Source organism: Falco peregrinus, unplaced genomic scaffold, assembly GCF_023634155.1.
Source record: "Falco peregrinus isolate bFalPer1 unplaced genomic scaffold, bFalPer1.pri scaffold_76, whole genome shotgun sequence".
Classification (NCBI taxonomy): Eukaryota; Metazoa; Chordata; class Aves; order Falconiformes; family Falconidae; genus Falco; species Falco peregrinus.
This window is the reverse complement of record NW_026599635.1, coordinates 72846-143188: the sequence shown is the minus strand read 5'-3', so window position 1 is coordinate 143188 and position 70343 is coordinate 72846.

Here is a 70343-nt window from a genome sequence, read left to right as displayed (position 1 = left end):
GGAAGAAGACCGTCTGCTTAAGGATTGGAGTCCCTCTGCCCCCTTGCTCCCAGTAAGCGAGGAATGAGGGGGAGCGGAGGAGTGCAGGAGCGGTCTGCAAACTAGGACCATGCGCGGCAATCGGTTAGCTGAGGGGAATGTGCTCGAGCTTGTCTAGACAGCAATTAACATGATGAGGCATGTTTGCAGAGCACAGGGGAGTGGGAGACGGATGGCGCCAAGGATGGCGCCAAGGAAAGGTAACACCTTGCTGTTAATTGATGAAAGTGTCCTTTGTAGTTAACCACCAATCAGGGATTGCCTAGTATGTAATTCTTAGCTTAAAGAACCAATCTGTTTAAAGCACGCAGCTTCTGAAAACATATATAAACTCGTGATTGTGTACACTAAATCGACATTTGCTTGCATCAAGCCGCGTCCCGTCTCTTCATTCGCCGCAGAGGAGTCTCTCCCCAGAGAAACCTCTGTTTAAAGTGGAGCTGGGAAGTGAAGAAGTTGAGCTTTGGGTAGATCCTGGGGCTACTTTCTCTGTTCAGAAGACTTTAGAGGGGAACTAAGCAATAAGAATATAAGCATTGCTGGTACGACAGAGACCCATGAAACTTGGCCATTTTTGAAACCTTTAACAATGAAGCTGGGAAAACAGTGGGTTACTCATCAGTTTTTATACTAGCCAAATTCTCCAGAAGCGTTGTTTAGGGAGAGATCTACTCCAAAAAATTGGAAGCAGAAATCTGATTTTAAAACGAGGAAATAGAAATCTGAATTCCAGAAACTTTTTGTGTCGAGAGGCAGCAGCTTTGTTATTACAGGCTATGCTGCCTTGAAAGGAGAAAGATACGCCCGGAGGTCAGAGATGCTGTGATTCCTATTGTACGAGCCGGAGAGGTTCCTGGAAAATCCCACAGGTCAAAACCTGTAAGGACTGACTTAAAGCCTGGATCATCCCCGCTGAGAATGAAACAGTGTCGCCCGAAGCTGGAAGCTAGGAGTGGGTCGGTAGCGATAATTCAGAAATTCTTGAAGTACAATCTGTTGGTGGGGTGTGTGTCGAAACCCAACACCCCTGTTTTGCCAGTGAAAAAGGCCAAGGGTTAAGATTGCTGTTTGGTGCAGGATTTAAGAGCAGTAAATCACATACCTCAAGGTATTTATCCTGCAGTAGCACATCCATATGGATACTAAACCACCCTTACAGGGGAACAGGGATGGTTTACAGTTTTTGATGTGAAGGATGCCTTTTTCTGTGTTCCCCTGGGCACTGACAGTCAGAAGCCTTTTGCTTTTGAATGCACAAACCCAGAAAGAGGAAGGAAAAGGCAATACACTTGGGCGGTTATACCACAAGGCTTTCAAAATACCCCAACAATCTTTGGGAATCAATTGGCAAAGCAGTTTGACATTTGGAGAACAGAAAATGATCAGGGAAGAGTTCTGCGATCCTAGGATGATATTCTGGTTGCAGCAGGGACTTGGGAGCTGTGTCTTTCCCTGACGATAAGCCTTCTAAATGTCTTGAGAATTAGTGGATATGGAATTATCCAGGAGTCACTTCCACGTTTGGTGTTTGAAGTGCTGGAAGGCCAGAGACAGTTGGGATCTCAACAGAAGGAGGCTATTCGCTGCCTCGTGGAACCTCAAACTCTCGAGGAACTATGAAGATTTCTCGGCATGGTGGGATGGTGTTGACTTTGGGTAGGCAATTGTGTTTTATGTGTGAAAGCTCAGCACGAGCTACTGAAAACCTCCTGCCATGGGTCTATTGGCGGGACAGAGGAGGGTAAAGCCACTTTCAAGCGTCTGAAGTGAGCTCTGGTGGAGGCCCCCACGTGGGGATTACCTGACGTGACAAAGACCTTTGCACTTTTTAAGTGTGAGAGGAAAGGCATTGCCTTCGGAGTTCTGGCACATTGTTTAGGGCCTCAGGGGCGGGCTGTAGCTTGCTCCTGCAAAGAGCTGGATGGGGTGAGCTCAGGATGGCCTGGATGCCCTAAAGCAGGAGAAGCACCTGTGCTACTGATGCAGGAGGCCCCTAAGTTCACCATGGGGCAGGAGGTGACCATCCATGTACCACCCATGGTCGTCACGGCACTAGAAGATAAAGGAGGGCATTGGTTGGCCCCTAGCATAATGTTAAACTAACAAGTGTCATGTGGGGAGGGGGTCCTCCCATTTTGGGATGGGGAGGGGTCTGTTTCTGGGGCTCCGTTTCCTTGACAGTGCAGATCTGAGGGCTGCCCTGCTGCTAAGGACTTCCATCGAGGGGGAGCTTCTGCGTGACAACTGCATGAGAGTGACCTGCTGGAGGGTCCCCTTGGGGGGTCCTGATGTCCCAGGAGTGCTCTGTGGGGGGTCCTTCTGCTTCCAAGCTGTCCCTAATGTCACTAGGGTGTCCCTGGGGGGGTCCTAATGTCCCCGGGAGTGTCCCTGGTGTCCCACGGATGTCTCCAGGGATGTCCTAGTGTTCTCAGGTGTCCCTATAGGCATTTGGGTGTCCCAGTGTGTCTTGGGGGGGTCCTGGTGTCCCAGGGGGAGTTCCTAATGCCCCTACAGTTTCCCTGGATGCAGGTCGTGTGTTTCCAGGGGGGTCCTAAATGTTCCAGTGTTGTCACTGAGGTGGTCCTGGCATCCCCAGGCCATTCTAGATGTCCCAGTGGTGTGTCTCAATGGGTCCTTGTGTATCACAATGTGTCCCTGGTGGGGGTCATTAATGTCACAGTGGTGTCCCTGGAGGGGTCCTGATGTCCCCAGGCCATTCTAGATGTCCCAGTGGTGTCTGTCAGTGGGTGCATGTGACCTAATGTGTCCTTCTGGGGGTCCTTAACGTTCTAGCGGTGTCCTCGGGGGAGTCCCTGATGTCCTAATGGTGTCCCTGCGGGGGGTCGTGGGTGGGGGTGGGGGGCGGTCCTGGTGTCCCAGTGTGTCCCTGGGACATTCTGGGGTGTCCCTGGGCGTGGTCCTGGTGTCCCCATGGAGGGGAGTGGGTAGTCCGTTATGTCCAGGATGGGGTTCCTGGGAAGTTCATAATTTTACAGTGGTGTCCCTGGAGGGGTCCTGATGTCCTAAAAGCTATTCTAATGATGTCCCAGTGGTGTCTCCCAGTATGTCCTTGTGTGGCAAGGTGTCCCTGTGGGGGTCCTTAATGTCCTAGTGGTGTCACTGGGGCGGTCCTGGTGTCCCTGATGTCCCAGTGATGTCCCCAGGAATGTCCTTGTGTCCCCAGTATGTCCCTTGTGCACTTCTGGTCCTGTGGGGGTCCTGGTGTCCCGGGAGGAGTCCTTAATGCCCCTACATTGTCCCTGGGGTAGGGCTTGTGTTAAAGGGGGGTCCTTAATGTCCCAGTGCTGTCCCTGGTAGGGGTCCTGGTGTCCCCGGGCAAGGTGAGGGGGTGGTCCCTGATGTCCCAGGGGGCGTCCCTGGAAAATTCCTAAATGTCACAGTGGTGTCCCTGGAGGGGTCCGGATATTACCAGGCCATTCTATATATCGCCGTGGTGTCTCCCCATGTGTTCTTGTGTCCCAGTGTGTCCCGGTGGGTGTCTTTAATGTCCCAGTGACATCCCTTTGGGAGTCCTGGTGTCCCCCCGGGAGTCCCTAACATCATAATATTGTCCCTGCCTGTGTGCTGGTGTCCCCAGTGTGTCACTGCAGAGTTCCTGTTTCCCTGGGGATGTCCTCAGTGAGCACAGCCTCTCCTGCCTGATCTCTGCCTGCCCTCACCCTCGCTGCACTCTGCGACCGAGACCTGCAGCCGCTGAAAAGCTCACCCTCACCCAGCCCGACGGCCAAGGCCGAGAAAGGTGGAGCGCTGCTGCTCCTCCCAGGGAGGATTCACAGCGGGCCTCTCTCAGGGAAGTCCCTCAGCAGCTCTCCTGCTCTTGCTTCGTGGTCAACCAGGGGCGAAAGCGTGCCCAGATCTAGTCTGAGAAAGCTTTTGGCACGTGATAGAGTTTCGCTCTTCCCTGTGGTCAGCCTTTGCGTCGTTTTCCTGGGCAGGGGGTCCTGGTCACAGGACTCGGGACCTTTGCTACGGTCCAAGAGCGATTCCAAGGTGAGGAAGAGGTGTACGCGGTTTGAAGACCTGTCTCCCAGCTGGACATTGGTGAGTTAACTCTGCGGGAGCTTGTGTTCCCCACAGAGGTTATCCCTGGTGAGAAGGCAACAGACACCATCCACTTTCCCGCGCCCTGTTTGGGACTGGGGTGCATGCTCTCTGCCCTTCAGAAAGGGCGCAGAGAAGCTGGGATTTCAGAATTTCTCTGGAGAGAATTCCCTCCAAAGTTAGGCGGACAGCTTGAGCTCCTCCCAAAATAACCACTCCCCAAGAGCCGTTTCCATGAACGACCTTTTCTCTGGCATTCCGTTTCTAATTTTACATGGAAATTCAGCCCGCTCTGCCAGTGACGATGTTCCTCCTCTTTGCAGACAATGTCAAGATCGAGCCGCTGAACTACAGGTGGGTATTGCGAGCCTACTTCCTTCCCATGGCACGTGGTGCAGAGCTGTGTGCAAGAGACCATACTCTTGCACTCTTTCCAAGTGAGGAACAGGCAGCGCCTTGCCTTTGCCTTCAAGGACATTGGCGTTCTGTCCTTCACCGACGATGTCTTGTGCATGCAGTTCTATCGCAACTGTGTCACAGGGCTGGAAAGCAAGGCCAGCTGGATTGCGCTGCTCAGCACTGCGAGTTGCTCAGGCTTTGAGGGTGATGCAGTGACTTTGGGAAGCCTTTTGAAGGGTGAGCAACCCGATGGCCGTTGGGCAGCCTGCACGTGGCAGGCCAGTCCGACACCTTTCCACGTGCTCGCCCACGCTGAGTTCTCCATTGGAAAAGAAGTTTTATTCTGAGCTTCTGAGTTCTTGCCCTACAGAAAGGCTGGCAGTGTTACTGCGCAGTCTCAGTGTTTGCTGTGCAGCTTCTCCAGAGCAGAGCAAGGGCTCCTGTTCACGGCGGAAGATTTGGAGGAGGGGTTTGGAGAAGTGGCTTCCTTTTGGAGCAGGAGGCAGGTCTGCTCCCTTTGGGAGCCAAGAGCAAAGTGCCTTGGAAACCTTCTAGCAGCTCTGTGTCACTTTACAGAGGCTGAGGATGCCTGGTGCAGCTGTCTCCGGTGGAGCGACCAGCACTCGGGGGATGCAGGCTGCTCCTGCCCACGCCTTCCCCAGGTGAGTGCGTTTCCTCTGCAGCCCTCGACTGACCGAGCGGGCGGATTCCCAGCTCCTGATCAGGAGTGCGCCTTGCCGGGGCTTGGCGTTGCACGTTGAGTCTGGGAGGGGGCCTGACCTGAAGGGGCTGGTTTCTGGTTAACTTACAATGAGTTGGGGTTACACGTGTGTTCTCCTGGAGTGGCTGGGCAGCGTCACTGCGTTTCTCATGCCCAGCCTGCCCGTCACTCCCGTCAGAGAGAGCCAGCTGCACACAGGGAGGGCTTTAAGCTACGCCGCCTGGTGTTGGGGGAAGATTGCTAATAAAACCCATGCATGGCTGCATGGCCACGAGGAAGAGAGGTGCTGTGCCTCACACGAGAGTCGTGAGGATTAGTGCTGGGAAGCTGCAGAGGGTAGGGGTCACCCTTCAAGCCCGTGTCATCGTTTCCTGCCCAGGTTTCGCTTTACGGTGGTCAGCAGAGCAGTGGCCAAGGCTTTGTCCGCCTGGGCCAAGAAGGCTGCAGCAAAGTCCAGGCTCAGACAAGGTGTGGGAACAGGTCTCCGCTGCCCAGCTGAGGCCCTGCCCCGCGCTGGGTGACCACAGCTCCGTCAAAAGGCACTCCCCAGGGGCCTGCTCTGCTGAGTTTCCTCCTTTGCCAGGTGCAGAGGCGCATCGTGGCAAGCTGCTGCAGAGACGGAGGAAGCTTTCCCTTGCTGCACTGCCAAGTCAGGGGCCAGGCACAAGACAGAAAGACTTGGGCAAGAAGACTTCTGAGAGGTGAGACCCTGGTGGGAAGGGATGAAAGGGATCCTGCACCCATGGAGGAGAGACCTCCCCTCCGGACACTCCGGCTGCAGGGACGCGGCAAGGTCCCTGACACGTGCCGCATGGCTCTTATGTGCTTGTTTCCCCTGTTGTGGGCCCCTCCCTGGGGAAGGTGGCGGATGCTGAGTGCACCCCACGTCCCTGTGGTTCCCTCACGCAAGAGCTGAGGTGCAGACCTCCCCCGTCCATCTGAGGGGGCTCAGGAAAGGCTCCCCGCTGCCAGCAGAAATGGCCCCACCTCGCGCGCTGCTTCTGCCAGCCTGGGGAGCTTTGGTGCCAGGCGAAGGTGGGAGAGCAAACTGCCCCGTGCTCATGCCGACTGCTCCTGGTGCCTCTTTGCAGTGCGCTCCCCCCGTGTCCAGGCAGCTCCCCCAGGATGAAGGAGGCAGGCAGGCAGGAGCCGGCTTCTCCAGCCAAACCCACCTCTACACTCCCATCCTCAGACGACTGCCAGAAAGCGCTGCAGGTGCGTGCCTTGCTGTAGCTGCCGTGCTGCTGGGGACTCGGCAGAAGCCTCTTTGTGCAGAGAGCCAGCCTGAAAGGACCCCTGGACGTGCGCTCCTTGTCGGCTGTCTGTCACCTCCTTCAGATCTTCCTTGCCCCCTGGGTTGTCACAAAACACTTTCTCCTGGCCCAGGGGCTATGGGAGATGCCCAAGTCCTTTCTCGGCTGTTCACAGTGGAGGGCTTTGGTCGCAGCTGTGTTTGCCAGGAGCCTAGAATGACCCCAGAGCCCCCGATGTGTTAGGGGCAAAGCCCTGCCAACCGACCAGCTGAGGCAAGGGGCGGCAACACGGGTCAGACCCGAAGGACACCCGTTCCAGGCGCTGAGACTAATCCTGCCTTCTGCTGCCTTGCCATCCCCTCCAGGAGGTCTGGCAGCTGCCTGCAGAGTGGGAGCAAGTGAGGCCCAAGTGACAAGAGCAGCTCGAGCAAGCAAAGGCAGAGTGGGCGGCGTGGGGAGCCTGGTCTGCGGGGAAGGACCGACAGCAACCCCAGGTACGGGCAGCGATTGACACCGCTGAGAGCAGCAGCCACCCTCTCCTTCGGGGCACCCAGGGCGGCAGGTCTCCAGAGCGGGGGAGCAGGACAGACACCCAGCTGCAGGGCAGGGGTTTGCCTTCTCATGCACATGAGGGAGAGAGTGGCAGCAGGATGCAAGCGGCAAAATCGGCCGTGATAAGAGGCACGCAGTGCTGGGTCTCCCGGCTGCCAGGTCCTGCTGCAGGCTGCTTTCAAGAGGTCCTCTGGGAAACAGCACCTGTGGATGCCGTCTGCTTTGCTGAGAGCGTCTGCTCCTTGGCAGGCCCTCGGCACTGGAGGCACTCGGACTCCCCACCCTCCAGCCCAGCCCAGGAGAGAGGCGGTCGAGGAGAGGTGGAGAAAGGCTCCAACCCCTCTCCCAGCCGAGCAGAAGACCGCAGCAACCTCTAGGCCTGGGGGAAACCTGCATGAGGGAGGAAGTAGGCTTTTCCTCCTCCCCTTAAGCTTTGAGTGTTGTTCTGTAGAAGGAAGAGAGTTGCCTTATTGCCCCAGGATGGGGTAGGGGAGCCCGGAGGCAGCGGTGCCTGAGCCTGGGACAGGGTTCTCCAGCCTGGAGGCCAAAGCTGTTGGTGGGACTCTTCCCTCCAGCCTCCTGCCTGGTCCCTGCAGGGGGCAGGGGACCCGTGCTGGGGCAGCAAACACTGCTGTAAAGCCTAAAGGTGTCCCCAGGGGCTGCTCCCAGCTCTGCCTGGGAGCTGCTGCCGTCAGATTCACCCACTAGCAAGCAGTTCCTGGTGCAGGAGTGACAACTGCAGGGAGGAGAACAGGTCTGGGTGTCTAATACCAAGGTCTCCAACATCAGCTGAGCAGCGTTTATTTTGATGGTTTGGGTTTTTTTTTTCTCCCCAGGAGTTTCCATAGTACCCCAAAGCCATTTTCTGTCAGAAAAGGTGCAGGCACGTGCACGAGACACGGGTGTTTCTCCGTGTTGTAACTGGGAGCAAAGGCGGCTTTTCTTTTCGTTCCAGCTGGAAGGGGAGCACAGAGCGTCAGCCCCAGGGAGGCAGCCCTGCTCCCTCGTCCTGGCTGTGGGTGTGAGCCCGTGCACGCTCCACCTCTGGAGGAAAGGCACTGAAGAAGAGCAGCCTGGGAGGGACCTCCCAGAGCCGGCTGGGGAGAGGGCTGGTCACCCCGCGGCCCATGGCGACTGCCGGGAGCAGCTCGGCGTGGCCAGTGGCCTCTGGGCACGGGCCTGCGGGCCTCCCCTGCGTTGCTGTAGGCGGGCACCGGAGCGTCCCCAGGCCTGGGCGCCCTGTGTGGGAGCCATGCGTGGGGACAAGGCCCCGGGCGGTGGCAGCCAGAGCTGCTGCACGCACACAGGACTGAGCTCTGCAGAGGCTGCTGGCACCGGGGGGATGTGGGAGGTGCGGGCTCGGGCCTGCTGGGGCCTCTGTGAGGGGCAAGCAGGGGCTGCCCCACGCCGGGCACAGCCGCGCACAGCCAGTCCCCGCCAGGCTCCACAGCATCCACAGCCAGGGCTTTGTGATGCAGGCGGCGCAGCGTGCCCAGAGGTCATTGTGATGCGGGTCCCCACGGTGACCCCGCGGGTATTTAAGGAGCCAGAGCCCTGGGTGCCCACTCCCAGGAGAGCCACTCCCTCAGGAGGCAGCATCTCCCCTGGGTGACCATGGCCGGTCGTCGGCAGGCGCCGCCGAAGATGCCCACGCATGAGGAGGCAAACGCCCCCCCCCCAGCCTAACAGCAGGCTGCATCACGAGGTACTGCAGTCAGGCACAGTGTCCAGGGCATGTGTGACAGGGAGATGGCTTGTACTGTCCGTGTCATCCCGCTGACAGCCCCTCCATCCCCTGCCTGTGCTCTTCTTCTCCCCGCGTAAGTGGCCTCCCAGCACAGAGGTGACGCACAGCCCTCCTCTGGCTGCAGAGACCATAAACCTAACCGACCCGACACATGGCACTGCATATTCTACCACTAAATCATGTCCCTAAGCGCCTGTGTTTCCCCCGGCACCCAGTTACAGATGCTTAGGTCTCCTTTTGCCCTTAATGTTTTTATAGGGTGCGCCAAGGTTCTTGTCTGAGGAGGAAAACTGGGAACATGATGATATAGAGCTGTGCCGAGCGGGAATCATCATCTACAGCATCTGGGTCAACCCGTCATTCCTGGAGTTCTGCCAGGAGCCCCGTGGTGGTTTTCAGGAGAGGCAGCCAGATAACACGTGGCCCTGCTCCGAGCCCAGGGATGAGCCCGAGGATGAGCCAGGTACATCCTTGCGTGTAGCGCTGGCCCGGCAAGGGAAGGCTTAGCCCAGGTGTCCCAGCAATGTGCACCCAGGCCAAAGCAGAAGGACTGCGTGCATGGGGGCTGGCCGTTCCCTGGCCACCACTCCCTGGGGAAAGCTCTCGGTGGCGGGGAGCAGGCAGGATCTTGCCCGGTACCTGCCCAGCCCCCTGCCTACACTTGTCTTCCTTCCACAGGCATGGCTGCCCTCCCGCATGCCCCAGCTCGACAGCGACGGCCCTCCCTCTTCCGCAGGGCGCTCAGGGCTCTGCGCAAGGCTTTCTGCTGTACTTGCATCAGGCCACAGCGAGAGCAGCAGCGCCGTGCTGGCAGAAGGGTCCCCAGAGATGGCAGCTGGCCCTGATCCTGTGCGGTACCCAGAGGGTGTGGCACAGGGAGGCACGCGAGGCATGGGTGCATGGACGGCGCCCAACACGTTCAGCTGCCACGAGGACATTGTGCTGCCAGACTCCTCTCCACCCTGGACACTTTCTGAGGTCAATAAAAGCTGAGCACACTCCCCCAGTGGTTGTCTGTGCCTGGTCCATCCTGGGAGAAAGACGTGTGCAGGCAAGTTCTGAGTGGGGAAGTTCTGGCCGCAAGAGGAGACAACTTGGTGGAGTGTGCATGTGTGATGCACTGTGAGCGTGCAAGTACTCTGCTGTATGTAATGTGTACCCTCGAGTAACTTGGTGAGCACTCCCCCGTGCTCCCAGCGCTGTCATAAAGAATGCCCGCCTTCTGAAACTTCACATCAAGTCTGAGAGGGTTTTTCACCGTGACCGCCTTTACGGGATCATTTTCTGGTGACCCAGGTGAGACTCCGCTATTGAGCGTCGGTGGAGCTGCGGATCACAGCAATTCCAGCCGGCAGTGAGGGACTCTTGGGGAAGACCTCTGATTCCCGGACCAACGACTCCAAAGCAACGTTCCCCCGGTAAGATGTCAGGCATTCCTGGTGGTCTGGGATACCTGCCCCTAAGCAGAGGCAAAAGCCCTGCTGGGTTGGGTTATTGAGGGCTCTCCTGGAAACAATGTGTCTGGTAAAATTTCTGCCTGGCATACTCAAGTATATTAATGTTGTGTGTGTGTGTGTGTGTGTGTCTAGTAGAGTGCACTCTGAACATCTGAAAATACTTCTACACATGTGTATGATAAAATGTTCAGGACACTAAAAGGAAACGGGCCCTGGTCAGTGTACACGGCCGTGGTATTTTACAGCAGTCTCCCCTGGGATGTGTTTTGGGACACTGGGAAGAATCAAGGGGTAGTTCTGAGGGAAATGTAACTAAAAGCACCCTAGTGCAATAGTGTACTCAGGGGTGGTCTCTGTAGAAACTGGGTGACGGGGGAAAATGGCAGTTTGCATTATTGTACGATGTTACCGCTGATGTTGTTTTGAAGGCAGGAAAGGAAAAGGGACAGAGTTTGATACGCTGATCTTTCTTCCACTGTAAAGACCCATTCTGAATGGCAAAACCAGTGTGGTATAAATTTACCTCCCTGAGATCCTTTCCTCTTGGCTTTGGGAAAGGATAAGAAGAGGTCATTGAAAAGGGTCTGCTCTGCTTGTAGTATCAGACAGAGGTGTTTAAAATTGTAACGACTACAAGAAAGAAGGAGGTTTAGAGACAATGGTTTAGAGTTAATGGTTGAAGCCCAGCAGAGACGGGGAGAGAGTTCTGATGCTGATATTAGTGATGTGAGCAGGGTAAGAGAAAGTGGTGGCAGGCGAGCTGACGAGGCTGGTGGCAGGGAAAGTGGCTGTGAAGAGGGAGAAGGTTTTAGCCCAGCCGCAGGGTGGGAGCGGGCCAGACCAGGGGAAGCGATACAGACTCCCCTGTGCCAGGCTGTGGGAAACGAAGGACCCATTATGGTGAGGGTCCCATTTTCAGTAACGGAGTTGAAGAATTGCAAAGCAACCGCAGGAAATTACCGAGACGACCCTGAGAAGGCGGCTGGTGTTTTTGAAATAATGGTGGTTAAAACACAGGATGATCCAGAGTGTAAGGATATAGCGGCAGTACTGCAGGTTTTATTTGATAGTAGTGAGAAGGAGATGATTTGTCAAGCCGCTAGAATACATGTGGAAGCTGAGGTTAAAACAGGAACTGTGGAGCATCATTTCCCCTCTGTTGGTCCAAACTGGGACCTGCATGTTAACGGACCCAGGCAACTTTGGACTCGGTATCAGAAAGGGATTCTATTTGGCATTCAAAATGCTGTGGCTAAGGCAATAACCATGTCCGAATGGTACGAGGCTAGGCACGATAGCCAAGAGCCCCCCCCAGATCTGCAGAACAGAATGAAGGAGGTAGCCTGCAACTCTACAAGTATTGACCCTGAATCTTAAGAGGGATGAGATCAATCAGCCCCTCTATTGGTGGGCCAATCCTGCGATGGTATTGGAAGAAAATTACAAAAGCTACAAGGAAGTGATTGCTCGAGATAGGGGAAAGCTGTTGGGTGTTGCTTGGATTGCATATTGACACAGAGAGAGTCAAAAGGAAAGAGTAAATTGTCGCTTGTTGGCGGTATCAGAGTAAAATGGTAGGGTGAGGGGAAGGTCCTGAGGACAGGGCAGAGCCCCCAGAGGGGGACTGCGGCCCAGCCCTCGGTTGGGTGATAATCAGTGTGCACAGTGCAAAAGGGATGGGCGTTCGGAAGAAGACCGTCTGCTTAAGGATTGGAGTCCCTCTGCCCCCTTGCTCCCAGTAAGCGAGGAATGAGGGGGAGCGGAGGAGTGCAGGAGCGGTCTGCAAACTAGGACCATGCGCGGCAATCGGTTAGCTGAGGGGAATGTGCTCGAGCTTGTCTAGACAGCAATTAACATGATGAGGCATGTTTGCAGAGCACAGGGGAGTGGGAGACGGATGGCGCCAAGGATGGCGCCAAGGAAAGGTAACACATTGCTGTTAATTGATGAAAGTGTCCTTTGTAGTTAACCATCAATCAGGGATTGCCTAGTATGTAATTCTTAGCTTAAAGAACCAATCTGTTTAAAGCACGCAGCTTCTGAAAACATATATAAACTCGTGATTGTGTACACTAAATCGACATTTGCTTGCATCAAGCCGCGTCCCGTCTCTTCATTCGCCGCAGAGGAGTCTCTCCCCAGAGAAACCTCTGTTTAAAGTGGAGCTGGGAAGTGAAGAAGTTGAGCTTTGGGTAGATCCTGGGGCTACTTTCTCTGTTCAGAAGACTTTAGAGGGGAACTAAGCAATAAGAATATAAGCATTGCTGGTACGACAGAGACCCATGAAACTTGGCCATTTTTGAAACCTTTAACAATGAAGCTGGGAAAACAGTGGGTTACTCATCAGTTTTTATACTAGCCAAATTCTCCAGAAGCGTTGTTTAGGGAGAGATCTACTCCAAAAAATTGGAAGCAGAAATCTGATTTTAAAACGAGGAAATAGAAATCTGAATTCCAGAAACTTTTTGTGTCGAGAGGCAGCAGATTTGTTATTACAGGCTATGCTGCCTTGAAAGGAGAAAGATACGCCCGGAGGTCAGAGATGCTGTGATTCCTATTGTACGAGCCGGAGAGGTTCCTGGAAAATCCAACAGGTCAAAACCTGTAAGGACTGACTTAAAGCCTGGATCATCCCCGCTGAGAATGAAACAGTGTCGCCCGAAGCTGGAAGCTAGGAGTGGGTCGGTAGCGATAATTCAGAAATTCTTGAAGTACAGCCTGTTGGTGGGGTGTGTGTCGAAATCCAACACCCCTGTTTTGCCAGTGAAAAAGGCCAAGGGTTAAGATTGCTGTTTGGTGCAGGATTTAAGAGCAGTAAATCACATACCTCAAGGTATTTATCCTGCAGTAGCACATCCATACGGATACTAAACCACCCTTACAGGGGAACAGGGATGGTTTACAGTTTTTGATGTGAAGGATGCCTTTTTCTGTGTTCCCCTGGGCACTGACAGTCAGAAGCCTTTTGCTTTTGAATGCACAAACCCAGAAAGAGGAAGGAAAAGGCAATACACTTGGGCGGTTATACCACAAGGCTTTCAAAATACCCCAACAATCTTTGGGAATCAATTGGCAAAGCAGTTTGACATTTGGAGAACAGAAAATGATCAGGGAAGAGTTCTGCGATCCTAGGATGATATTCTGGTTGCAGCAGGGACTTGGGAGCTGTGTCTTTCCCTGACGATAAGCCTTCTAAATGTCTTGAGAATTAGTGGATATGGAATTATCCAGGAGTCACTTCCACGTTTGGTGTTTGAAGTGCTGGAAGGCCAGAGACAGTTGGGATCTCAACAGAAGGAGGCTATTCGCTGCCTCGTGGAACCTCAAACTCTCGAGGAACTATGAAGATTTCTCGGCATGGTGGGATGGTGTCGGCTTTGGGTAGGCAATTGTGTTTTATGTGTGAAAGCTCAGCACGAGCTACTGAAAACCTCCTGCCATGGGTCTATTGGCGGGACAGAGGAGGGTAAAGCCACTTTCAAGCGTCTGAAGTGAGCTCTGGTGGAGGCCCCCACGTGGGGATTACCTGACGTGACAAAGACCTTTGCACTTTTTAAGTGTGAGAGGAAAGGCATTGCCTTCGGAGTTCTGGCACATTGTTTAGGGCCTCAGGGGCGGGCTGTAGCTTGCTCCTGCAAAGAGCTGGATGGGGTGAGCTCAGGATGGCCTGGATGCCCTAAAGCAGGAGAAGCACCTGTGCTACTGATGCAGGAGGCCCCTAAGTTCACCATGGGGCAGGAGGTGACCATCCATGTACCACCCATGGTCGTCACGGCACTAGAAGATAAAGGAGGGCATTGGTTGGCCCCTAGCATAATGTTAAACTAACAAGTGTCATGTGGGGAGGGGGGTCCTCCCATTTTGGGATGGGGAGGGGTCTGTTTCTGGGGCTCCGTTTCCTTGACAGTGCAGATCTGAGGGCTGCCCTGCTGCTAAGGACTTCCATCGAGGGGGAGCTTCTGCGTGACAACTGCATGAGAGTGACCTGCTGGAGGGTCCCCTTGGGGGGTCCTGATGTCCCAGGAGTGCTCTGTGGGGGGTCCTTCTGCTTCCAAGCTGTCCCTAATGTCACTAGGGTGTCCCTGGGGGGGGTCCTAATGTCCCCGGGAGTGTCCCTGGTGTCCCACGGATGTCTCCAGGGATGTCCTAGTGTTCTCAGGTGTCCCTATAGGCATTTGGGTGTCCCAGTGTGTCTTGGGGGGGTCCTGGTGTCCCAGGGGGAGTTCCTAATGCCCCTACAGTTTCCCTGGATGCAGGTCGTGTGTTTCCAGGGGGGTCCTAAATGTTCCAGTGTTGTCACTGAGGTGGTCCTGGCATCCCCAGGCCATTCTAGATGTCCCAGTGGTGTGTCTCAATGGGTCCTTGTGTATCACAATGTGTCCCTGGTGGGGGTCATTAATGTCACAGTGGTGTCCCTGGAGGGGTCCTGATGTCCCCAGGCCATTCTAGATGTCCCAGTGGTGTCTGTCAGTGGGTGCATGTGACCTAATGTGTCCTTCTGGGGGTCCTTAACGTTCTAGCGGTGTCCTCGGGGGAGTCCCTGATGTCCTAATGGTGTCCCTGCGGGGGGTCGTGGGTGGGGGTGGGGGGCGGTCCTGGTGTCCCAGTGTGTCCCTGGGACATTCTGGGGTGTCCCTGGGCGTGGTCCTGGTGTCCCCATGGAGGGGAGTGGGTAGTCCGTTATGTCCAGGATGGGGTTCCTGGGAAGTTCATAATTTTACAGTGGTGTCCCTGGAGGGGTCCTGATGTCCTAAAAGCTATTCTAATGATGTCCCAGTGGTGTCTCCCAGTATGTCCTTGTGTGGCAAGGTGTCCCTGTGGGGGTCCTTAATGTCCTAGTGGTGTCACTGGGGCGGTCCTGGTGTCCCTGATGTCCCAGTGATGTCCCCAGGAATGTCCTTGTGTCCCCAGTATGTCCCTTGTGCACTTCTGGTCCTGTGGGGGTCCTGGTGTCCCGGGAGGAGTCCTTAATGCCCCTACATTGTCCCTGGGGTAGGGCTTGTGTTAAAGGGGGGTCCTTAATGTCCCAGTGCTGTCCCTGGTAGGGGTCCTGGTGTCCCCGGGGAAGGTGAGGGGGTGGTCCCTGATGTCCCAGGGGGAGTCCCTGGGAAATTCCTAAATGTCACAGTGGTGTCCCTGGAGGGGTCCGGATATTACCAGGCCATTCTATATATCGCCGTGGTGTCTCCCCATGTGTTCTTGTGTCCCAGTGTGTCCCGGTGGGTGTCTTTAATGTCCCAGTGACATCCCTTTGGGAGTCCTGGTGTCCCCCCGGAAGTCCCTAACATCATAATATTGTCCCTGCCTGTGTGCTGGTGTCCCCAGTGTGTCACTGCAGAGCTCCTGTTTCCCTGGGGATGTCCTCAGTGAGCACAGCCTCTCCTGCCTGATCTCTGCCTGCCCTCACCCTCGCTGCACTCTGCGACCGAGACCTGCAGCCGCTGAAAAGCTCACCCTCACCCAGCCCGACGGCCAAGGCCGAGAAAGGTGGAGCGCTGCTGCTCCTCCCAGGGAGGATTCACAGCGGGCCTCTCTCAGGGAAGTCCCTCAGCAGCTCTCCTGCTCTTGCCCAGATCTAGTCTGAGAAAGCTTTTGGCACGTGATAGAGTTTCGCTCTTCCCTGTGGTCAGCCTTTGCGTCGTTTTCCTGGGCAGGGGGTCCTGGTCACAGGACTCGGGACCTTTGCTACGGTCCAAGAGCGATTCCAAGGTGAGGAAGAGGTGTACGCGGTTTGAAGACCTGTCTCCCAGCTGGACATTGGTGAGTTAACTCTGCGGGAGCTTGTGTTCCCCACAGAGGTTATCCCTGGTGAGAAGGCAACAGACACCATCCACTTTCCCGCGCCCTGTTTGGGACTGGGGTGCATGCTCTCTGCCCTTCAGAAAGGGCGCAGAGAAGCTGGGATTTCAGAATTTCTCTGGAGAGAATTCCCTCCAAAGTTAGGCGGACAGCTTGAGCTCCTCCCAAAATAACCACTCCCCAAGAGCCGTTTCCATGAACGACCTTTTCTCTGGCATTCCGTTTCTAATTTTACATGGAAATTCAGCCCGCTCTGCCAGTGACGATGTTCCTCCTCTTTGCAGACAATGTCAAGATCGAGCCGCTGAACTACAGGTGGGTATTGCGAGCCTACTTCCTTCCCATGGCACGTGGTGCAGAGCTGTGTGCAAGAGACCATACTCTTGCACTCTTTCCAAGTGAGGAACAGGCAGCGCCTTGCCTTTGCCTTCAAGGACATTGGCGTTCTGTCCTTCACCGACGACGTCTTGTGCATGCAGTTCTATCGCAACTGCGTCACAGGGCTGGAAAGCAAGGCCAGCTGGATTGCGCTGCTCAGCACTGCGAGTTGCTCAGGCTTTGAGGGTGATGCAGTGACTTTGGGAAGCCTTTTGAAGGGTGAGCAACCCGATGGCCGTTGGGCAGCCTGCACGTGGCAGGCCAGTCCGACACCTTTCCACGTGCTCGCCCACGCTGAGTTCTCCATTGGAAAAGAAGTTTTATTCTGAGCTTCTGAGTTCTTGCCCTACAGAAAGGCTGGCAGTGTTACTGCGCAGTCTCAGTGTTTGCTGTGCAGCTTCTCCAGAGCAGAGCAAGGGCTCCTGTTCACGGCGGAAGATTTGGAGGAGGGGTTTGGAGAAGTGGCTTCCTTTTGGAGCAGGAGGCAGGTCTGCTCCCTTTGGGAGCCAAGAGCAAAGTGCCTTGGAAACCTTCTAGCAGCTCTGTGTCACTTTACAGAGGCTGAGGATGCCCGGTGCAGCTGTCTCCGGTGGAGCGACCAGCACTCGGGGGATGCAGGCTGCTCCTGCCCACGCCTTCCCCAGGTGAGTGCGTTTCCTCTGCAGCCCTCGACTGACCGAGCGGGCGGATTCCCAGCTCCTGATCAGGAGTGCGCCTTGCCGGGGCTTGGCGTTGCACGTTGAGTCTGGGAGGGGGCCTGACCTGAAGGGGCTGGTTTCTGGTTAACTTACGACGAGTTGGGGTTACACGTGTGTTCTCCTGGAGTGGCTGGGCAGCGTCACTGCGTTTCTCATGCCCAGCCTGCCCGTCACTCCCGTCAGAGAGAGCCAGCTGCACACAGGGAGGGCTTTAAGCTACGCCGCCTGGTGTTGGGGGAAGATTGCTAATAAAACCCATGCATGGCTGCATGGCCACGAGGAAAAGGGGTGCCGTGCCTCACACGAGAGTCGTGAGGATTAGTGCTGGGAAGCTGCAGAGGGTAGGCGTCACCCTTCAAGCCCGTGTCATCGTTTCCTGCCCAGGTTTCGCTTTACGGTGGTCAGCAGAGCAGTGGCCAAGGCTTTGTCCGCCTGGGCCAAGAAGGCTGCAGCAAAGTCCAGGCTCAGACAAGGTGTGGGAACAGGTCTCCGCTGCCCAGCTGAGGCCCTGCCCCGTGCTGGGTGACCACAGCTCCGTCAAAAGGCACTCCCCAGGGGCCTGCTCTGCTGAGTTTCCTCCTTTGCCAGGTGCAGAGGCGCATCGTGGCAAGCTGCTGCAGAGACGGAGGAAGCTTTCCCTTGCTGCACTGCCAAGTCAGGGGCCAGGCACAAGACAGAAAGACTTGGGCAAGAAGACTTCTGAGAGGTGAGACCCTGGTGGGAAGGGATGAAAGGGATCCTGCACCCGTGGAGGAGAGACCTCCCCTCCGGACACTCCGGCTGCAGGGACGCGGCAAGGTCCCTGACACGTGCCGCATGGCTCTTATGTGCTTGTTTCCCCTGTTGTGGGCCCCTCCCTGGGGAAGGTGGCGGATGCTGAGTGCACCCCACGTCCCTGTGGTTCCCTCACGCAAGAGCTGAGGTGCAGACCTCTCCCGTCCATCTGAGGGGGCTCAGGAAAGGCTCCCCGCTGCCAGCAGAAATGGCCCCACCTCGCGCGCTGCTTCTGCCAGCCTGGGGAGCTTTGGTGCCAGGCGAAGGTGGGAGAGCAAACTGCCCTGTGCTCATGCCGACTGCTCCTGGTGCCTCTTTGCAGTGCGCTCCCCCCGTGTCCAGGCAGCTCCCCCAGGATGAAGGAGGCAGGCAGGCAGGAGCCGGCTTCTCCAGCCAAACCCACCTCTACACTCCCATCCTCAGACGACTGCCAGAAAGCGCTGCAGGTGCGTGCCTTGCTGTAGCTGCCGTGCTGCTGGGGACTCGGCAGAAGCCTCTTTGTGCAGAGAGCCAGCCTGAAAGGACCCCTGGACGTGCGCTCCTTGTCGGCTGTCTGTCACCTCCTTCAGATCTTCCTTGCCCCCTGGGTTGTCACAAAACACTTTCTCCTGGCCCAGGGGCTATGGGAGTTGCCCAAGTCCTTTCTCGGCTGTTCACAGTGGAGGGCTTTGGTCGCAGCTGTGTTTGCCAGGAGCCTAGAATGACCCCACAGCCCCCAGTCTGTTAGGGGCAAAGCCCTGCCAACCGACCAGCTGAGGCAAGGGGCGGCAACACGGGTCAGACCCGAAGGACACCCGTTCCAGGCGCTGAGACTAATCCTGCCTTCTGCTGCCTTGCCGTCCCCTCCAGGAGGTCTGGCAGCTGCCTGCAGAGTGGGAGCAAGTGAGGCCCAAGTGACAAGAGCAGCTCGAGCAAGCAAAGGCAGAGTGGGCGGCGTGGGGAGCCTGGTCTGCGGGGAAGGACCGACAGCAACCCCAGGTACGGGCAGCGATTGACACCGCTGAGAGCAGCAGCCACCCTCTCCTTCGGGGCACCCAGGGCGGCAGGTCTCCAGAGCGGGGGAGCAGGACAGACACCCAGCTGCAGGGCAGGGGTTTGCCTTCTCATGCACATGAGGGAGAGAGTGGCAGCAGGATGCAAGCGGCAAAATCGGCCGTGATAAGAGGCACGCAGTGCTGGGTCTCCCGGCTGCCAGGTCCTGCTGCAGGCTGCTTTCAAGAGGTCCTCTGGGAAACAGCACCTGTGGATGCCGTCTGCTTTGCTGAGAGCGTCTGCTCCTTGGCAGGCCCTCGGCACTGGAGGCACTCGGACTCCCCACCCTCCAGCCCAGCCCAGGAGAGAGGCGGTCGAGGAGAGGTGGAGAAAGGCTCCAACCCCTCTCCCAGCCGAGCAGAAGACCGCAGCAACCTCTAGGCCTGGGGGAAACCTGCATGAGGGAGGAAGTAGGCTTTTCCTCCTCCCCTTAAGCTTTGAGTGTTGTTCTGTAGAAGGAAGAGAGTTGCCTTATTGCCCCAGGATGGGGTAGGGGAGCCCGGAGGCAGCGGTGCCTGAGCCTGGGACAGGGTTCTCCAGCCTGGAGGCCAAAGCTGTTGGTGGGACTCTTCCCTCCAGCCTCCTGCCTGGTCCCTGCAGGGGGCAGGGGACCCGTGCTGGGGCAGCAAACACTGCTGTAAAGCCTAAAGGTGTCCCCAGGGGCTGCTCCCAGCTCTGCCTGGGAGCTGCTGCCGTCAGATTCACCCACTAGCAAGCAGTTCCTGGTGCAGGAGTGACAACTGCGTGGAGGAGAACAGGTCTGGGTGTCTAATACCAAGGTCTCCAACATCAGCTGAGCAGCGTTTGTTTTAATGGTTTGGGGTTTTTTTTTCTCCCCAGGAGTTTCCATAGTCCCCCAAAGCCATTTTCTGTCAGAAAAGGTGCAGGCACGTGCACGAGACACGGGTGTTTCTCTGTGTTGTAACTGGGAGCAAAGGCGGCTTTTCTTTTCGTTCCAGCTGGAAGGGGAGCACAGAGCGTCAGCCCCAGGGAGGCAGCCCTGCTCCCTCGTCCTGGCTGTGGGTGTGAGCCCGTGCACGCTCCACCTCTGGAGGAAAGGCACTGAAGAAGAGCAGCCTGGGAGGGACCTCCCAGAGCCGGCTGGGGAGAGGGCTGGTCACCCCGCGGCCCATGGCGACTGCCGGGAGCAGCTCGGCGTGGCCAGTGGCCTCTGGGCACGGGCCTGCGGGCCTCCCCTGCGTTGCTGTAGGCGGGCACCGGAGCGTCCCCAGGCCTGGGCGCCCTGTGTGGGAGCCATGCGTGGGGACAAGGCCCCGGGCGGTGGCAGCCAGAGCTGCTGCACGCACACAGGACTGAGCTCTGCAGAGGCTGCTGGCACCGGGGGGATGTGGGAGGTGCGGGCTCGGGCCTGCTGGGGCGTCTGTGAGGGGCAAGCAGGGGCTGCCCCACGCCGGGCACAGCCGCGCACAGCCAGTCCCCGCCAGGCTCCACAGCATCGCCAGGGCTTTGTGATGCAGGCGGCGCAGCGTGCCCAGAGGTCATTGTGATGCGGGTCCCCACGGTGACCCCGCGGGTATTTAAGGAGCCAGAGCCCTGGGTGCCCACTCCCAGGAGAGCCACTCCCTCAGGAGGCAGCATCTCCCCTGGGTGACCATGGCCGGTCGTCGGCAGGCGCCGCCGAAGATGCCCACGCATGAGGAGGCAAACGCCCCCCCCCAGCCTAACAGCAGGCTGCATCACGAGGTACTGCAGTCAGGCACAGTGTCCAGGGCATGTGTGACAGGGAGATGGCTTGTACTGTCCGTGTCATCCCGCTGACAGCCCCTCCATCCCCTGCCTGTGCTCTTCTTCTCCCCGCGTAAGTGGCCTCCCAGCACAGAGGTGACGCACAGCCCTCCTCTGGCTGCAGAGACCATAAACCTAACCGACCCGACACATGGCACTGCATATTCTACCACTAAATCATGTCCCTAAGCGCCTGTGTTTCCCCCGGCACCCAGTTACAGATGCTTAGGTCTCCTTTTGCCCTTAATGTTTTTATAGGGTGCGCCAAGGTTCTTGTCTGAGGAGGAAAACTGGGAACATGATGATATAGAGCTGTGCCGAGCGGGAATCATCATCTACAGCATCTGGGTCAACCCGTCATTCCTGGAGTTCTGCCAGGAGCCCCGTGGTGGTTTTCAGGAGAGGCAGCCAGATAACACGTGGCCCTGCTCCGAGCCCAGGGATGAGCCCGAGGATGAGCCAGGTACATCCTTGCGTGTAGCGCTGGCCCGGCAAGGGAAGGCTTAGCCCAGGTGTCCCAGCAATGTGCACCCAGGCCAAAGCAGAAGGACTGCGTGCATGGGGGCTGGCCGTTCCCTGGCCACCACTCCCTGGGGAAAGCTCTCGGTGGCGGGGAGCAGGCAGGATCTTGCCCGGTACCTGCCCAGCCCCCTGCCTACACTTGTCTTCCTTCCACAGGCATGGCTGCCCTCCCGCATGCCCCAGCTCGACAGCGACGGCCCTCCCTCTTCCGCAGGGCGCTCAGGGCTCTGCGCAAGGCTTTCTGCTGTACTTGCATCAGGCCACAGCGAGAGCAGCAGCGCCGTGCTGGCAGAGGGGTCCCCAGAGATGGCAGCTGGCCCTGATCCTGTGCGGTACCCAGAGGGTGTGGCACAGGGAGGCACGCGAGGCATGGGTGCATGGACGGCGCCCAACACGTTCAGCTGCCACGAGGACATTGTGCTGCCAGACTCCTCTCCACCCTGGACACTTTCTGAGGTCAATAAAAGCTGAGCACACTCCCCCAGTGGTTGTCTGTGCCTGGTCCATCCTGGGAGAAAGACGTGTGCAGGCAAGTTCTGAGTGGGGAAGTTCTGGCCGCAAGAGGAGACAACTTGGTGGAGTGTGCATGTGTGATGCACTGTGAGCGTGCAAGTACTCTGCTGTATGTAATGTGTACCCTCGAGTAACTTGGTGAGCACTCCCCCGTGCTCCCAGCGCTGTCATAAAGAATGCCCGCCTTCTGAAACTTCACATCAAGTCTGAGAGGGTTTTTCACCGTGACCGCCTTTACGGGATCATTTTCTGGTGACCCAGGTGAGACTCCGCTATTGAGCGTCGGTGGAGCTGCGGATCACAGCAATTCCAGCCGGCAGTGAGGGACTCTTGGGGAAGACCTCTGATTCCCGGACCAACGACTCCAAAGCAACGTTCCCCCGGTAAGATGTCAGGCATTCCTGGTGGTCTGGGATACCTGCCCCTAAGCAGAGGCAAAAGCCCTGCTGGGTTGGGTTATTGAGGGCTCTCCTGGAAACAATGTGTCTGGTAAAATTTCTGCCTGGCATACTCAAGTATATTAATGTTGTGTGTGTGTGTGTGTGTGTGTCTAGTAGAGTGCACTCTGAACATCTGAAAATACTTCTACACATGTGTATGATAAAATGTTCAGGACACTAAAAGGAAACGGGCCCTGGTCAGTGTACACGGCCGTGGTATTTTACAGCAGTCTCCCCTGGGATGTGTTTTGGGACACTGGGAAGAATCAAGGGGTAGTTCTGAGGGAAATGTAACTAAAAGCACCCTAGTGCAATAGTGTACTCAGGGGTGGTCTCTGTAGAAACTGGGTGACGGGGGAAAATGGCAGTTTGCATTATTGTACGATGTTACCGCTGATGTTGTTTTGAAGGCAGGAAAGGAAAAGGGACAGAGTTTGATACGCTGATCTTTCTTCCACTGTAAAGACCCATTCTGAATGGCAAAACCAGTGTGGTATAAATTTACCTCCCTGAGATCCTTTCCTCTTGGCTTTGGGAAAGGATAAGAAGAGGTCATTGAAAAGGGTCTGCTCTGCTTGTAGTATCAGACAGAGGTGTTTAAAATTGTAACGACTACAAGAAAGAAGGAGGTTTAGAGACAATGGTTTAGAGTTAATGGTTGAAGCCCAGCAGAGACGGGGAGAGAGTTCTGATGCTGATATTAGTGATGTGAGCAGGGTAAGAGAAAGTGGTGGCAGGCGAGCTGACGAGGCTGGTGGCAGGGAAAGTGGCTGTGAAGAGGGAGAAGGTTTTAGCCCAGCCGCAGGGTGGGAGCGGGCCAGACCAGGGGAAGTGATACAGACTCCCCTGTGCCAGGCTGTGGGAAACGAAGGACCCGTTACAGTGACGTTCCCGTTTTCAAGAACAGAGTTGAATCATTGCAAAGCAACCGCAGGAAATTACCGAGACGACCCTGAGAAGGCGGCTGGTGTTTTTGAAATAATGGTGGTTAAAACACAGGATGATCCAGAGTGTAAGGATATAGCGGCAGTACTGCAGGTTTTATTTGATAGTAGTGAGAAGGAGATGATTTGTCAAGCCGCTAGAATACATGTGGAAGCTGAGGTTAAAACAGGAACTGTGGAGCATCATTTCCCCTCTGTTGGTCCAAACTGGGACCTGCATGTTAACGGACCCAGGCAACTTTGGACTCGGTATCAGAAAGGGATTCTATTTGGCATTCAAAATGCTGTGGCTAAGGCAATAACCATGTCCGAATGGTACGAGGCTAGGCACGATAGCCAAGAGCCCCCCCCAGATCTGCAGAACAGAATGAAGGAGGTAGCCTGCAACTCTACAAGTATTGACCCTGAATCTTAAGAGGGATGAGATCAATCAGCCCCTCTATTGGTGGGCCAATCCTGCGATGGTATTGGAAGAAAATTACAAAAGCTACAAGGAAGTGATTGCTCGAGATAGGGGAAAGCTGTTGGACGTTGCTTGCATTGCATATTGACACAGAGAGAGTCAAAAGGAAAGAGTAAATTGTCGCTTGTTGGCGGTATCAGAGTAAAATGGTAGGGTGAGGGGAAGGTCCTGAGGACAGGGCAGAGCCCCCAGAGGGGGACTGCGGCCCAGCCCTCGGTTGGGTGATAATCAGTGTGCACAGTGCAAAAGGGATGGGCGTTCGGAAGAAGACCGTCTGCTTAAGGATTGGAGTCCCTCTGCTCCCTTGCTCCCAGTAAGCGAGGAATGAGGGGGAGCGGAGGAGTGCAGGAGCGGTCTGCAAACTAGGACCATGCGCGGCAATCGGTTAGCTGAGGGGAATGTGCTCGAGCTTGTCTAGACAGCAATTAACATGATGAGGCATGTTTGCAGAGCACAGGGGAGTGGGAGACGGATGGCGCCAAGGATGGCGCCAAGGAAAGGTAACACCTTGCGGTTAATTGATGAAAGTGTCCTTTGTAGTTAACCACCAATCAGGGATTGCCTAGTATGTAATTCTTAGCTTAAAGAACCAATCTGTTTAAAGCACGCAGCTTCTGAAAACATATATAAACTCGTGATTGTGTACACTAAATCGACATTTGCTTGCATCAAGCCGCGTCCCGTCTCTTCATTCGCCGCAGAGGAGTCTCTCCCCAGAGAAACCTCTGTTTAAAGTGGAGCTGGGAAGTGAAGAAGTTGAGCTTTGGGTAGATCCTGGGGCTACTTTCTCTGTTCAGAAGACTTTAGAGGGGAACTAAGCAATAAGAATATAAGCATTGCTGGTACGACAGAGACCCATGAAACTTGGCCATTTTTGAAACCTTTAACAATGAAGCTGGGAAAACAGTGGGTTACTCATCAGTTTTTATACTAGCCAAATTCTCCAGAAGCGTTGTTTAGGGAGAGATCTACTCCAAAAAATTGGAAGCAGAAATCTGATTTTAAAACGAGGAAATAGAAATCTGAATTCCAGAAACTTTTTGTGTCGAGAGGCAGCAGCTTTGTTATTACAGGCTATGCTGCCTTGAAAGGAGAAAGATACGCCCGGAGGTCAGAGATGCTGTGATTCCTATTGTACGAGCCGGAGAGGTTCCTGGAAAATCCCACAGGTCAAAACCTGTAAGGACTGACTTAAAGCCTGGATCATCCCCGCTGAGAATGAAACAGTGTCGCCCGAAGCTGGAAGCTAGGAGTGGGTCGGTAGCGATAATTCAGAAATTCTTGAAGTACAATCTGTTGGTGGGGTGTGTGTCGAAACCCAACACCCCTGTTTTGCCAGTGAAAAAGGCCAAGGGTTAAGATTGCTGTTTGGTGCAGGATTTAAGAGCAGTAAATCACATACCTCAAGGTATTTATCCTGCAGTAGCACATCCATACGGATACTAAACCACCCTTACAGGGGAACAGGGATGGTTTACAGTTTTTGATGTGAAGGATGCCTTTTTCTGTGTTCCCCTGGGCACTGACAGTCAGAAGCCTTTTGCTTTTGAATGCACAAACCCAGAAAGAGGAAGGAAAAGGCAATACACTTGGGCGGTTATACCACAAGGCTTTCAAAATACCCCAACAATCTTTGGGAATCAATTGGCAAAGCAGTTTGACATTTGGAGAACAGAAAATGATCAGGGAAGAGTTCTGCGATCCTAGGATGATATTCTGGTTGCAGCAGGGACTTGGGAGCTGTGTCTTTCCCTGACGATAAGCCTTCTAAATGTCTTGAGAATTAGTGGATATGGAATTATCCAGGAGTCACTTCCACGTTTGGTGTTTGAAGTGCTGGAAGGCCAGAGACAGTTGGGATCTCAACAGAAGGAGGCTATTCGCTGCCTCGTGGAACCTCAAACTCTCGAGGAACTATGAAGATTTCTCGGCATGGTGGGATGGTGTTGACTTTGGGTAGGCAATTGTGTTTTATGTGTGAAAGCTCAGCACGAGCTACTGAAAACCTCCTGCCATGGGTCTATTGGCGGGACAGAGGAGGGTAAAGCCACTTTCAAGCGTCTGAAGTGAGCTCTGGTGGAGGCCCCCACGTGGGGATTACCTGACGTGACAAAGACCTTTGCACTTTTTAAGTGTGAGAGGAAAGGCATTGCCTTCGGAGTTCTGGCACATTGTTTAGGGCCTCAGGGGCGGGCTGTAGCTTGCTCCTGCAAAGAGCTGGATGGGGTGAGCTCAGGATGGCCTGGATGCCCTAAAGCAGGAGAAGCACCTGTGCTACTGATGCAGGAGGCCCCTAAGTTCACCATGGGGCAGGAGGTGACCATCCATGTACCACCCATGGTCGTCACGGCACTAGAAGATAAAGGAGGGCATTGGTTGGCCCCTAGCATAATGTTAAACTAACAAGTGTCATGTGGGGAGGGGGTCCTCCCATTTTGGGATGGGGAGGGGTCTGTTTCTGGGGCTCCGTTTCCTTGACAGTGCAGATCTGAGGGCTGCCCTGCTGCTAAGGACTTCCATCGAGGGGGAGCTTCTGCGTGACAACTGCATGAGAGTGACCTGCTGGAGGGTCCCCTTGGGGGGTCCTGATGTCCCAGGAGTGCTCTGTGGGGGGTCCTTCTGCTTCCAAGCTGTCCCTAATGTCACTAGGGTGTCCCTGGGGGGGTCCTAATGTCCCCGGGAGTGTCCCTGGTGTCCCACGGATGTCTCCAGGGATGTCCTAGTGTTCTCAGGTGTCCCTATAGGCATTTGGGTGTCCCAGTGTGTCTTGGGGGGGTCCTGGTGTCCCAGGGGGAGTTCCTAATGCCCCTACAGTTTCCCTGGATGCAGGTCGTGTGTTTCCAGGGGGGTCCTAAATGTTCCAGTGTTGTCACTGAGGTGGTCCTGGCATCCCCAGGCCATTCTAGATGTCCCAGTGGTGTGTCTCAATGGGTCCTTGTGTATCACAATGTGTCCCTGGTGGGGGTCATTAATGTCACAGTGGTGTCCCTGGAGGGGTCCTGATGTCCCCAGGCCATTCTAGATGTCCCAGTGGTGTCTGTCAGTGGGTGCATGTGACCTAATGTGTCCTTCTGGGGGTCCTTAACGTTCTAGCGGTGTCCTCGGGGGAGTCCCTGATGTCCTAATGGTGTCCCTGCGGGGGGTCGTGGGTGGGGGTGGGGGGCGGTCCTGGTGTCCCAGTGTGTCCCTGGGACATTCTGGGGTGTCCCTGGGCGTGGTCCTGGTGTCCCCATGGAGGGGAGTGGGTAGTCCGTTATGTCCAGGATGGGGTTCCTGGGAAGTTCATAATTTTACAGTGGTGTCCCTGGAGGGGTCCTGATGTCCTAAAAGCTATTCTAATGATGTCCCAGTGGTGTCTCCCAGTATGTCCTTGTGTGGCAAGGTGTCCCTGTGGGGGTCCTTAATGTCCTAGTGGTGTCACTGGGGCGGTCCTGGTGTCCCTGATGTCCCAGTGATGTCCCCAGGAATGTCCTTGTGTCCCCAGTATGTCCCTTGTGCACTTCTGGTCCTGTGGGGGTCCTGGTGTCCCGGGAGGAGTCCTTAATGCCCCTACATTGTCCCTGGGGTAGGGCTTGTGTTAAAGGGGGGTCCTTAATGTCCCAGTGCTGTCCCTGGTAGGGGTCCTGGTGTCCCCGGGCAAGGTGAGGGGGTGGTCCCTGATGTCCCAGGGGGCGTCCCTGGGAAATTCCTAAATGTCACAGTGGTGTCCCTGGAGGGGTCCGGATATTACCAGGCCATTCTATATATCGCCGTGGTGTCTCCCCATGTGTTCTTGTGTCCCAGTGTGTCCCGGTGGGTGTCTTTAATGTCCCAGTGACATCCCTTTGGGAGTCCTGGTGTCCCTCCGGAAGTCCCTAACATCATAATATTGTCCCTGCCTGTGTGCTGGTGTCCCCAGTGTGTCACTGCAGAGTTCCTGTTTCCCTGGGGATGTCCTCAGTGAGTACAGCCTCTCCTGCCTGATCTCTGCCTGCCCTCACCCTCGCTGCACTCTGCGACCGAGACCTGCAGCCGCTGAAAAGCTCACCCTCACCCAGCCCGACGGCCAAGGCCGAGAAAGGTGGAGCGCTGCTGCTCCTCCCAGGGAGGATTCACAGCAGGCCTCTCTCAGGGAAGTCCCTCAGCAGCTCTCCTGCTCTTGCTTCGTGGTCAACCAGGGGCGAAAGCGTGCCCAGATCTAGTCTGAGAAAGCTTTTGGCACGTGATAGAGTTTTGCTCTTCCCTGTGGTCAGCCTTTGCGTCGTTTTCCTGGGCAGGGGGTCCTGGTCACAGGACTCGGGACCTTTGCTACGGTCCAAGAGCGATTCCAAGGTGAGGAAGAGGTGTACGCGGTTTGAAGACCTGTCTCCCAGCTGGACATTGGTGAGTTAACTCTGCGGGAGCTCGCGTTCCCCACAGAGGTTATCCCTGGTGAGAAGGCAACAGACACCATCCACTTTCCCGCGCCCTGTTTGGGACTGGGGTGCATGCTCTCTGCCCTTCAGAAAGGGCGCAGAGAAGCTGGGATTTCAGAATTTCTCTGGAGAGAATTCCCTCCAAAGTTAGGCGGACAGCTTGAGCTCCTCCCAAAATAACCACTCCCCAAGAGCCGTTTCCATGAACGACCTTTTCTCTGGCATTCCGTTTCTAATTTTACATGGAAATTCAGCCCGCTCTGCCAGTGACGATGTTCCTCCTCTTTGCAGACAATGTCAAGATCGAGCCGCTGAACTACAGGTGGGTATTGCGAGCCTACTTCCTTCCCATGGCACGTGGTGCAGAGCTGTGTGCAAGAGACCATACTCTTGCACTCTTTCCAAGTGAGGAACAGGCAGCGCCTTGCCTTTGCCTTCAAGGACATTGGCGTTCTGTCCTTCACCGACGACGTCTTGTGCATGCAGTTCTATCGCAACTGCGTCACAGGGCTGGAAAGCAAGGCCAGCTGGATTGCGCTGCTCAGCACTGCGAGTTGCTCAGGCTTTGAGGGTGATGCAGTGACTTTGGGAAGCCTTTTGAAGGGTGAGCAGCCCGATGGTCGTTGGGCAGCCTGCACGTGGCAGGCCAGTCCGACACCTTTCCACGTGCTCGCCCACGCTGAGTTCTCCATTGGAAAAGAAGTTTTATTCTGAGCTTCTGAGTTCTTGCCCTACAGAAAGGCTGGCAGCGTTACTGCGCAGTCTCAGTGTTTGCTGTGCAGCTTCTCCAGAGCAGAGCAAGGGCTCCTGTTCACGGCGGAAGATTTGGAGGAGGGGTTTGGAGAAGTGGCTTCCTTTTGGAGCAGGAGGCAGGTCTGCTCCCTTTGGGAGCCAAGAGCAAAGTGCCTTGGAAACCTTCTAGCAGCTCTGTGTCACTTTACAGAGGCTGAGGATGCCTGGTGCAGCTGTCTCCGGTGGAGCGACCAGCACTCGGGGGATGCAGGCTGCTCCTGCCCACGCCTTCCCCAGGTGAGTGTGTTTCCTCTGCAGCCCTCGACTGACCGAGCAGGCGGATTCCCAGCTCCTGATCAGGAGTGCGCCTTGCCGGGGCTTGGCGTTGCACGTTGAGTTTGGGAGGGGGCCTGACCTGAAGGGGCTGGTTTCTGGTTAACTTACGACGAGTTGGGGTTACACGTGTGTTCCCCTGGAGTGGCCAGGCACCATCATTGTGTTTCTCATGCCCAGCCATTCCGCCATTCTCTATCCATGGATCTATCTATGGAGCTCATCCATCCATCCCACAGCTGGGGCTGCGTCACCTTCAGTGCCTGAACCCAGGGGGGATGGTCTGGCATTGGGCATTGCTGGCACCCACAAAACGGGGGTGGGGGTGTCTGGTACCACAGTGGGTGTGCTGGCAGGTGGGGACCGAGTTGGGCTGGAGAAAGGGGCCAGCAGGGACCTCATCAGGTCACAAAAGTGCTGAGTCCAGCCCCTGGGGAGGAACAAGCCCAGGCCCTGGCACAGGCGGGGGTCACCTGGCTGGAAAGCAGCTTGGCAGAGAAGGCCTTGGTGCGCCCCTCAACCAGATGCCTACTGGGCAGGGGATCTGTGCCCCTTGCAAAGGGGGGATCCAGTATGTATTGAGACCCCACGGTGAATCCATACACCACAAATAGAAAGTCATGTTATCCCCAGGCTGGCATTTCAAATGCCTAACAAATGGGGTATGGCCTTGGTCCCGTGAACGTTTCTCGTCCAACCAGATAATAGGGTTGAAACATGGGAAATAAATCCCCTACCCCATCCGAATACTCCCCTCAGCAATTGTTCGTGAACAATTTGATGTGAGTCGTGAAATAGAACCACGGTATACCCCAGAAGTGCGAAGCCTTATTCCAGGCACGTTTCCTTGTTGGGGTTTTCTGGCACCAGGGCTTAAACCTGGAGATCACACGTGTTATACAAAAACTACCAATCCAGTAAACGCATCGAAACATGCAGTTTTGCTTACCCACAAAACAAAATGGAATTTTGTGTGGGAAGGGAAAACAAACAAGCTACCACCCATCAGCACGCTCCACCGGTCAATATCCAGCCCCTCAGGGTCCGTTCTGGACATGTTCAGATGGGAAGATGTACTTTGCACTAACTACTTCCTAAAAATTATTTACATATGCATAAGGCACTTGCCTATGTCCCTTTGCTCCTGGGGGGTCTTGTTGGGGCCTTTGGAGAGCGCTGGTGGTCAACAACTTGGTGAACTTCAGTTGAACTTTCCTGGGGCACCTGCACTCTACTTGTTCTTATAGAACTTCATCTCTTCTCTGTGCTCTATGCTTTGGAAGGCAACGCTCCGTTACCCCACTTCCCTTGGCTACTGTTATAGTCCCGCTGCCTCAGAAGGCTTGCCACCCCTTGGTGAGCTAATTCAATAGGTGGAGTTAATCATTGCTTTAGCTGCAGCCTCTCCTAGTGATTCTTTATAACTTCATCCCATCAGCGAGGAGAAGCGCCCAGCTCTGCCGCTGAAGGGCAGAGCCCCAGCAGGGCCCCAGCCCCAGCACAGGCTGCGCCTGCCCAGCCCAACATGGCTGCTGGGAGGCTGAGGGTGGGCAATGGCAGCTCTCAGCATGCCACGGGAACAACATGGCTGCCCTGCAGCACAGGGCCTACAGCTCCCAGCATGCCCTGGGAACAACATGGCCATGGGGCTGTCCCAGGCCTACAGCTCCCAGCATGCCCTGGGAACAACATGGCCATGGGGCTGTCCCAGGCCTACAGCTCCCAGCATGCCCTGGGAACAACATGGCCATGGGGCTGTCCCAGGCCTACAGCTCCCAGCATGCCTTGGGAACAACCTGGCCATGGGGCTGTCCCAGCCTACAGCTCCCAGCATGCCTTGGGAACAACCTGGCCATGGGGCTGTCCCAGCCTACAGCTCCCAGCATGCCTTGGGAACAACGTGGCCATGGGGCTGTCCCAGGCCTACAGCTCCCAGCATGCCCCGGGAACAACGTGGCCATGGGGCTGTCCCAGGCCTACAGCTCCCAGCATGCCCTGGGAACAACGTGGCCATGGGGCTGTCCCAGGCCTACAGCTCCCAGCATGCCCTGGGAACAACATGGCCATGGGGCTGTCCCAGGCCTACAGCTCCCAGCATGCCCTGGGAACAACATGGCCATGGGGCTGTCCCAGGCCTACAGCTCCCAGCATGCCCTGGGAACAACATGGCCATGGGGCTGTCCCAGGCCTACAGCTCCCAGCATGCCTTGGGAACAACCTGGCCATGGGGCTGTCCCAGCCTACAGCTCCCAGCATGCCTTGGGAACAACCTGGCCATGGGGCTGTCCCAGCCTACAGCTCCCAGCATGCCTTGGGAACAACATGGCCATGGGGCTGTCCCAGGCCTACAGCTCCCAGCATGCCCCGGGAACAACATGGCCATGGGGCTGTCCCAGGCCTACAGCTCCCAGCATGCCTTGGGAACAACCTGGCCATGGGGCTGTCCCAGGCCTACAGCTCCCAGCATGCCCCGGGAACAACGTGGCCATGGGGCTGTCCCAGGCCTACAGCTCCCAGCATGCCCTGGGAACAACGTGGCCATGGGGCTGTCCCAGGCCTACAGCTCCCAGCATGCCCTGGGAACAACATGGCCATGGGGCTGTCCCAGGCCTACAGCTCCCAGCATGCCCTGGGAACAACATGGCCATGGGGCTGTCCCAGGCCTACAGCTCCCAGCATGCCCTGGGAACAACATGGCCATGGGGCTGTCCCAGGCCTACAGCTCCCAGCATGCCTTGGGAACAACCTGGCCATGGGGCTGTCCCAGCCTACAGCTCCCAGCATGCCTTGGGAACAACCTGGCCATGGGGCTGTCCCAGCCTACAGCTCCCAGCATGCCTTGGGAACAACATGGCCATGGGGCTGTCCCAGGCCTACAGCTCCCAGCATGCCCCGGGAACAACATGGCCATGGGGCTGTCCCAGGCCTACAGCTCCCAGCATGCCCCGGGAACAATGTGGCCATGGGGCTGTCCCAGGCCTACAGCTCCCAGCATGCCCCGGGAACAACGTGGCCATGGGGCTGTCCCAGGCCTACAGCTCCCAGCATGCCCTGGGAACAACGTGGCCATGGGGCTGTCCCAGGCCTACAGCTCCCAGCATGCCCTGGGAACAACATGGCCATGGGGCTGTCCCAGGCCTACAGCTCCCAGCATGCCCTGGGAAAAACATGGCCATGGGGCTGTCCCAGGCCTACAGCTCCCAGCATGCCCTGGGAACAACATGGCCATGGGGCTGTCCCAGGCCTACAGCTCCCAGCATGCCTTGGGAACAACCTGGCCATGGGGCTGTCCCAGCCTACAGCTCCCAGCATGCCTTGGGAACAACCTGGCCATGGGGCTGTCCCAGCCTACAGCTCCCAGCATGCCTTGGGAACAACATGGCCATGGGGCTGTCCCAGGCCTACAGCTCCCAGCATGCCCCGGGAACAACATGGCCATGGGGCTGTCCCAGGCCTACAGCTCCCAGCATGCCCCGGGAACAATGTGGCCATGGGGCTGTCCCAGGCCTACAGCTCCCAGCATGCCTCAGAGCACGCCTTCCCCCAGCAGGCCATGGTGCACCTCTGCCCTGCAGTCTGGCCCTGCGGGGGCCAAGGCCCTGCAGACCCCAGGGCCACTGCCCAGGGCTGCTCGAGCACAGGCCCCGGCCCCGGCTCCCCCATGGAGCAGGGACGAGGGGGAGAGAGGCACCGAGCTGCAGGGAGAGGTGGGTCAAGGTGGAGGGGTGGCCGGGGAGGGGCAGAGGCGGCCAGAGGGGCAGGGGGAGCGGGAGAAGCTGCAGAGGGATGGAGAAAGGACAAGGAGTGGCGAGAAGCGGGCAGAGGGATGGAGCGGGACAGCGACAGAGGGGCAGGGGCGTGCCGCAGGGAATGCAGGATCAGCAGCAGGAGAGAGGGACGGGGAGAGGAGCAGAGAGGCGGGAAGGGGGACAGAGGCACAGACCAGCACAGGCAGTGTCACCGAAATCAGGAGTCAAACCTCGTAACATCAATACAGCATTAAGATGCAGGAGCTCCTTTCTTGCAGCGCTGGGTGCTCGGTGGCATCTCCACAAATCAGGCACCTGTATAGATTTTGCCATTAGATTTCTACACAAAATTACAAGGTCATACACTCCCAGTTACAATGATTGGTTAGTAGTTTGCATATAATTGTAATATTTGCTATGTCATCCTTTTCTGTTACTACGCTTGCGCAGGGGACGGGTCTTCACTTGGGTAAGGGTCTTCTTGACTTGTCCCTGTGATTTTTAGTACTATAATGAAGGGAGCTCACTTCAGGACACCTTACAAGTAAGTTTTGTTGCCAGGTTGGACGGCTGGGTATTGGCCTTGCCAAGGTGTCCAATAACTCATCCCAGACACAGTAGAACCTGGGCGCTCTGGTTATGGTCTAAAGAATAAGGACTAAGGCTGTTATGCTCTATAGCATTGGGACTTCCAGGAACAGACTCGGATAACAAGCAGCACAGTGATTCATACGTCACTGGTTCATATGTGCTAACAGAATTCTAACACGGAGGTTAACTCCTTAAAATCAAAATGCACTTATAACTAAGAGTGTTACATAAACACAAAATATAGAAAGATACGGTAAAATCTTAAGACATTCTGCAACATTTCCCCCCTTTGAAAGTTCTGAAAATAATTTCAAGACTTTCATCCCTCTTTCTAATATTTGTCTATCAATATATTTTCACCTATTATGTGCTAGTGGGAGCCTCAGAATCACTCCTTTTTCATCGTGTTGTCTGGTCCCTGCCTGGATTAGCATCCGATTAATGGCAGTCTTGCTGTTTATTTGCTTCTTTAGACAATAATAAATCAGAAAAATTGTCAAAAAGGTTATTAACAAAACTAATGCAGTGTTAATCAATGATTTAACCCATGAACTCAAATTCCATGCCAGTCCACTGAAAAATTTATCTATCCAATTTTCTTGTCTGTTTTGGTGAAACTTTTGGGGTATCAGTTTTTATTTTCTCCAAGAAATATAAACCATATTCCACATCTTGAGTCACATTTGGGATATGTGTACAGCAGTGTCTGCTCTATCTTTTAGATATCCACATAGACCAAACCAAATCCCGAATTATTTTCTTCCTTATAGACTTTGGTTATTCTTTTGATATTTTGTCCCTCTCTCTAGTTATCTATATAGATCCACCAGGCTCCACAGCATCCACAGCCAGGGCTTTGTGATGCAGGCGGAGCACCATGCCCAGAGGTCATTGTGATGCGGGTCCCCACGGTGACCCCGCGGGTATTTAAGGAGCCAGAGCCCTGGGGTGCCCACTCCCAGGAGAGCCACTCCCTCAGGAGGCAGCATCTCCCCTGGGTGACCATGGCCGGTCATCGGCAGACGCCGCCAAAGATGCCCACGCATGAGGAGGCAAACGCCCCCCCCCAGCCCAACAGCAGGCTGCATCACGAGGTACTGCAGTCAGGCACAGTGTCCAGGGCATGTGTGACAGGGAGATGGCTTGTACTGTCCGTGTCATCCCGCTGACAGCCCCTCCATCCCCTGCCTGTGCTCTTCTTCTCCCCGTGTAAGTGGCCTCCCAGCACAGAGGTGACGCACAGCCCTCCTCTGGCTGTGGACCATAAACCTAACCAACCCGACACATGGCACTGCATATTCTGCCACTAAATCATGTCCCTAAGTGCCTGTGTTTCCCCCAGTACCCAATAACGGATGCTTAGATCTCCTTTTGCCCTTAATGTTTTTACAGGATGTGTCAGGTGTCTTGTCTGAGCAGGACGATTGGGAAGACAAATATGATAAAGAGCTGTGCCAAGAAGAGGAAACCCTCATTAACAGCATCTGGGCCAACCCCTCATTCCTGGAGTTCTACCAGGACACCCACGCTGGTCTCCAGGATGGGCCCTGCTGGCTGAGCAGTGTAGGCAGAGGGACATCAGGAGACAAAGCCAGAAACCTGCAGGGAGTGTCCCCTGTCCCAGAGGAACACATGGATGATAAGCCAGCAGCTGCTGCCCTGACCGGAGCTCCTGTGGAAGAGTGGTACTGCGCATCTCTAGCTACCGTAGGAAAAGAGGCGAGGAAGACACCAGCTTCTCCTCTCCTCAGTGAGCAGCCCACAGCTGTGGCAGAGAGCCAGGCTGCTGCCCCACACAGCCCCATAGCCTACAACATGGCTCTGCAGGACACAGACGACTGCAAAATGAGAGAGGTCCTGCACGAGGCATTGCCTGCGATACAGGAGCTCAGTCAGCAGCTGGCAGAACATTGGGACCCGGCACAAAGTGTGGGTGTGGTAATGGCAGCAGCACCACCTGCAGCACCTCAGGACAGTGAGCCTCCCTTGTCTGGGGAGCCTCAGAGAGAGCCCAGCACAGCCACTGAGTCTCCAGCAGCACACAAGGATGAAGTGGCTCCTTCATTGCCTCAACCCCCCGCCCCAGATGATGCTGCCCTACCCCACCTTGAGCCAGCAGGGGACAACAAAAGAGATTACATGGATTCTACCTTGTCTGCAGAGTCTTGGCACCAGGTGAGCCCAGGGTGCATTGCTGGCAGCGACCATCACGAGGTACTGTAGGCACGTATAGTGTCCAGGATGTGTGCAGCTGGGAGATGGCTGGTGCTGTCCATGTCATCCCACTGACATCCCCTCCATCCCCTGCCTGTGCTCTTCTTCTCCCCGTGTAAGTGGCCTCCCAGCACAGAGGTGACGCACAGCCCTCCTCTGGCTGCAGAGACCATAAACCTAACCAACCCGACACATGGCACTGCATATTCTACCACTAATCCATATCCCTAAGCGCCTGTGTTTCCCCCGGCACCCAGTTACAGATGCTTAGGTCTCCTTTTGCCCTTAATGTTTTTATAGGGTGCGCCAAGGTTCTTGTCTGAGGAGGAAAACTGGGAACATGATGATATAGAGCTGTGCCGAGCGGGAATCATCATCTACAGCATCTGGGTCAACCTGTCATTCCTGGAGTTCTGCCAGGAGCCCCGTGGTGGTTTTCAGGAGAGGCAGCCAGATAACACGTGGCCCTGCTCCGAGCCCAGGGATGAGCCCGAGGATGAGCCAGGTACATCCTTGCGTGTAGCGCTGGCCCGGCAAGGGAAGGCTTAGCCCAGGTGTCCCAGCAATGTGCACCCAGGCCAAAGCAGAAGGACTGCGTGCATGGGGGCTGGCCGTTCCCTGGCCACCACTCCCTGGGGAAAGCTCTCGGTGGCGGGGAGCAGGCAGGATCTTGCCCGGTACCTGCCCAGCCCCCTGCCTACACTTGTCTTCCTTCCACAGGCATGGCTGCCCTCCCGCATGCCCCAGCTCGACAGCGACGGCCCTCCCTCTTCCGCAGGGCGCTCAGGGCTCTGCGCAAGGCTTTCTGCTGTACTTGCATCAGGCCACAGCGAGAGCAGCAGCGCCGTGCTGGCAGAAGGGTCCCCAGAGATGGCAGCTGGCCCTGATCCTGTGCGGTACCCAGAGGGTGTGGCACAGGGAGGCACGCGAGGCATGGGTGCATGGACGGCGCCCAACACGTTCAGCTGCCACGAGGACATTGTGCTGCCAGACTCCTCTCCACCCTGGACACTTTCTGAGGTCAATAAAAGCTGAGCACACTCCCCCAGTGGTTGTCTGTGCCTGGTCCATCCTGGGAGAAAGACGTGTGCAGGCAAGTTCTGAGTGGGGAAGTTCTGGCCGCAAGAGGAGACAACTTGGTGGAGTGTGCATGTGTGATGCACTGTGAGCGTGCAAGTACTCTGCTGTATGTAATGTGTACCCTCGAGTAACTTGGTGAGCACTCCCCCGTGCTCCCAGCGCTGTCATAAAGAATGCCCGCCTTCTGAAACTTCACATCAAGTCTGAGAGGGTTTTTCACCGTGACCGCCTTTACGGGATCATTTTCTGGTGACCCAGGTGAGACTCCGCTATTGAGCGTTGGTGGAGCTGCGGATCACAGCAATTCCAGCCGGCAGTGAGGGACTCTTGGGGAAGACCTCTGATTCCCGGACCAACGACTCCAAAGCAACGTTCCCCCGGTAAGATGTCAGGCATTCCTGGTGGTCTGGGATACCTGCCCCTAAGCAGAGGCAAAAGCCCTGCTGGGTTGGGTTATTGAGGGCTCTCCTGGAAACAATGTGTCTGGTAAAATTTCTGCCTGGCATACTCAAGTATATTAATGTTGTGTGTGTGTGTGTGTGTGTGTGTCTAGTAGAGTGCACTCTGAACATCTGAAAATACTTCTACACATGTGTATGATAAAATGTTCAGGACACTAAAAGGAAACGGGCCCTGGTCAGTGTACACGGCCGTGGTATTTTACAGCAGTCTCCCCTGGGATGTGTTTTGGGACACTGGGAAGAATCAAGGGGTAGTTCTGAGGGAAATGTAACTAAAAGCACCCTAGTGCAATAGTGTACTCAGGGGTGGTCTCTGTATAAACTGGGTGACGGGGGAAAATGGCAGTTTGCATTATTGTATGATGTTACCGCTGATGTTGTTTTGAAGGCAGGAAAGGAAAAGGGACAGAGTTTGATACGCTGATCTTTCTTCCACTGTAAAGACCCATTCTGAATGGCAAAACCAGTGTGGTATAAATTTACCTCCCTGAGATCCTTTTCTCTTGGCTTTGGGAAAGGATAAGAAGAGGTCATTGAAAAGGGTCTGCTCTGCTTGTAGTATCAGACAGAGGCGTTTAAAATTGTAACGACTACAAGAAAGAAGGAGGTTTAGAGACAATGGTTTAGAGTTAATGGTTGAAGCCCAGCAGAGACGGGGAGAGAGTTCTGATGCTGATATTAGTGATGTGAGCAGGGTAAGAGAAAGTGGTGGCAGGCGAGCTGACGAGGCTGGTGGCAGGGAAAGTGGCTGTGAAGAGGGAGAAGGTTTTAGCCCAGCCGCAGGGTGGGAGCGGGCCAGACCAGGGGAAGCGATACAGACTCCCCTGTGCCAGGCTGTGGGAAACGAAGGACCCATTATGGTGAGGGTCCCATTTTCAGTAACGGAGTTGAAGAATTGCAAAGCAACCGCAGGAAATTACCGAGACGACCCTGAGAAGGCGGCTGGTGTTTTTGAAATAATGGTGGTTAAAACACAGGATGATCCAGAGTGTAAGGATATAGCGGCAGTACTGCAGGTTTTATTTGATAGTAGTGAGAAGGAGATGATTTGTCAAGCCGCTAGAATACATGTGGAAGCTGAGGTTAAAACAGGAACTGTGGAGCATCATTTCCCCTCTGTTGGTCCAAACTGGGACCTGCATGTTAACGGACCCAGGCAACTTTGGACTCGGTATCAGAAAGGGATTCTATTTGGCATTCAAAATGCTGTGGCTAAGGCAATAACCATGTCCGAATGGTACGAGGCTAGGCACGATAGCCAAGAGCCCCCCCCAGATCTGCAGAACAGAATGAAGGAGGTAGCCTGCAACTCTACAAGTATTGACCCTGAATCTTAAGAGGGATGAGATCAATCAGCCCCTCTATTGGTGGGCCAATCCTGCGATGGTATTGGAAGAAAATTACAAAAGCTACAAGGAAGTGATTGCTCGAGATAGGGGAAAGCTGTTGGGTGTTGCTTGGATTGCATATTGACACAGAGAGAGTCAAAAGGAAAGAGTAAATTGTCGCTTGTTGGCGGTATCAGAGTAAAATGGTAGGGTGAGGGGAAGGTCCTGAGGACAGGGCAGAGCCCCCAGAGGGGGACTGCGGCCCAGCCCTCGGTTGGGTGATAATCAGTGTGCACAGTGCAAAAGGGATGGGCGTTCGGAAGAAGACCGTCTGCTTAAGGATTGGAGTCCCTCTGCCCCCTTGCTCCCAGTAAGCGAGGAATGAGGGGGAGCGGAGGAGTGCAGGAGCGGTCTGCAAACTAGGACCATGCGCGGCAATCGGTTAGCTGAGGGGAATGTGCTCGAGCTTGTCTAGACAGCAATTAACATGATGAGGCATGTTTGCAGAGCACAGGGGAGTGGGAGACGGATGGCGCCAAGGATGGCGCCAAGGAAAGGTAACACCTTGCTGTTAATTGATGAAAGTGTCCTTTGTAGTTAACCACCAATCAGGGATTGCCTAGTATGTAATTCTTAGCTTAAAGAACCAATCTGTTTAAAGCACGCAGCTTCTGAAAACATATATAAACTCGTGATTGTGTACACTAAATCGACATTTGCTTGCATCAAGCCGCGTCCCGTCTCTTCATTCGCCGCAGAGGAGTCTCTCCCCAGAGAAACCTCTGTTTAAAGTGGAGCTGGGAAGTGAAGAAGTTGAGCTTTGGGTAGATCCTGGGGCTACTTTCTCTGTTCAGAAGACTTTAGAGGGGAACTAAGCAATAAGAATATAAGCATTGCTGGTACGACAGAGACCCATGAAACTTGGCCATTTTTGAAACCTTTAACAATGAAGCTGGGAAAACAGTGGGTTACTCATCAGTTTTTATACTAGCCAAATTCTCCAGAAGCGTTGTTTAGGGAGAGATCTACTCCAAAAAATTGGAAGCAGAAATCTGATTTTAAAACGAGGAAATAGAAATCTGAATTCCAGAAACTTTTTGTGTCGAGAGGCAGCAGCTTTGTTATTACAGGCTATGCTGCCTTGAAAGGAGAAAGATACGCCCGGAGGTCAGAGATGCTGTGATTCCTATTGTACGAGCCGGAGAGGTTCCTGGAAAATCCCACAGGTCAAAACCTGTAAGGACTGACTTAAAGCCTGGATCATCCCCGCTGAGAATGAAACAGTGTCGCCCGAAGCTGGAAGCTAGGAGTGGGTCGGTAGCGATAATTCAGAAATTCTTGAAGTACAATCTGTTGGTGGGGTGTGTGTCGAAACCCAACACCCCTGTTTTGCCAGTGAAAAAGGCCAAGGGTTAAGATTGCTGTTTGGTGCAGGATTTAAGAGCAGTAAATCACATACCTCAAGGTATTTATCCTGCACATCCATACGGATACTAAACCACCCTTACAGGGGAACAGGGATGGTTTACAGTTTTTGATGTGAAGGATGCCTTTTTCTGTGTTCCCCTGGGCACTGACAGTCAGAAGCCTTTTGCTTTTGAATGCACAAACCCAGAAAGAGGAAGGAAAAGGCAATACACTTGGGCGGTTATACCACAAGGCTTTCAAAATACCCCAACAATCTTTGGGAATCAATTGGCAAAGCAGTTTGACATTTGGAGAACAGAAAATGATCAGGGAAGTGTTCTGCGATCCTAGGATGATATTCTGGTTGCAGCAGGGACTTGGGAGCTGTGTCTTTCCCTGACGATAAGCCTTCTAAATGTCTTGAGAATTAGTGGATATGGAATTATCCAGGAGTCACTTCCACGTTTGGTGTTTGAAGTGCTGGAAGGCCAGAGACAGTTGGGATCTCAACAGAAGGAGGCTATTCGCTGCCTCGTGGAACCTCAAACTCTCGAGGAACTATGAAGATTTCTCGGCATGGTGGGATGGTGTTGACTTTGGGTAGGCAATTGTGTTTTATGTGTGAAAGCTCAGCACGAGCTACTGAAAACCTCCTGCCATGGGTCTATTGGCGGGACAGAGGAGGGTAAAGCCACTTTCAAGCGTCTGAAGTGAGCTCTGGTGGAGGCCCCCACGTGGGGATTACCTGACGTGACAAAGACCTTTGCACTTTTTAAGTGTGAGAGGAAAGGCATTGCCTTCGGAGTTCTGGCACATTGTTTAGGGCCTCAGGGGCGGGCTGTAGCTTGCTCCTGCAAAGAGCTGGATGGGGTGAGCTCAGGATGGCCTGGATGCCCTAAAGCAGGAGAAGCACCTGTGCTACTGATGCAGGAGGCCCCTAAGTTCACCATGGGGCAGGAGGTGACCATCCATGTACCACCCATGGTCGTCACGGCACTAGAAGATAAAGGAGGGCATTGGTTGGCCCCTAGCATAATGTTAAACTAACAAGTGTCATGTGGGGAGGGGGTCCTCCCATTTTGGGATGGGGAGGGGTCTGTTTTTTGGGCTCCGTTTCCTTGACAGTGCAGATCTGAGGGCTGCCCTGCTGCTAAGGACTTCCATCGAGGGGGAGCTTCTGCGTGACAACTGCATGAGAGTGACCTGCTGGAGGGTCCCCTTGGGGGGTCCTGATGTCCCAGGAGTGCTCTGTGGGGGGTCCTTCTGCTTCCAAGCTGTCCCTAATGTCACTAGGGTGTCCCTGGGGGGGTCCTAATGTCCCCGGGAGTGTCCCTGGTGTCCCACGGATGTCTCCAGGGATGTCCTAGTGTTCTCAGGTGTCCCTATAGGCATTTGGGTGTCCCAGTGTGTCTTGGGGGGGTCCTGGTGTCCCAGGGGGAGTTCCTAATGCCCCTACAGTTTCCCTGGATGCAGGTCGTGTGTTTCCAGGGGGGTCCTAAATGTTCCAGTGTTGTCACTGAGGTGGTCCTGGCATCCCCAGGCCATTCTAGATGTCCCAGTGGTGTGTCTCAATGGGTCCTTGTGTATCACAATGTGTCCCTGGTGGGGGTCATTAATGTCACAGTGGTGTCCCTGGAGGGGTCCTGATGTCCCCAGGCCATTCTAGATGTCCCAGTGGTGTCTGTCAGTGGGTGCATGTGACCTAATGTGTCCTTCTGGGGGTCCTTAACGTTCTAGCGGTGTCCTCGGGGGAGTCCCTGATGTCCTAATGGTGTCCCTGCGGGGGGTCGTGGGTGGGGGTGGGGGGCGGTCCTGGTGTCCCAGTGTGTCCCTGGGACATTCTGGGGTGTCCCTGGGCGTGGTCCTGGTGTCCCCATGGAGGGGAGTGGGTAGTCCGTTATGTCCAGGATGGGGTTCCTGGGAAGTTCATAATTTTACAGTGGTGTCCCTGGAGGGGTCCTGATGTCCTAAAAGCTATTCTAATGATGTCCCAGTGGTGTCTCCCAGTATGTCCTTGTGTGGCAAGGTGTCCCTGTGGGGGTCCTTAATGTCCTAGTGGTGTCACTGGGGCAGTCGTGGTGTCCCTGATGTCCCAGTGATGTCCCCAGGAATGTCCTTGTGTCCCCAGTATGTCCCTTGTGCACTTCTGGTCCTGTGGGGGTCCTGGTGTCCCGGGAGGAGTCCTTAATGCCCCTACATTGTCCCTGGGGTAGGGCTTGTGTTAAAGGGGGGTCCTTAATGTCCCAGTGCTGTCCCTGGTAGGGGTCCTGGTGTCCCCGGGCAAGGTGAGGGGGTGGTCCCTGATGTCCCAGGGGGCGTCCCTGGGAAATTCCTAAATGTCACAGTGGTGTCCCTGGAGGGGTCCGGATATTACCAGGCCATTCTATATATCGCCGTGGTGTCTCCCCATGTGTTCTTGTGTCCCAGTGTGTCCCGGTGGGTGTCTTTAATGTCCCAGTGACATCCCTTTGGGAGTCCTGGTGTCCCTCCGGAAGTCCCTAACATCATAATATTGTCCCTGCCTGTGTGCTGGTGTCCCCAGTGTGTCACTGCAGAGTTCCTGTTTCCCTGGGGATGTCCTCAGTGAGTACAGCCTCTCCTGCCTGATCTCTGCCTGCCCTCACCCTCGCTGCACTCTGCGACCGAGACCTGCAGCCGCTGAAAAGCTCACCCTCACCCAGCCCGACGGCCAAGGCCGAGAAAGGTGGAGCGCTGCTGCTCCTCCCAGGGAGGATTCACAGCAGGCCTCTCTCAGGGAAGTCCCTCAGCAGCTCTCCTGCTCTTGCTTCGTGGTCAACCAGGGGCGAAAGCGTGCCCAGATCTAGTCTGAGAAAGCTTTTGGCACGTGATAGAGTTTTGCTCTTCCCTGTGGTCAGCCTTTGTGCCGTTTTCCTGGGCAGGGGGTCCTGGTCACAGGACTCGGGACCTTTGCTACGGTCCAAGAGCGATTCCAAGGTGAGGAAGAGGTGTACGCGGTTTGAAGACCTGTCTCCCAGCTGGACATTGGTGAGTTAACTCTGCGGGAGCTCGCGTTCCCCACAGAGGTTATCCCTGGTGAGAAGGCAACAGACACCATCCACTTTCCCGCGCCCTGTTTGGGACTGGGGTGCATGCTCTCTGCCCTTCAGAAAGGGCGCAGAGAAGCTGGGATTTCAGAATTTCTCTGGAGAGAATTCCCTCCAAAGTTAGGCGGACAGCTTGAGCTCCTCCCAAAATAACCACTCCCCAAGAGCCGTTTCCATGAACGACCTTTTCTCTGGCATTCCGTTTCTAATTTTACATGGAAATTCAGCCCGCTCTGCCAGTGACGATGTTCCTCCTCTTTGCAGACAATGTCAAGATCGAGCCGCTGAACTACAGGTGGGTATTGCGAGCCTACTTCCTTCCCATGGCACGTGGTGCAGAGCTGTGTGCAAGAGACCATACTCTTGCACTCTTTCCAAGTGAGGAACAGGCAGCGCCTTGCCTTTGCCTTCAAGGACATTGGCGTTCTGTCCTTCACCGACGACGTCTTGTGCATGCAGTTCTATCGCAACTGCGTCACAGGGCTGGAAAGCAAGGCCAGCTGGATTGCGCTGCTCAGCACTGCGAGTTGCTCAGGCTTTGAGGGTGATGCAGTGACTTTGGGAAGCCTTTTGAAGGGTGAGCAGCCCGATGGTCGTTGGGCAGCCTGCACGTGGCAGGCCAGTCCGACACCTTTCCACGTGCTCGCCCACGCTGAGTTCTCCATTGGAAAAGAAGTTTTATTCTGAGCTTCTGAGTTCTTGCCCTACAGAAAGGCTGGCAGCGTTACTGCGCAGTCTCAGTGTTTGCTGTGCAGCTTCTCCAGAGCAGAGCAAGGGCTCCTGTTCACGGCGGAAGATTTGGAGGAGGGGTTTGGAGAAGTGGCTTCCTTTTGGAGCAGGAGGCAGGTCTGCTCCCTTTGGGAGCCAAGAGCAAAGTGCCTTGGAAACCTTCTAGCAGCTCTGTGTCACTTTACAGAGGCTGAGGATGCCTGGTGCAGCTGTCTCCGGTGGAGCGACCAGCACTCGGGGGATGCAGGCTGCTCCTGCCCACGCCTTCCCCAGGTGAGTGTGTTTCCTCTGCAGCCCTCGACTGACCGAGCAGGCGGATTCCCAGCTCCTGATCAGGAGTGCGCCTTGCCGGGGCTTGGCGTTGCACGTTGAGTTTGGGAGGGGGCCTGACCTGAAGGGGCTGGTTTCTGGTTAACTTACGACGAGTTGGGGTTACACATGTGTTCCCCTGGAGTGGCCAGGCACCATCATTGTGTTTCTCATGCCCAGCCATTCCGCCATTCTCTATCCATGGATCTATCTATGGAGCTCATCCATCCATCCCACAGCTGGGGCTGCGTCACCTTCAGTGCCTGAACCCAGGGGGGATGGTCTGGCATTGGGCATTGCTGGCACCCACAAAACGGGGGTGGGGGTGTCTGGTACCACAGTGGGTGTGCTGGCAGGTGGGGACCGAGTTGGGCTGGAGAAAGGGGCCAGCAGGGACCTCATCAGGTCACAAAAGTGCTGAGTCCAGCCCCTGGGGAGGAACAAGCCCAGGCCCTGGCACAGGCGGGGGTCACCTGGCTGGAAAGCAGCTTGGCAGAGAAGGCCTTGGTGCGCCCCTCAACCAGATGCCTACTGGGCAGGGGATCTGTGCCCCTTGCAAAGGGGGGATCCAGTATGTATTGAGACCCCACGGTGAATCCATACACCACAAATAGAAAGTCATGTTATCCCCAGGCTGGCATTTCAAATGCCTAACAAATGGGGTATGGCCTTGGTCCCGTGAACGTTTCTCGTCCAACCAGATAATAGGGTTGAAACATGGGAAATAAATCCCCTACCCCATCCGAATACTCCCCTCAGCAATTGTTCGTGAACAATTTGATGTGAGTCGTGAAATAGAACCACGGTATACCCCAGAAGTGCGAAGCCTTATTCCAGGCACGTTTCCTTGTTGGGGTTTTCTGGCACCAGGGCTTAAACCTGGAGATCACACGTGTTATACAAAAACTACCAATCCAGTAAACGCATCGAAACATGCAGTTTTGCTTACCCACAAAACAAAATGGAATTTTGTGTGGGAAGGGAAAACAAACAAGCTACCACCCATCAGCACGCTCCACCGGTCAATATCCAGCCCCTCAGGGTCCGTTCTGGACATGTTCAGATGGGAAGATGTACTTTGCACTAACTACTTCCTAAAAATTATTTACATATGCATAAGGCACTTGCCTATGTCCCTTTGCTCCTGGGGGGTCTTGTTGGGGCCTTTGGAGAGCGCTGGTGGTCAACAACTTGGTGAACTTCAGTTGAACTTTCCTGGGGCACCTGCACTCTACTTGTTCTTATAGAACTTCATCTCTTCTCTGTGCTCTATGCTTTGGAAGGCAACGCTCCGTTACCCCACTTCCCTTGGCTACTGTTATAGTCCCGCTGCCTCAGAAGGCTTGCCACCCCTTGGTGAGCTAATTCAATAGGTGGAGTTAATCATTGCTTTAGCTGCAGCCTCTCCTAGTGATTCTTTATAACTTCATCCCATCAGCGAGGAGAAGCGCCCAGCTCTGCCGCTGAAGGGCAGAGCCCCAGCAGGGCCCCAGCCCCAGCACAGGCTGCGCCTGCCCAGCCCAACATGGCTGCTGGGAGGCTGAGGGTGGGCAATGGCAGCTCTCAGCATGCCACGGGAACAACATGGCTGCCCTGCAGCACAGGGCCTACAGCTCCCAGCATGCCCTGGGAACAACATGGCCATGGGGCTGTCCCAGGCCTACAGCTCCCAGCATGCCCTGGGAACAACATGGCCATGGGGCTGTCCCAGGCCTACAGCTCCCAGCATGCCCTGGGAACAACATGGCCATGGGGCTGTCCCAGGCCTACAGCTCCCAGCATGCCTTGGGAACAACCTGGCCATGGGGCTGTCCCAGCCTACAGCTCCCAGCATGCCTTGGGAACAACCTGGCCATGGGGCTGTCCCAGCCTACAGCTCCCAGCATGCCTTGGGAACAACGTGGCCATGGGGCTGTCCCAGGCCTACAGCTCCCAGCATGCCCCGGGAACAACGTGGCCATGGGGCTGTCCCAGGCCTACAGCTCCCAGCATGCCCTGGGAACAACGTGGCCATGGGGCTGTCCCAGGCCTACAGCTCCCAGCATGCCCTGGGAACAACATGGCCATGGGGCTGTCCCAGGCCTACAGCTCCCAGCATGCCCTGGGAACAACATGGCCATGGGGCTGTCCCAGGCCTACAGCTCCCAGCATGCCCCGGGAACAACATGGCCATGGGGCTGTCCCAGGCCTACAGCTCCCAGCATGCCTTGGGAACAACCTGGCCATGGGGCTGTCCCAGCCTACAGCTCCCAGCATGCCCTGGGAACAACATGGCCATGGGGCTGTCCCAGGCCTACAGCTCCCAGCATGCCTTGGGAACAACCTGGCCATGGGGCTGTCCCAGCCTACAGCTCCCAGCATGCCTTGGGAACAACCTGGCCATGGGGCTGTCCCAGCCTACAGCTCCCAGCATGCCTTGGGAACAACATGGCCATGGGGCTGTCCCAGGCCTACAGCTCCCAGCATGCCCCGGGAACAACATGGCCATGGGGCTGTCCCAGGCCTACAGCTCCCAGCATGCCCCGGGAACAATGTGGCCATGGGGCTGTCCCAGGCCTACAGCTCCCAGCATGCCTCAGAGCACGCCTTCCCCCAGCAGGCCATGGTGCACCTCTGCCCTGCAGTCTGGCCCTGCGGGGGCCAAGGCCCTGCAGACCCCACGGCTACTGCCCAGGGCTGCTCGAGCACAGGCCCCGGCCCCGGCTCCCCCATGGAGCAGGGACGAGGGGGAGAGAGGCACCGAGCTGCAGGGAGAGGTGGGTCAAGGTGGAGGGGTGGCCGGGGAGGGGCAGAGGCGGCCAGAGGGGCAGGGGGAGCGGGAGAAGCTGCAGAGGGATGGAGAAAGGACAAGGAGTGGCGAGAAGCGGGCAGAGGGATGGAGCGGGACAGCGACAGAGGGGCAGGGGCGTGCCGCAGGGAATGCAGGATCAGCAGCAGGAGAGAGGGACGGGGAGAGGAGCAGAGAGGCGGGAAGGGGGACAGAGGCACAGACCAGCACAGGCAGTGTCACCGAAATCAGGAGTCAAACCTCGTAACATCAATACAGCATTAAGATGCAGGAGCTCCTTTCTTGCAGCGCTGGGTGCTCGGTGGCATCTCCACAAATCAGGCACCTGTATAGATTTTGCCATTAGATTTCTACACAAAATTACAAGGTCATACACTCCCAGTTACAATGATTGGTTAGTAGTTTGCATATAATTGTAATATTTGCTATGTCATCCTTTTCTGTTACTACGCTTGCGCAGGGGACGGGTCTTCACTTGGGTAAGGGTCTTCTTGACTTGTCCCTGTGATTTTTAGTACTATAATGAAGGGAGCTCACTTCAGGACACCTTACAAGTAAGTTTTGTTGCCAGGTTGGACGGCTGGGTATTGGCCTTGCCAAGGTGTCCAATAACTCATCCCAGACACAGTAGAACCTGGGCGCTCTGGTTATGGTCTAAAGAATAAGGACTAAGGCTGTTATGCTCTATAGCATTGGGACTTCCAGGAACAGACTCGGATAACAAGCAGCACAGTGATTCATACGTCACTGGTTCATATGTGCTAACAGAATTCTAACACGGAGGTTAACTCCTTAAAATCAAAATGCACTTATAACTAAGAGTGTTACATAAACACAAAATATAGAAAGATACGGTAAAATCTTAAGACATTCTGCAACATTTCCCCCCTTTGAAAGTTCTGAAAATAATTTCAAGACTTTCATCCCTCTTTCTAATATTTGTCTATCAATATATTTTCACCTATTATGTGCTAGTGGGAGCCTCAGAATCACTCCTTTTTCATCGTGTTGTCTGGTCCCTGCCTGGATTAGCATCCGATTAATGGCAGTCTTGCTGTTTATTTGCTTCTTTAGACAATAATAAATCAGAAAAATTGTCAAAAAGGTTATTAACAAAACTAATGCAGTGTTAATCAATGATTTAACCCATGAACTCAAATTCCATGCCAGTCCACTGAAAAATTTATCTATCCAATTTTCTTGTCTGTTTTGGTGAAACTTTTGGGGTATCAGTTTTTATTTTCTCCAAGAAATATAAACCATATTCCACATCTTGAGTCACATTTGGGATATGTGTACAGCAGTGTCTGCTCTATCTTTTAGATATCCACATAGACCAAACCAAATCCCGAATTATTTTCTTCCTTATAGACTTTGGTTATTCTTTTGATATTTTGTCCCTCTCTCTAGTTATCTATATAGATCCACCAGGCTCCACAGCATCCACAGCCAGGGCTTTGTGATGCAGGCGGCGCACCATGCCCAGAGGTCATTGTGATGCGGGTCCCCACGGTGACCCCGCGGGTATTTAAGGAGCCAGAGCCCTGGGGTGCCCACTCCCAGGAGAGCCACTCCCTCAGGAGGCAGCATCTCCCCTGGGTGACCATGGCCGGTCATCGGCAGACGCCGCCAAAGATGCCCACGCATGAGGAGGCAAACGCCCCCCCCCAGCCCAACAGCAGGCTGCATCACGAGGTACTGCAGTCAGGCACAGTGTCCAGGGCATGTGTGACAGGGAGATGGCTTGTACTGTCCGTGTCATCCCGCTGACAGCCCCTCCATCCCCTGCCTGTGCTCTTCTTCTCCCCGTGTAAGTGGCCTCCCAGCACAGAGGTGACGCACAGCCCTCCTCTGGCTGTGGACCATAAACCTAACCAACCCGACACATGGCACTGCATATTCTGCCACTAAATCATGTCCCTAAGTGCCTGTGTTTCCCCCAGTACCCAATAACGGATGCTTAGATCTCCTTTTGCCCTTAATGTTTTTACAGGATGTGTCAGGTGTCTTGTCTGAGCAGGACGATTGGGAAGACAAATATGATAAAGAGCTGTGCCAAGAAGAGGAAACCCTCATTAACAGCATCTGGGCCAACCCCTCATTCCTGGAGTTCTACCAGGACACCCACGCTGGTCTCCAGGATGGGCCCTACTGGCTGAGCAGTGTAGGCAGAGGGACATCAGGAGACAAAGCCAGAAACCTGCAGGGAGTGTCCCCTGTCCCAGAGGAACACATGGATGATAAGCCAGCAGCTGCTGCCCTGACCGGAGCTCCTGTGGAAGAGTGGTACTGCGCATCTCTAGCTACCGTAGGAAAAGAGGCGAGGAAGACACCAGCTTCTCCTCTCCTCAGTGAGCAGCCCACAGCTGTGGCAGAGAGCCAGGCTGCTGCCCCACACAGCCCCATAGCCTACAACATGGCTCTGCAGGACACAGACGACTGCAAAATGAGAGAGGTCCTGCACGAGGCATTGCCTGCGATACAGGAGCTCAGTCAGCAGCTGGCAGAACATTGGGACCCGGCACAAAGTGTGGGTGTGGTAATGGCAGCAGCACCACCTGCAGCACCTCAGGACAGTGAGCCTCCCTTGTCTGGGGAGCCTCAGAGAGAGCCCAGCACAGCCACTGAGTCTCCAGCAGCACACAAGGATGAAGTGGCTCCTTCATTGCCTCAACCCCCCGCCCCAGATGATGCTGCCCTACCCCACCTTGAGCCAGCAGGGGACAACAAAAGAGATTACATGGATTCTACCTTGTCTGCAGAGTCTTGGCACCAGGTGAGCCCAGGGTGCATTGCTGGCAGCGACCATCACGAGGTACTGTAGGCACGTATAGTGTCCAGGATGTGTGCAGCTGGGAGATGGCTGGTGCTGTCCATGTCATCCCACTGACATCCCCTCCATCCCCTGCCTGTGCTCTTCTTCTCCCCGTGTAAGTGGCCTCCCAGCACAGAGGTGACGCACAGCCCTCCTCTGGCTGTGGACCATAAACCTAACCAACCCGACACATGGCACTGCATATTCTGCCACTAAATCATGTCCCTAAGTGCCTGTGTTTCCCCCAGTACCCAATAACGGATGCTTAGATCTCCTTTTGCCCTTAATGTTTTTACAGGATGTGTCAGGTGTCTTGTCTGAGCAGGACGATTGGGAAGACAAATATGATAAAGAGCTGTGCCAAGAAGAGGAAACCCTCATTAACAGCATCTGGGCCAACCCCTCATTCCTGGAGTTCTACCAGGACACCCACGCTGGTCTCCAGGATGGGCCCTGCTGGCTGAGCAGTGTAGGCAGAGGGACATCAGGAGACAAAGCCAGAAACCTGCAGGGAGTGTCCCCTGTCCCAGAGGAACACATGGATGATAAGCCAGCAGCTGCTGCCCTGACCGGAGCTCCTGTGGAAGAGTGGTACTGCGCATCTCTAGCTACCGTAGGAAAAGAGGCGAGGAAGACACCAGCTTCTCCTCTCCTCAGTGAGCAGCCCACAGCTGTGGCAGAGAGCCAGGCTGCTGCCCCACACAGCCCCATAGCCTACAACATGGCTCTGCAGGACACAGACGACTGCAAAATGAGAGAGGTCCTGCACGAGGCATTGCCTGCGATACAGGAGCTCAGTCAGCAGCTGGCAGAACATTGGGACCCGGCACAAAGTGTGGGTGTGGTAATGGCAGCAGCACCACCTGCAGCACCTCAGGACAGTGAGCCTCCCTTGTCTGGGGAGCCTCAGAGAGAGCCCAGCACAGCCACTGAGTCTCCAGCAGCACACAAGGATGAAGTGGCTCCTTCATTGCCTCAACCCCCCGCCCCAGATGATGCTGCCCTACCCCACCTTGAGCCAGCAGGGGACAACAAAAGAGATTACATGGATTCTACCTTGTCTGCAGAGTCTTGGCACCAGGTGAGCCCAGGGTGCATTGCTGGCAGCGACCATCACGAGGTACTGTAGGCACGTATAGTGTCCAGGATGTGTGCAGCTGGGAGATGGCTGGTGCTGTCCATGTCATCCCACTGACATCCCCTCCATCCCCTGCCTGTGCTCTTCTTCTCCCCGTGTAAGTGGCCTCCCAGCACAGAGGTGACGCACAGCCCTCCTCTGGCTGCAGAGACCATAAACCTAACCAACCCGACACATGGCACTGCATATTCTACCACTAAATCATGTCCCTAAGCGCCTGTGTTTCCCCCGGCACCCAGTTACAGATGCTTAGGTCTCCTTTTGCCCTTAATGTTTTTATAGGGTGCGCCAAGGTTCTTGTCTGAGGAGGAAAACTGGGAACATGATGATATAGAGCTGTGCCGAGCGGGAATCATCATCTACAGCATCTGGGTCAACCCGTCATTCCTGGAGTTCTGCCAGGAGCCCCGTGGTGGTTTTCAGGAGAGGCAGCCAGATAACACGTGGCCCTGCTCCGAGCCCAGGGATGAGCCCGAGGATGAGCCAGGTACATCCTTGCGTGTAGCGCTGGCCCGGCAAGGGAAGGCTTAGCCCAGGTGTCCCAGCAATGTGCACCCAGGCCAAAGCAGAAGGACTGCGTGCATGGGGGCTGGCCGTTCCCTGGCCACCACTCCCTGGGGAAAGCTCTCGGTGGCGGGGAGCAGGCAGGATCTTGCCCGGTACCTGCCCAGCCCCCTGCCTACACTTGTCTTCCTTCCACAGGCATGGCTGCCCTCCCGCATGCCCCAGCTCGACAGCGACGGCCCTCCCTCTTCCGCAGGGCGCTCAGGGCTCTGCGCAAGGCTTTCTGCTGTACTTGCATCAGGCCACAGCGAGAGCAGCAGCGCCGTGCTGGCAGAAGGGTCCCCAGAGATGGCAGCTGGCCCTGATCCTGTGCGGTACCCAGAGGGTGTGGCACAGGGAGGCACGCGAGGCATGGGTGCATGGACGGCGCCCAACACGTTCAGCTGCCACGAGGACATTGTGCTGCCAGACTCCTCTCCACCCTGGACACTTTCTGAGGTCAATAAAAGCTGAGCACACTCCCCCAGTGGTTGTCTGTGCCTGGTCCATCCTGGGAGAAAGACGTGTGCAGGCAAGTTCTGAGTGGGGAAGTTCTGGCCGCAAGAGGAGACAACTTGGTGGAGTGTGCATGTGTGATGCACTGTGAGCGTGCAAGTACTCTGCTGTATGTAATGTGTACCCTCGAGTAACTTGGTGAGCACTCCCCCGTGCTCCCAGCGCTGTCATAAAGAATGCCCGCCTTCTGAAACTTCACATCAAGTCTGAGAGGGTTTTTCACCGTGACCGCCTTTACGGGATCATTTTCTGGTGACCCAGGTGAGACTCCGCTATTGAGCGTTGGTGGAGCTGCGGATCACAGCAATTCCAGCCGGCAGTGAGGGACTCTTGGGGAAGACCTCTGATTCCCGGACCAACGACTCCAAAGCAACGTTCCCCCGGTAAGATGTCAGGCATTCCTGGTGGTCTGGGATACCTGCCCCTAAGCAGAGGCAAAAGCCCTGCTGGGTTGGGTTATTGAGGGCTCTCCTGGAAACAATGTGTCTGGTAAAATTTCTGCCTGGCATACTCAAGTATATTAATGTTGTGTGTGTGTGTGTGTGTGTGTCTAGTAGAGTGCACTCTGAACATCTGAAAATACTTCTACACATGTGTATGATAAAATGTTCAGGACACTAAAAGGAAACGGGCCCTGGTCAGTGTACACGGCCGTGGTATTTTACAGCAGTCTCCCCTGGGATGTGTTTTGGGACACTGGGAAGAATCAAGGGGTAGTTCTGAGGGAAATGTAACTAAAAGCACCCTAGTGCAATAGTGTACTCAGGGGTGGTCTCTGTATAAACTGGGTGACGGGGGAAAATGGCAGTTTGCATTATTGTATGATGTTACCGCTGATGTTGTTTTGAAGGCAGGAAAGGAAAAGGGACAGAGTTTGATACGCTGATCTTTCTTCCACTGTAAAGACCCATTCTGAATGGCAAAACCAGTGTGGTATAAATTTACCTCCCTGAGATCCTTTTCTCTTGGCTTTGGGAAAGGATAAGAAGAGGTCATTGAAAAGGGTCTGCTCTGCTTGTAGTATCAGACAGAGGCGTTTAAAATTGTAACGACTACAAGAAAGAAGGAGGTTTAGAGACAATGGTTTAGAGTTAATGGTTGAAGCCCAGCAGAGACGGGGAGAGAGTTCTGATGCTGATATTAGTGATGTGAGCAGGGTAAGAGAAAGTGGTGGCAGGCGAGCTGACGAGGCTGGTGGCAGGGAAAGTGGCTGTGAAGAGGGAGAAGGTTTTAGCCCAGCCGCAGGGTGGGAGCGGGCCAGACCAGGGGAAGCGATACAGACTCCCCTGTGCCAGGCTGTGGGAAACGAAGGACCCATTATGGTGAGGGTCCCATTTTCAGTAACGGAGTTGAAGAATTGCAAAGCAACCGCAGGAAATTACCGAGACGACCCTGAGAAGGCGGCTGGTGTTTTTGAAATAATGGTGGTTAAAACACAGGATGATCCAGAGTGTAAGGATATAGCGGCAGTACTGCAGGTTTTATTTGATAGTAGTGAGAAGGAGATGATTTGTCAAGCCGCTAGAATACATGTGGAAGCTGAGGTTAAAACAGGAACTGTGGAGCATCATTTCCCCTCTGTTGGTCCAAACTGGGACCTGCATGTTAACGGACCCAGGCAACTTTGGACTCGGTATCAGAAAGGGATTCTATTTGGCATTCAAAATGCTGTGGCTAAGGCAATAACCATGTCCGAATGGTACGAGGCTAGGCACGATAGCCAAGAGCCCCCCCCAGATCTGCAGAACAGAATGAAGGAGGTAGCCTGCAACTCTACAAGTATTGACCCTGAATCTTAAGATGGATGAGATCAATCAGCCCCTCTATTGGTGGGCCAATCCTGCGATGGTATTGGAAGAAAATTACAAAAGCTACAAGGAAGTGATTGCTCGAGATAGGGGAAAGCTGTTGGGTGTTGCTTGGATTGCATATTGACACAGAGAGAGTCAAAAGGAAAGAGTAAATTGTCGCTTGTTGGCGGTATCAGAGTAAAATGGTAGGGTGAGGGGAAGGTCCTGAGGACAGGGCAGAGCCCCCAGAGGGGGACTGCGGCCCAGCCCTCGTTTGGGTGATAATCAGTGTGCACAGTGCAAAAGGGATGGGCGTTCGGAAGAAGACCATCTGCTTAAGGATTGGAGTCCCTCTGCCCCCTTGCTCCCAGTAAGCGAGGAATGAGGGGGAGCGGAGGAGTGCAGGAGCGGTCTGCAAACTAGGACCATGCGCGGCAATCGGTTAGCTGAGGGGAATGTGCTCGAGCTTGTCTAGACAGCAATTAACATGATGAGGCATGTTTGCAGAGCACAGGGGAGTGGGAGACGGATGGCGCCAAGGATGGCGCCAAGGAAAGGTAACACCTTGCTGTTAATTGATGAAAGTGTCCTTTGTAGTTAACCACCAATCAGGGATTGCCTAGTATGTAATTCTTAGCTTAAAGAACCAATCTGTTTAAAGCACGCAGCTTCTGAAAACATATATAAACTCGTGATTGTGTACACTAAATCGACATTTGCTTGCATCAAGCCGCGTCCCGTCTCTTCATTCGCCGCAGAGGAGTCTCTCCCCAGAGAAACCTCTGTTTAAAGTGGAGCTGGGAAGTGAAGAAGTTGAGCTTTGGGTAGATCCTGGGGCTACTTTCTCTGTTCAGAAGACTTTAGAGGGGAACTAAGCAATAAGAATATAAGCATTGCTGGTACGACAGAGACCCATGAAACTTGGCCATTTTTGAAACCTTTAACAATGAAGCTGGGAAAACAGTGGGTTACTCATCAGTTTTTATACTAGCCAAATTCTCCAGAAGCGTTGTTTAGGGAGAGATCTACTCCAAAAAATTGGAAGCAGAAATCTGATTTTAAAACGAGGAAATAGAAATCTGAATTCCAGAAACTTTTTGTGTCGAGAGGCAGCAGCTTTGTTATTACAGGCTATGCTGCCTTGAAAGGAGAAAGATACGCCCGGAGGTCAGAGATGCTGTGATTCCTATTGTACGAGCCGGAGAGGTTCCTGGAAAATCCCACAGGTCAAAACCTGTAAGGACTGACTTAAAGCCTGGATCATCCCCGCTGAGAATGAAACAGTGTCGCCCGAAGCTGGAAGCTAGGAGTGGGTCGGTAGCGATAATTCAGAAATTCTTGAAGTACAATCTGTTGGTGGGGTGTGTGTCGAAACCCAACACCCCTGTTTTGCCAGTGAAAAAGGCCAAGGGTTAAGATTGCTGTTTGGTGCAGGATTTAAGAGCAGTAAATCACATACCTCAAGGTATTTATCCTGCAGTAGCACATCCATACGGATACTAAACCACCCTTACAGGGGAACAGGGATGGTTTACAGTTTTTGATGTGAAGGATGCCTTTTTCTGTGTTCCCCTGGGCACTGACAGTCAGAAGCCTTTTGCTTTTGAATGCACAAACCCAGAAAGAGGAAGGAAAAGGCAATACACTTGGGCGGTTATACCACAAGGCTTTCAAAATACCCCAACAATCTTTGGGAATCAATTGGCAAAGCAGTTTGACATTTGGAGAACAGAAAATGATCAGGGAAGAGTTCTGCGATCATAGGATGATATTCTGGTTGCAGCAGGGACTTGGGAGCTGTGTCTTTCCCTGACGATAAGCCTTCTAAATGTCTTGAGAATTAGTGGATATGGAATTATCCAGGAGTCACTTCCACGTTTGGTGTTTGAAGTGCTGGAAGGCCAGAGACAGTTGGGATCTCAACAGAAGGAGGCTATTTGCTGCCTCGTGGAACCTCAAACTCTCGAGGAACTATGAAGATTTCTCGGCATGGTGGGATGGTGTTGACTTTGGGTAGGCAATTGTGTTTTATGTGTGAAAGCTCAGCACGAGCTACTGAAAACCTCCTGCCATGGGTCTATTGGCGGGACAGAGGAGGGTAAAGCCACTTTCAAGCGTCTGAAGTGAGCTCTGGTGGAGGCCCCCACGTGGGGATTACCTGACGTGACAAAGACCTTTGCACTTTTTAAGTGTGAGAGGAAAGGCATTGCCTTCGGAGTTCTGGCACATTGTTTAGGGCCTCAGGGGCGGGCTGTAGCTTGCTCCTGCAAAGAGCTGGATGGGGTGAGCTCAGGATGGCCTGGATGCCCTAAAGCAGGAGAAGCACCTGTGCTACTGATGCAGGAGGCCCCTAAGTTCACCATGGGGCAGGAGGTGACCATCCATGTACCACCCATGGTCGTCACGGCACTAGAAGATAAAGGAGGGCATTGGTTGGCCCCTAGCATAATGTTAAACTAACAAGTGTCATGTGGGGAGGGGGTCCTCCCATTTTGGGATGGGGAGGGGTCTGTTTTTTGGGCTCCGTTTCCTTGACAGTGCAGATCTGAGGGCTGCCCTGCTGCTAAGGACTTCCATCGAGGGGGAGCTTCTGCGTGACAACTGCATGAGAGTGACCTGCTGGAGGGTCCCCTTGGGGGGTCCTGATGTCCCAGGAGTGCTCTGTGGGGGGTCCTTCTGCTTCCAAGCTGTCCCTAATGTCACTAGGGTGTCCCTGGGGGGGGTCCTAATGTCCCCGGGAGTGTCCCTGGTGTCCCACGGATGTCTCCAGGGACGTCCTAGTGTTCTCAGGTGTCCCTATAGGCATTTGGGTGTCCCAGTGTGTCTTGGGGGGGTCCTGGTGTCCCAGGGGGAGTTCCTAATGCCCCTACAGTTTCCCTGGATGCAGGTCGTGTGTTTCCAGGGGGGTCCTAAATGTTCCAGTGTTGTCACTGAGGTGGTCCTGGCATCCCCAGGCCATTCTAGATGTCCCAGTGGTGTGTCTCAATGGGTCCTTGTGTATCACAATGTGTCCCTGGTGGGGGTCATTAATGTCCCAGTGGTGTCTGTCAGTGGGTGCATGTGACCTAATGTGTCCTTCTGGGGGTCCTTAACGTTCTAGCGGTGTCCTCGGGGGAGTCCCTGATGTCCTAATGGTGTCCCTGGGGGGGGGTCGTGGGTGGGGGTGGGGGGCGGTCCTGGTGTCCCAGTGTGTCCCTGGGACATTCTGGGGTGTCCCTGGGCGTGGTCCTGGTGTCCCCATGGAGGGGAGTGGGTAGTCCGTTATGTCCAGGATGGGGTTCCTGGGAAGTTCATAATTTTACAGTGGTGTCCCTGGAGGGGTCCTGATGTCCTAAAAGCTATTCTAATGATGTCCCAGTGGTGTCTCCCAGTATGTCCTTGTGTGGCAAGGTGTCCCTGTGGGGGTCCTTAATGTCCTAGTGGTGTCACTGGGGCGGTCCTGGTGTCCCTGATGTCCCAGTGATGTCCCCAGGAATGTCCTTGTGTCCCCAGTATGTCCCTTGTGCACTTCTGGTCCTGTGGGGGTCCTGGTGTCCCGGGAGGAGTCCTTAATGCCCCTACATTGTCCCTGGGGTAGGGCTTGTGTTAAAGGGGGGTCCTTAATGTCCCAGTGCTGTCCCTGGTAGGGGTCCTGGTGTCCCCGGGCAAGGTGAGGGGGTGGTCCCTGATGTCCCAGGGGGCGTCCCTGGGAAATTCCTAAATGTCACAGTGGTGTCCCTGGAGGGGTCCGGATATTACCAGGCCATTCTATATATCGCCGTGGTGTCTCCCCATGTGTTCTTGTGTCCCAGTGTGTCCCGGTGGGTGTCTTTAATGTCCCAGTGACATCCCTTTGGGAGTCCTGGTGTCCCTCCGGAAGTCCCTAACATCATAATATTGTCCCTGCCTGTGTGCTGGTGTCCCCAGTGTGTCACTGCAGAGTTCCTGTTTCCCTGGGGATGTCCTCAGTGAGCACAGCCTCTCCTGCCTGATCTCTGCCTGCCCTCACCCTCGCTGCACTCTGCGACCGAGACCTGCAGCCGCTGAAAAGCTCACCCTCACCCAGCCCGACGGCCAAGGCCGAGAAAGGTGGAGCGCTGCTGCTCCTCCCAGGGAGGATTCACAGCGGGCCTCTCTCAGGGAAGTCCCTCAGCAGCTCTCCTGCTCTTGCTTCGTGGTCAACCAGGGGCGAAAGCATGCCCAGATCTAGTCTGAGAAAGCTTTTGGCACGTGATAGAGTTTCGCTCTTCCCTGTGGTCAGCCTTTGCGTCGTTTTCCTGGGCAGGGGGTCCTGGTCACAGGACTCGGGACCTTTGCTACGGTCCAAGAGCGATTCCAAGGTGAGGAAGAGGTGTACGCGGTTTGAAGACCTGTCTCCCAGCTGGACATTGGTGAGTTAACTCTGCGGGAGCTTGTGTTCCCCACAGAGGTTATCCCTGGTGAGAAGGCAACAGACACCATCCACTTTCCCGCGCCCTGTTTGGGACTGGGGTGCATGCTCTCTGCCCTTCAGAAAGGGCGCAGAGAAGCTGGGATTTCAGAATTTCTCTGGAGAGAATTCCCTCCAAAGTTAGGCGGACAGCTTGAGCTCCTCCCAAAATAACCACTCCCCAAGAGCCGTTTCCATGAACGACCTTTTCTCTGGCATTCCGTTTCTAATTTTACATGGAAATTCAGCCCGCTCTGCCAGTGACGATGTTCCTCCTCTTTGCAGACAATGTCAAGATCGAGCCGCTGAACTACAGGTGGGTATTGCGAGCCTACTTCCTTCCCATGGCACGTGGTGCAGAGCTGTGTGCAAGAGACCATACTCTTGCACTCTTTCCAAGTGAGGAACAGGCAGCGCCTTGCCTTTGCCTTCAAGGACATTGGCGTTCTGTCCTTCACCGACGATGTCTTGTGCATGCAGTTCTATCGCAACTGCGTCACAGGGCTGGAAAGCAAGGCCAGCTGGATTGCGCTGCTCAGCACTGCGAGTTGCTCAGGCTTTGAGGGTGATGCAGTGACTTTGGGAAGCCTTTTGAAGGGTGAGCAACCCGATGGCCGTTGGGCAGCCTGCACGTGGCAGGCCAGTCCGACACCTTTCCACGTGCTCGCCCACGCTGAGTTCTCCATTGGAAAAGAAGTTTTATTCTGAGCTTCTGAGTTCTTGCCCTACAGAAAGGCTGGCAGTGTTACTGCGCAGTCTCAGTGTTTGCTGTGCAGCTTCTCCAGAGCAGAGCAAGGGCTCCTGTTCACGGCGGAAGATTTGGAGGAGGGGTTTGGAGAAGTGGCTTCCTTTTGGAGCAGGAGGCAGGTCTGCTCCCTTTGGGAGCCAAGAGCAAAGTGCCTTGGAAACCTTCTAGCAGCTCTGTGTCACTTTACAGAGGCTGAGGATGCCTGGTGCAGCTGTCTCCGGTGGAGCGACCAGCACTCGGGGGATGCAGGCTGCTCCTGCCCACGCCTTCCCCAGGTGAGTGCGTTTCCTCTGCAGCCCTCGACTGACCGAGCGGGCGGATTCCCAGCTCCTGATCAGGAGTGCGCCTTGCCGGGGCTTGGCGTTGCACGTTGAGTCTGGGAGGGGGCCTGACCTGAAGGGGCTGGTTTCTGGTTAACTTACAATGAGTTGGGGTTACACGTGTGTTCTCCTGGAGTGGCTGGGCAGCGTCACTGCGTTTCTCATGCCCAGCCTGCCCGTCACTCCCGTCAGAGAGAGCCAGCTGCACACAGGGAGGGCTTTAAGCTACGCCGCCTGGTGTTGGGGGAAGATTGCTAATAAAACCCATGCATGGCTGCATGGCCACGAGGAAGAGAGGTGCTGTGCCTCACACGAGAGTCGTGAGGATTAGTGCTGGGAAGCTGCAGAGGGTAGGGGTCACCCTTCAAGCCCGTGTCATCGTTTCCTGCCCAGGTTTCGCTTTACGGTGGTCAGCAGAGCAGTGGCCAAGGCTTTGTCCGCCTGGGCCAAGAAGGCTGCAGCAAAGTCCAGGCTCAGACAAGGTGTGGGAACAGGTCTCCGCTGCCCAGCTGAGGCCCTGCCCCGCGCTGGGTGACCACAGCTCCGTCAAAAGGCACTCCCCAGGGGCCTGCTCTGCTGAGTTTCCTCCTTTGCCAGGTGCAGAGGCGCATCGTGGCAAGCTGCTGCAGAGACGGAGGAAGCTTTCCCTTGCTGCACTGCCAAGTCAGGGGCCAGGCACAAGACAGAAAGACTTGGGCAAGAAGACTTCTGAGAGGTGAGACCCTGGTGGGAAGGGATGAAAGGGATCCTGCACCCGTGGAGGAGAGACCTCCCCTCCGGACACTCCGGCTGCAGGGACGCGGCAAGGTCCCTGACACGTGCCGCATGGCTCTTATGTGCTTGTTTCCCCTGTTGTGGGCCCCTCCCTGGGGAAGGTGGCGGATGCTGAGTGCACCCCACGTCCCTGTGGTTCCCTCACGCAAGAGCTGAGGTGCAGACCTCCCCCGTCCATCTGAGGGGGCTCAGGAAAGGCTCCCCGCTGCCAGCAGAAATGGCCCCACCTCGCGCGCTGCTTCTGCCAGCCTGGGGAGCTTTGGTGCCAGGCGAAGGTGGGAGAGCAAACTGCCCCGTGCTCATGCCGACTGCTCCTGGTGCCTCTTTGCAGTGCGCTCCCCCCGTGTCCAGGCAGCTCCCCCAGGATGAAGGAGGCAGGCAGGCAGGAGCCGGCTTCTCCAGCCAAACCCACCTCTACACTCCCATCCTCAGACGACTGCCAGAAAGCGCTGCAGGTGCGTGCCTTGCTGTAGCTGCCGTGCTGCTGGGGACTCGGCAGAAGCCTCTTTGTGCAGAGAGCCAGCCTGAAAGGACCCCTGGACGTGCGCTCCTTGTCGGCTGTCTGTCACCTCCTTCAGATCTTCCTTGCCCCCTGGGTTGTCACAAAACACTTTCTCCTGGCCCAGGGGCTATGGGAGATGCCCAAGTCCTTTCTCGGCTGTTCACAGTGGAGGGCTTTGGTCGCAGCTGTGTTTGCCAGGAGCCTAGAATGACCCCAGAGCCCCCGATGTGTTAGGGGCAAAGCCCTGCCAACCGACCAGCTGAGGCAAGGGGCGGCAACACGGGTCAGACCCGAAGGACACCCGTTCCAGGCGCTGAGACTAATCCTGCCTTCTGCTGCCTTGCCATCCCCTCCAGGAGGTCTGGCAGCTGCCTGCAGAGTGGGAGCAAGTGAGGCCCAAGTGACAAGAGCAGCTCGAGCAAGCAAAGGCAGAGTGGGCGGCGTGGGGAGCCTGGTCTGCGGGGAAGGACCGACAGCAACCCCAGGTACGGGCAGCGATTGACACCGCTGAGAGCAGCAGCCACCCTCTCCTTCGGGGCACCCAGGGCGGCAGGTCTCCAGAGCGGGGGAGCAGGACAGACACCCAGCTGCAGGGCAGGGGTTTGCCTTCTCATGCACATGAGGGAGAGAGTGGCAGCAGGATGCAAGCGGCAAAATCGGCCGTGATAAGAAGCACGCAGTGCTGGGTCTCCCGGCTGCCAGGTCCTGCTGCAGGCTGCTTTCAAGAGGTCCTCTGGGAAACAGCACCTGTGGATGCCGTCTGCTTTGCTGAGAGCGTCTGCTCCTTGGCAGGCCCTCGGCACTGGAGGCACTCGGACTCCCCACCCTCCAGCCCAGCCCAGGAGAGAGGCGGTCGAGGAGAGGTGGAGAAAGGCTCCAACCCCTCTCCCAGCCGAGCAGAAGACCGCAGCAACCTCTAGGCCTGGGGGAAACCTGCATGAGGGAGGAAGTAGGCTTTTCCTCCTCCCCTTAAGCTTTGAGTGTTGTTCTGTAGAAGGAAGAGAGTTGCCTTATTGCCCCAGGATGGGGTAGGGGAGCCCGGAGGCAGCGGTGCCTGAGCCTGGGACAGGGTTCTCCAGCCTGGAGGCCAAAGCTGTTGGTGGGACTCTTCCCTCCAGCCTCCTGCCTGGTCCCTGCAGGGGGCAGGGGACCCGTGCTGGGGCAGCAAACACTGCTGTAAAGCCTAAAGGTGTCCCCAGGGGCTGCTCCCAGCTCTGCCTGGGAGCTGCTGCCGTCAGATTCACCCACTAGCAAGCAGTTCCTGGTGCAGGAGTGACAACTGCAGGGAGGAGAACAGGTCTGGGTGTCTAATACCAAGGTCTCCAACATCAGCTGAGCAGCATTTATTTTAATGGTTTGGGTTTTTTTTTCTCCCCAGGAGTTTCCATAGTACCCCAAAGCCATTTTCTGTCAGAAAAGGTGCAGGCACGTGCACGAGACACGGGTGTTTCTCCGTGTTGTAACTGGGAGCAAAGGCGGCTTTTCTTTTCGTTCCAGCTGGAAGGGGAGCACAGAGCGTCAGCCCCAGGGAGGCAGCCCTGCTCCCTCGTCCTGGCTGTGGGTGTGAGCCCGTGCACGCTCCACCTCTGGAGGAAAGGCACTGAAGAAGAGCAGCCTGGGAGGGACCTCCCAGAGCCGGCTGGGGAGAGGGCTGGTCACCCCGCGGCCCATGGCGACTGCCGGGAGCAGCTCGGCGTGGCCAGTGGCCTCTGGGCACGGGCCTGCGGGCCTCCCCTGCGTTGCTGTAGGCGGGCACCGGAGCGTCCCCAGGCCTGGGCGCCCTGTGTGGGAGCCATGCGTGGGGACAAGGCCCCGGGTGGTGGCAGCCAGAGCTGCTGCACGCACACAGGACTGAGCTCTGCAGAGGCTGCTGGCACCGGGGGGATGTGGGAGGTGCGGGCTCGGGCCTGCTGGGGCCTCTGTGAGGGGCAAGCAGGGGCTGCCCCACGCCGGGCACAGCCGCGCACAGCCAGTCCCCGCCAGGCTCCACAGCATCCACAGCCAGGGCTTTGTGATGCAGGCGGCGCAGCGTGCCCAGAGGTCATTGTGATGCGGGTCCCCACGGTGACCCCGCGGGTATTTAAGGAACCAGAGCCCTGGGTGCCCACTCCCAGGAGAGCCACTCCCTCAGGAGGCAGCATCTCCCCTGGGTGACCATGGCCGGTCGTCGGCAGGCGCCGCCGAAGATGCCCACGCATGAGGAGGCAAACGCCCCCCCCCAGCCCAACAGCAGGCTGCATCACGAGGTACTGTAGTCAGGCACAGTGTCCAGGGCATGTGTGACAGGGAGATGGCTTGTACTGTCCGTGTCATCCCGCTGACAGCCCCTCCATCCCCTGCCTGTGCTCTTCTTCTCCCCGTGTAAGTGGCCTCCCAGCACAGAGGTGACGCACAGCCCTCCTCTGGCTGCAGAGACCATAAACCTAACCAACCCGACACATGGCACTGCATATTCTACCACTAAATCATGTCCCTAAGCGCCTGTGTTTCCCCCGGCACCCAGTTACAGATGCTTAGGTCTCCTTTTGCCCTTAATGTTTTTATAGGGTGCGCCAAGGTTCTTGTCTGAGGAGGAAAACTGGGAACATGATGATATAGAGCTGTGCCGAGCGGGAATCATCATCTACAGCATCTGGGTCAACCCGTCATTCCTGGAGTTCTGCCAGGAGCCCCGTGGTGGTTTTCAGGAGAGGCAGCCAGATAACACGTGGCCCTGCTCCGAGCCCAGGGATGAGCCCGAGGATGAGCCAGGTACATCCTTGCGTGTAGCGCTGGCCCGGCAAGGGAAGGCTTAGCCCAGGTGTCCCAGCAATGTGCACCCAGGCCAAAGCAGAAGGACTGCGTGCATGGGGGCTGGCCGTTCCCTGGCCACCACTCCCTGGGGAAAGCTCTCGGTGGCGGGGAGCAGGCAGGATCTTGCCCGGTACCTGCCCAGCCCCCCTGCCTACACTTGTCTTCCTTCCACAGGCATGGCTGCCCTCCCGCATGCCCCAGCTCGACAGCGACGGCCCTCCCTCTTCCGCAGGGCGCTCAGGGCTCTGCGCAAGGCTTTCTGCTGTACTTGCATCAGGCCACAGCGAGAGCAGCAGCGCCGTGCTGGCAGAAGGGTCCCCAGAGATGGCAGCTGGCCCTGATCCTGTGCGGTACCCAGAGGGTGTGGCACAGGGAGGCACGCGAGGCATGGGTGCATGGACGGCGCCCAACACGTTCAGCTGCCACGAGGACATTGTGCTGCCAGACTCCTCTCCACCCTGGACACTTTCTGAGGTCAATAAAAGCTGAGCACACTCCCCCAGTGGTTGTCTGTGCCTGGTCCATCCTGGGAGAAAGACGTGTGCAGGCAAGTTCTGAGTGGGGAAGTTCTGGCCGCAAGAGGAGACAACTTGGTGGAGTGTGCATGTGTGATGCACTGTGAGCGTGCAAGTACTCTGCTGTATGTAATGTGTACCCTCGAGTAACTTGGTGAGCACTCCCCCGTGCTCCCAGCGCTGTCATAAAGAATGCCCGCCTTCTGAAACTTCACATCAAGTCTGAGAGGGTTTTTCACCGTGACCGCCTTTACGGGATCATTTTCTGGTGACCCAGGTGAGACTCCGCTATTGAGCGTCGGTGGAGCTGCGGATCACAGCAATTCCAGCCGGCACTGAGGGACTCTTGGGGAAGACCTCTGATTCCCGGACCAACGACTCCAAAGCAACGTTCCCCCGGTAAGATGTCAGGCATTCCTGGTGGTCTGGGATACCTGCCCCTAAGCAGAGGCAAAAGCCCTGCTGGGTTGGGTTATTGAGGGCTCTCCTGGAAACAATGTGTCTGGTAAAATTTCTGCCTGGCATACTCAAGTATATTAATGTTGTGTGTGTGTGTGTGTGTGTGTCTAGTAGAGTGCACTCTGAACATCTGAAAATACTTCTACACATGTGTATGATAAAATGTTCAGGACACTAAAAGGAAACGGGCCCTGGTCAGTGTACACGGCCGTGGTATTTTACAGCAGTCTCCCCTGGGATGTGTTTTGGGACACTGGGAAGAATCAAGGGGTAGTTCTGAGGGAAATGTAACTAAAAGCACCCTAGTGCAATAGTGTACTCAGGGGTGGTCTCTGTATAAACTGGGCGATGGGGGAAAATGGCAGTTTGCATTATTGTATGATGTTACCGCTGATGTTGTTTTGAAGGCAGGAAAGGAAAAGGGACAGAGTTTGATACGCTGATCTTTCTTCCACTGTAAAGACCCATTCTGAATGGCAAAACCAGTGTGGTATAAATTTACCTCCCTGAGATCCTTTTCTCTTGGCTTTGGGAAAGGATAAGAAGAGGTCATTGAAAAGGGTCTGCTCTGCTTGTAGTATCAGACAGAGGCGTTTAAAATTGTAACGACTACAAGAAAGAAGGAGGTTTAGAGACAATGGTTTAGAGTTAATGGTTGAAGCCCAGCAGAGACGGGGAGAGAGTTCTGATGCTGATATTAGTGATGTGAGCAGGGTAAGAGAAAGTGGTGGCAGGCGAGCTGACGAGGCTGGTGGCAGGGAAAGTGGCTGTGAAGAGGGAGAAGGTTTTAGCCCAGCCGCAGGGTGGGAGCGGGCCAGACCAGGGGAAGCGATACAGACTCCCCTGTGCCAGGCTGTGGGAAACGAAGGACCCATTATGGTGAGGGTCCCATTTTCAGTAACGGAGTTGAAGAATTGCAAAGCAACCGCAGGAAATTACCGAGACGACCCTGAGAAGGCGGCTGGTGTTTTTGAAATAATGGTGGTTAAAACACAGGATGATCCAGAGTGTAAGGATATAGCGGCAGTACTGCAGGTTTTATTTGATAGTAGTGAGAAGGAGATGATTTGTCAAGCCGCTAGAATACATGTGGAAGCTGAGGTTAAAACAGGAACTGTGGAGCATCATTTCCCCTCTGTTGGTCCAAACTGGGACCTGCATGTTAACGGACCCAGGCAACTTTGGACTCGGTATCAGAAAGGGATTCTATTTGGCATTCAAAATGCTGTGGCTAAGGCAATAACCATGTCCGAATGGTACGAGGCTAGGCACGATAGCCAAGAGCCCCCCCCAGATCTGCAGAACAGAATGAAGGAGGTAGCCTGCAACTCTACAAGTATTGACCCTGAATCTTAAGAGGGATGAGATCAATCAGCCCCTCTATTGGTGGGCCAATCCTGCGATGGTATTGGAAGAAAATTACAAAAGCTACAAGGAAGTGATTGCTCGAGATAGGGGAAAGCTGTTGGGTGTTGCTTGGATTGCATATTGACACAGAGAGAGTCAAAAGGAAAGAGTAAATTGTCGCTTGTTGGCGGTATCAGAGTAAAATGGTAGGGTGAGGGGAAGGTCCTGAGGACAGGGCAGAGCCCCCAGAGGGGGACTGCGGCCCAGCCCTCGGTTGGGTGATAATCAGTGTGCACAGTGCAAAAGGGATGGGCGTTCGGAAGAAGACCGTCTGCTTAAGGATTGGAGTCCCTCTGCCCCCTTGCTCCCAGTAAGCGAGGAATGAGGGGGAGCGGAGGAGTGCAGGAGCGGTCTGCAAACTAGGACCATGCGCGGCAATCGGTTAGCTGAGGGGAATGTGCTCGAGCTTGTCTAGACAGCAATTAACATGATGAGGCATGTTTGCAGAGCACAGGGGAGTGGGAGACGGATGGCGCCAAGGATGGCGCCAAGGAAAGGTAACACCTTGCTGTTAATTGATGAAAGTGTCCTTTGTAGTTAACCACCAATCAGGGATTGCCTAGTATGTAATTCTTAGCTTAAAGAACCAATCTGTTTAAAGCACGCAGCTTCTGAAAACATATATAAACTCGTGATTGTGTACACTAAATCGACATTTGCTTGCATCAAGCCGCGTCCCGTCTCTTCATTCGCCGCAGAGGAGTCTCTCCCCAGAGAAACCTCTGTTTAAAGTGGAGCTGGGAAGTGAAGAAGTTGAGCTTTGGGTAGATCCTGGGGCTACTTTCTCTGTTCAGAAGACTTTAGAGGGGAACTAAGCAATAAGAATATAAGCATTGCTGGTACGACAGAGACCCATGAAACTTGGCCATTTTTGAAACCTTTAACAATGAAGCTGGGAAAACAGTGGGTTACTCATCAGTTTTTATACTAGCCAAATTCTCCAGAAGCGTTGTTTAGGGAGAGATCTACTCCAAAAAATTGGAAGCAGAAATCTGATTTTAAAACGAGGAAATAGAAATCTGAATTCCAGAAACTTTTTGTGTCGAGAGGCAGCAGCTTTGTTATTACAGGCTATGCTGCCTTGAAAGGAGAAAGATACGCCCGGAGGTCAGAGATGCTGTGATTCCTATTGTACGAGCCGGAGAGGTTCCTGGAAAATCCCACAGGTCAAAACCTGTAAGGACTGACTTAAAGCCTGGATCATCCCCGCTGAGAATGAAACAGTGTCGCCCGAAGCTGGAAGCTAGGAGTGGGTCGGTAGCGATAATTCAGAAATTCTTGAAGTACAATCTGTTGGTGGGGTGTGTGTCGAAATCCAACACCCCTGTTTTGCCAGTGAAAAAGGCCAAGGGTTAAGATTGCTGTTTGGTGCAGGATTTAAGAGCAGTAAATCACATACCTCAAGGTATTTATCCTGCAGTAGCACATCCATACGGATACTAAACCACCCTTACAGGGGAACAGGGATGGTTTACAGTTTTTGATGTGAAGGATGCCTTTTTCTGTGTTCCCCTGGGCACTGACAGTCAGAAGCCTTTTGCTTTTGAATGCACAAACCCAGAAAGAGGAAGGAAAAGGCAATACACTTGGGCGGTTATACCACAAGGCTTTCAAAATACCCCAACAATCTTTGGGAATCAATTGGCAAAGCAGTTTGACATTTGGAGAACAGAAAATGATCAGGGAAGAGTTCTGCGATCCTAGGATGATATTCTGGTTGCAGCAGGGACTTGGGAGCTGTGTCTTTCCCTGACGATAAGCCTTCTAAATGTCTTGAGAATTAGTGGATATGGAATTATCCAGGAGTCACTTCCACGTTTGGTGTTTGAAGTGCTGGAAGGCCAGAGACAGTTGGGATCTCAACAGAAGGAGGCTATTCGCTGCCTCGTGGAACCTCAAACTCTCGAGGAACTATGAAGATTTCTCGGCATGGTGGGATGGTGTTGACTTTGGGTAGGCAATTGTGTTTTATGTGTGAAAGCTCAGCACGAGCTACTGAAAACCTCCTGCCATGGGTCTATTGGCGGGACAGAGGAGGGTAAAGCCACTTTCAAGCGTCTGAAGTGAGCTCTGGTGGAGGCCCCCACGTGGGGATTACCTGACGTGACAAAGACCTTTGCACTTTTTAAGTGTGAGAGGAAAGGCATTGCCTTCGGAGTTCTGGCACATTGTTTAGGGCCTCAGGGGCGGGCTGTAGCTTGCTCCTGCAAAGAGCTGGATGGGGTGAGCTCAGGATGGCCTGGATGCCCTAAAGCAGGAGAAGCACCTGTGCTACTGATGCAGGAGGCCCCTAAGTTCACCATGGGGCAGGAGGTGACCATCCATGTACCACCCATGGTCGTCACGGCACTAGAAGATAAAGGAGGGCATTGGTTGGCCCCTAGCATAATGTTAAACTCTCAAGTGTCATGTGGGGAGGGGGTCCTCCCATTTTGGGATGGGGAGGGGTCTGTTTCTGGGGCTCCGTTTCCTTGACAGTGCAGATCTGAGGGCTGCCCTGCTGCTAAGGACTTCCATCGAGGGGGAGCTTCTGCGTGACAACTGCATGAGAGTGACCTGCTGGAGGGTCCCCTTGGGGGGTCCTGATGTCCCAGGAGTGCTCTGTGGGGGGTCCTTCTGCTTCCAAGCTGTCCCTAATGTCACTAGGGTGTCCCTGGGGGGGTCCTAATGTCCCCGGGAGTGTCCCTGGTGTCCCACGGATGTCTCCAGGGACGTCCTAGTGTTCTCAGGTGTCCCTATAGGCATTTGGGTGTCCCAGTGTGTCTTGGGGGGGTCCTGGTGTCCCAGGGGGAGTTCCTAATGCCCCTACAGTTTCCCTGGATGCAGGTCGTGTGTTTCCAGGGGGGTCCTAAATGTTCCAGTGTTGTCACTGAGGTGGTCCTGGCATCCCCAGGCCATTCTAGATGTCCCAGTGGTGTGTCTCAATGGGTCCTTGTGTATCACAATGTGTCCCTGGTGGGGGTCATTAATGTCACAGTGGTGTCCCTGGAGGGGTCCTGATGTCCCCAGGCCATTCTAGATGTCCCAGTGGTGTCTGTCAGTGGGTGCATGTGACCTAATGTGTCCTTCTGGGGGTCCTTAACGTTCTAGCGGTGTCCTCGGGGGAGTCCCTGATGTCCTAATGGTGTCCCTGCGGGGGGTCGTGGGTGGGGGTGGGGGGCGGTCCTGGTGTCCCAGTGTGTCCCTGGGACATTCTGGGGTGTCCCTGGGCGTGGTCCTGGTGTCCCCATGGAGGGGAGTGGGTAGTCCGTTATGTCCAGGATGGGGTTCCTGGGAAGTTCATAATTTTACAGTGGTGTCCCTGGAGGGGTCCTGATGTCCTAAAAGCTATTCTAATGATGTCCCAGTGGTGTCTCCCAGTATGTCCTTGTGTGGCAAGGTGTCCCTGTGGGGGTCCTTAATGTCCTAGTGGTGTCACTGGGGCGGTCCTGGTGTCCCTGATGTCCCAGTGATGTCCCCAGGAATGTCCTTGTGTCCCCAGTATGTCCCTTGTGCACTTCTGGTCCTGTGGGGGTCCTGGTGTCCCGGGAGGAGTCCTTAATGCCCCTACATTGTCCCTGGGGTAGGGCTTGTGTTAAAGGGGGGTCCTTAATGTCCCAGTGCTGTCCCTGGTAGGGGTCCTGGTGTCCCCGGGCAAGGTGAGGGGCTGGTCCCAGATGTCCCAGGGGGCGTCCCTGGGAAATTCCTAAATGTCACAGTGGTGTCCCTGGAGGGGTCCGGATATTACCAGGCCATTCTATATATCGCCGTGGTGTCTCCCCATGTGTTCTTGTGTCCCAGTGTGTCCCGGTGGGTGTCTTTAATGTCCCAGTGACATCCCTTTGGGAGTCCTGGTGTCCCTCCGGAAGTCCCTAACATCATAATATTGTCCCTGCCTGTGTGCTGGTGTCCCCAGTGTGTCACTGCAGAGTTCCTGTTTCCCTGGGGATGTCCTCAGTGAGCACAGCCTCTCCTGCCTGATCTCTGCCTGCCCTCACCCTCGCTGCACTCTGCGACCGAGACCTGCAGCCGCTGAAAAGCTCACCCTCACCCAGCCCGACGGCCAAGGCCGAGAAAGGTGGAGCGCTGCTGCTCCTCCCAGGGAGGATTCACAGCAGGCCTCTCTCAGGGAGTCCCTCAGCAGCTCTCCTGCTCTTGCTTCGTGGTCAACCAGGGGCGAAAGCGTGCCCAGATCTAGTCTGAGAAAGCTTTTGGCACGTGATAGAGTTTCGCTCTTCCCTGTGGTCAGCCTTTGCGTCGTTTTCCTGGGCAGGGGGTCCTGGTCACAGGACTCGGGACCTTTGCTACGGTCCAAGAGCGATTCCAAGGTGAGGAAGAGGTGTACGCGGTTCGAAGACCCGTCTCCCAGCTAGACATTGGTGAGTTAACTCTGCGGGAGCTTGTGTTCCCCACAGAGGTTATCCCTGGTGAGAAGGCAACAGACACCATCCACTTTCCCGCGCCCTGTTTGGGACTGGGGTGCATGCTCTCTGCCCTTCAGAAAGGGCGCAGAGAAGCTGGGATTTCAGAATTTCTCTGGAGAGAATTCCCTCCAAAGTTAGGCGGACAGCTTGAGCTCCTCCCAAAATAACCAATCCCCAAGAGCCGTTTCCATGAACGACCTTTTCTCTGGCATTCCGTTTCTAATTTTACATGGAAATTCAGCCCGCTCTGCCAGTGACGATGTTCCACCTGTCTGGTGTTGGGGGAAGATTGCTAATAAAACCCATGCATGGCTGCATGGCCACGAGGAAGAGGGGTGCCGTGCCTCACACGAGAGTCGTGAGGATTAGTGCTGGGAAGCTGCAGAGGGTAGGGGTCACCCTTCAAGCCCGTGTCATCGTTTCCTGCCCAGGTTTCGCTTTACGGTGGTCAGCAGAGCAGTGGCCAAGGCTTTGTCCGCCTGGGCCAAGAAGG